Genomic DNA, 63,417 nt, shown 5'->3' with positions numbered 1-63,417 from the left:
GTCCCAGGTCCGGCCCAAGACCCGGCACCAGACCCAGAACAAGACCCAGCATCATACCCAGTCTCGGCTCCAGTCCAGTCAGCGGCCCCAGATCCGGTCCCGGTCCCATACTCCGTCCAGCAGACCCGTTACCAGATCAAGCACCAGACGACTAGGGTAGATGTGAAGTTTGTGCTGGTGCTGGGGCTGGGCCTGATGCCGGATCTGGGCCGGGTATAGAGCCAGGACTGAATCTGGGGTTGGGTCTAGTGCCAGGGCCTAGTCTGTCTTCGCCGACTGGAACTGGGGCCGGGTCTGGGCCCGAGACCGGGAGCGGGACCGGGTCAAAGGCACAAGGCTGGGCATGGTGCCGGCTCTGGGCCCGGGACCGGGTCAGGGGCCGGATCTGGGGTGGGTGTGGGGTTAGGGCCTGATTTGGTGCTGGCGCTGGGTCTGCGGCCAAGGCCGGGCGTGTAGTGCAGGCACTTGTCTTATGTGCTCGCCCTCAAAATATCGCTGCACTGAGACGCATCAGATCAGCATCGCTCTTTTTTAGACTGCGTAGTCGGCAACAATGTTTGCAGGTAAGTACTATCAGTGACAAGGGTGGAGCTTCCTATTCACTTGGTGGGGCGCCTGCTCCACCAACTTGCCATTTTGCCCCACCAATAAGCGTTTTGCCCCACCAACTTAAGCCGATTTGCAGGACTTTACTGCTTAGCAAACCTATGTTTTTCGCATTGAGGAGCTTTGAAATGTCTGTGTAATGCAAAATATTATCTCTGTAATGAAAAGAATTGATTCATTGTTGAATTTTATCTAACTTAACAATCGGACATTGTAGGTTTGACAACTTTTTGCCCCAGGGGCGGCGGATTCGGGGGGCAGGGGGGGCAGCTGCCCCCTGGCAAATTCGTGGGGGGGGGCAAAAGTATCTTTTTGCCCCCCCCCCATAATTTGTGACAAAGCCTAGAAAAGAAACCATATACCTGATTATGCTGTTCGATTATCTGAAGATGTAACCAGATGCCCATATACTTTATCATACGTTGCCTTTCATGGCAAGCGTTCGCGTTCAATTGAAGTTTTTCTCTCTTCAACCTAGTTTTGGAGGCATTATAAGCGTCAGCGTGACGCAGCAGCAACCCAGGCCTTCAGTGACCGCTTACAGGGGCGACGGATACGGGGTGGCAGAGGAGGCATCGTCCCCTAAGAAACTTTTGGAGGAGGGGCACACGCATATTCTTGCCCCTCTATAATTTGTGCCCTAAACATGACGAAAATTTCCATAACCTGATATTGCAGCTATGCGCTCCTACAGTTTGTCCAACGGTGCCTTTTGAATATGTGTAAATGCTAACCATTTCCGCTTTATATCATTTTTTTGTCTTTTCAGATTCGATTTAGAGATATTTTAAGTGTGCAAGAGACGCAACTCATACCTTCAGTGGTCGTTTGCCGCTATTTTGTACCTACATAAATGCCAAATCGCAAGCGAGCGGAGACGGAAGGGCTAGCCATTCGCTTGCGGATAGTTAGGACTAATGAGCGCTCATAATAAGCCACTCCCCTGATTTTTTTCGAGCGCAACAGTTTCCAGCGCATAAAATGGTAAACGCCGAAGTCGTACACATTGACCACATTGACCAATGCACGGTATGGTATGACACCCAAAGGCCAGTCATCAGAGATCTGCTTTGGGCATTCGGAGGCTTGTGTGGGGCCAGTGTAAAAACTGGATGTTCACAGTTCAATATCCGCTTTATTTCGATTTCACTATTAACCCGCGCCCTGCTGGGGGGTGTTTGAACACCCCCCCTTGTGGTTTTTCGCGAATATCTCAAAAACGGCGGCGCGGAGCGTCGCCGTTTTTGGTACACCTTATCATACATCAATCCTACACATGTTGTGAAAATTTCAGACCAAGGTCATTCAAGGTCAGGTCACAAGGTCACTTGAAGTGACCTCACCTCATAAAAAGTTCCAATGTCTGTCATAGCTACACCGAGTGACCGATCACTTTGAAACTTTCAGCGATTGCTAAGAGCAATAACATGTACAAAATGTATATCTCAAAATTTTGATGTCGATGACCTAAGGTCAGGTCAATTTTGCGACCTCCCCATTATAAGTCAATGGGAGAAAATTGAAATGCGCCTCTTTTGGACGAAAGACATTATAAACACTCCCAAACACCGAATTACAAGTGTTTTAGACACACTGAACATGAAAATGGTGTCCGTGACCCTTGTTTATGCCCTGAGGTCATCTTAGGTCACGAATGGTATCTAACAGTTTTTCGCAAATAACTTTTGATAGAGGCATGCTAGAGCGATGAAAACGCCTTAGATGTGTTCAGCTCGATGATACGGATCGACTGATATGCAACATGACCCTTTCCGGTCAGGTCATGACCTTGACCTGAGGTCAAATTTTCAAGTTGACCTTTCAAGGTCAAGTTATAGTTCATTCGATGCGTCTTGACGAGAGGAACACGATGCCGGTAAAAGTAAGCTCGTACAAGGCTTGGGTCAAAAGTTATTGCAGAAAAACTGTTTCCGAAAAAATCGGCTATTTTTGCAGTTTTTGCCCCCTGCAGGCAAAACCGTTGACGTTAGGTCAAATCTGAGAGATTTACTCAGAAAGGGCGTTAATTGGGCTATTGAATGCGCTTTTCCGTGGCGCTGTAGCTCTATTGGTTCCCGAGTTATGCGTTGGCTTCTTGGAAATTTTCGACATTCGACCTGGAAATCGGCGAAATTTTGCCTTCAATGACCTCTGGTGACCTGACCTTTGACCTGACCAAAAAATTGACCGAAGTGATTTCGTCATTATTTTTTACGCTCTTTCGAACGCCGCCTTCCGCGTATCGCTACGTGGCCCAGGAGCCGAGTTACAAGGGGGGGGGGTGTTCAAACACCCCCCAGCAGGGCGTGGAAATCCAGGACCCCCAGCCGGGCGCGGGTTAAAAAAGTAAAAATTAACCCTCTCCCTGGCAGGGCATTTTTCATAACACGGCCTGGCAGGGGGGGGGGTCGATGCGACCCCCCCCCCCTCGCGATTGGCTCCTATGGCACCTAGAAACACCAAATTTGGTAGGTAGGTGGGCCCCCCGGAGTTCTCGCACCTGTGCAAATTTGGTTGCTCTAGGTCAATATTTAGGGGAGTTTGGGGGGTATAAATGTAAAAATTTCGTTAAAAACAGGTCAAAAGTTTTTCGCTTATAACTTTTGATCTAATTAAGATAGAGCAAAAAGAAAAGCACCAGTGAACTCAGCACGTCAAGGCGCGTCAAATGATATACTTTTTAGCTTGCTTAAGTGTACTTAAAGTTTTTCTTAAATCTTAAGTAAACTTAAATTTATAAATTAAGTTCAAGTTAACCAAATTGCATCATATCGCATATCATTCGATTCGGCTGATCGCCAGGAACACAATGATACCATTTTTTAAGCTCTAGCGTCATTATGTGCCAAATTATTGGCAAAAACGTCATTTGACCTCAGTTGACCTCATTTGACCTGACCCATGGATAAGTACACCAAACAAAGAAGCACCAAGTGACCTGCTGTTAAGTACTGTGGTTTCAAAGCACAAAAGTGATGGAACGAAGCGGATATCTCCAGTATTTTCCGAATTTAGTATTTTCCCATAGGCTTAACATTACGACGTAATGACCTCTAACTGACCTCAGGTCAGTGACCTAAAAAAACCCGAGCTATATGTTATACAACTCGGTGAACTTAGCACATCCTGAAAGTTTGAAGGAAATCAGTCAAAAACTGTGAGTTGGACAGGTGCAAAAAGAAAATTGAAATTTGGCCATGACCTTGTACCGGTTTTTCTGACCTGGTGACCTGACCCTAGGTCACTCGGACCTGAAATTTTCAGGTCATATGTAAAAAGGTTGCCCCATAGGCTGTGCCAAATTTGGCGGCGCTGCGCCCCGCCGTTTTTACGCTATCTTCGAAAAACCTTAGGGGGGGGTCGCATCGACCCCCCCCCCCCTGCCAGGGCGAGGGTTAATGTTGGAAACTTTTGAGGGTTAGGGCACTGATCATTAGTGGGTCTAAAGGCTGGCTATAGAATAAAGAGCATCAAACACGAACAGTAGCGGCGGAACACCTTCAATTAAGGGGGGGGGGGCACTGCCGACTTTTGGTCCCATTCTTTCCATGCAACGCCATATCGCTAACGTTAAAATGCCAAAATCAAAGGGGGCACGGTGCCCCGGTGCCCTCCCCGTTCCGCCGCCTATGAATACGAAAGCAAAATCTAAGGCATTTTGGAAGAATGAGTATGCCCCGCAGCGTCCGATAACTACCACCTTCCAGTGGGTCAAGCCAACGGGGCCCAAGTCTATAATGGCACTTAACGATAGCACTAACCTTGTCTCACTTTTCGTTGAAGTCTGTTCCGAATGGTTTCGGCCACAGACTGGCTGCACTGAGGTCGTTTGGTATGTGCAACTGTAATTAAAGCCACCTGAGGCGCCCTGACACCAGGCTGAAGCTGGGTTGGAAATGCTTCGTCTTTGCAGATACCACTGGCCGCTGTTTCTCGAGTGCCTGAACCGGTAGATGTCGTGGCAAGATTTGGTGTGATAATTTGAACCTTTTACCGCAGTCAGCGCACCCTAAAGCCCTAAGAAAGAAACGTCCCACCCAGAGCTTCTGGATTCTCGTTCCAGGCCACCGTTCCTTCACCCCAGCCCGCCGCCGCGCTCCCTCACCTCAGCCCTCCGTTCCCAGCTTGACGAGCGTTTGGGCCTTATTAAGCCTTGCTGTAGGTATAGGCTTCCTGTATAAACCCATCGAGACAGCCCTGAGCCCGTCTCGGTGAGCTTAGTTGGCGAACTACTGCCATTGGGGAGGGTTTCTGGCGGATCGCTGTCCCAATAGGTTTAGATGCGACCGACTGTCTCTGAATGTTTGAGCGGTCTCCTCCCGCTGTGAGCTAGTTTCAGTTGATATCTGTCTCAGAAATACTTTTTAAAGGAAGGTTAAACGGAAATCGAACGTAAAATGAACAGAGGAAATGGTAACGAGTTACCTCATTGAAGAATAGCGCTCGCCTACTTCAAAAGGGTTGGCACCGTTCTTCAACATCTGATATGCGATCGGGTTATGACACAATTTTTCCCATTGGAGCTTTTTTCTTATACAGCAATAAGAAAAGCGTTTCATCGTCCACTGGCGGATCCAGGGAGCGGGCATTTAAAGCAGATATTTACTCTCCCTCCCCCTGGCCCCCATGCATCGCCTGAAATAGACAAAACGTACCTTCCTTATTTTTCCTAATAATAACACTTTTATCAGGCTTTTTTTTGCTTTCTACTGTTCAGCAGTAGGGAATCGAAATCCGAGGAGTTTTTGGATTTTGGACACTTTTTTTGGGGGGTATGTCCCCTACAGCGTCGAAAACGCCTTTCTGGATCCGCCTATGACATCATCTCGACTGGGATCTTGCCCCCCCACGCCAAAATCGAATCCGCCACCACTGTTTTGCCCCACCAACTTTCCTGGAAAAGCTCCACCCATGATCAGTGATACTAAAAAGGCAAGAGTACTAGGTGTTGTTTAAGTCTTCTTTTTTTGCACATTTGCCTCTCGCAAGGGGGTTTTTACGGCGCAGAAGGCGAGGTATCGGTGAGATGAGAAAGCCAGCGGTGCGCAATTTTAAGGTCTAGGGTCAACTGTTATCCGTAACGTTTGGTTTCGAAACTGACTTACATTTTACTGATTAAATATCTCATGACCTTGGATAATTAAAACTGCAAAATTGTTGCGGCGTTCGACAAGTAACAACACTCCGCCGATTTAACTGTAGACACTAACACCACTTCGTCGTTGTCTCATCGTCTCATCCTGACGGTAATACACTGAAAGAAAAAATGACACCCTGTACGGGGTATTGACGGTCATGTCAAAAATAACACCCGAGTGGGGTGTTTTGAGGGGAGTCGCTGAGCTATTATAAATGGGGTGTTTGGCGTACACCCCAGGAGGGTTTCGACGCATAGTGGGGAGTCGCAGCCGCTAAAGGGGGGTCAGTGCCGGCCCACATGGGGTTCCGTTAGACTGCAGGTGACACCCCTCAAATATCAGCCGAGCACCCCTTTTTGGTCCCTAAGCACCCGACAGGGTGTCAAACTCCCAAATTAGGGTGTAAAATATAGCAGCTCAACTCCCCTATTTTTCTGATATAACTCCCCATATTGTTCCTGACCCCCACGCGGGGAACCGCGCGCCTTCAGCAGGGAATCTCTCAGGGAAATTTCACTCCCCTATACTTCCGAAAAACTCCCGGCGAGGATTCAATGTCCTTCGGAACTTGTTTGTTTTGTTTTGTTGGGTTAGACCCTTTCGGTCGACAATACCATTGCAGAGCCGGAAGGATGATAGGAATTAGGGGGAGACATTGGTCTGGGCAGGCACCCTAGTGAGTCGCCGGGGCTGAGCCCGTCCAGAGGACAGGCCACCCAGCCCCAAGGCACTCACTGCACCCGGCTACGGAGACTACTTCGGAACGAGAATCTCAGACTATATTTATAACCGGGTGAGGAGTTACTCTTTCCGTTCGCGGCCTTGCGGCGCCCTGTAGTGTGCACGACCAACGTATGACACGGTAATCAGTCTAGATATCATCATGATATAGTTGGCCACTCTACGCTAGTCGCTATGCACGCTTTTGCCTTAGCTCCAAACATGCACCAGCCATTCGTGAAAAACAGGTCCCGATTTTACCAACTTTAGTTTGCGCCATCTATCGGTAGGATTTGAAGCTGAAAACACGGGGTGTCACTCCAGGATAATGACACCCCAGAGGGGTTTCAACGGGGGTGTCTCAGCGACACTCCAATTTTTTGGCCTGCAATTTTTGGGGAGTTCGCTAGCCGAACCTCTCCCAAGGGGGTCATGTACATTTTTGCGGCGTCAAAAGGTAATGGGGCTCCCGTGTCGGGTGTCACAACACCCATGACATCCTAAAATCATGAAAACGGAGCCTAATTTAGGAGTATTTTGGAGTATGTGGTGTCAGATTGTAAGAAATGGGGTTCCCCGATTTTTTTCAGTGTATAGATGGGAAGGATTTATATCTTACCTACCGTACGGGGCCCGTCTAATAATGTACTTTCAATTATAGCGCATTATGTAAAAAATATACAAAACGCCTTCCCCAGCACGGTGGGGATAAGCCGCGATCGAGCATCTGGGCGGTTCGAGGACCTATTGCCCTAGCCGGTAACAGGAGGAAGTCATCGAGGCATTTTACTCGGTACCGGAGCCTGAGCTGGCCCGAGAGCCTTGAACATTCCTGGCAGCAGTCAGACGCCTGCCAGTCATGCCGTTACAAGGCCTCCGTCAATAAAATGGCATCGTTTAACTAAGAAAAGTGTGATGTTAAGGTTTGGCGGTCCCTGACAATACGATACGCTACACCTACGATAGCTCACGGACGCGTTTTGCGATTTTTGTTTACTCAGGCCCATGTCACTCCACTTTTGATGACATCATATGGGGGCCTCAGGACAATAATGGCGCGGCGCGCCACAATCGCTTCAAAGCTACTTGCCAACAGTTGCCATTTTTGAAAATATTATTTTGAAATAAAGTTCCAAGTAATAAAAATATTGTAATAAAGTTGTTGAATAAATCGATACCATATCTAAAAACTTACTGAAAAATGATTTATTCATAGTAAAAATATAAGCTCGATGCGATTTTACGTTGCTTTCCTGCAACTGCAGAGGGTTTTTAAATCGTCTATATCTTCAAAACCGGCCATTTCTTAGCATATTGCTGCTCTTTTTTATCGCTAGAAAATTAGTTGAACTTTCCAATGACATCAGTGGTTGAGCGATGTGTGTAGAGTGTCACCAACAATCTTCAAATGAAGTTAGTCATTTTTACGTTGTAAAGGAATGGAGTACCCCTTTCGAGCATCAGGGGTGACGTCACTCAGGATCTGTCTCTGATTGGTCGGCTGGGGAGTGACTGTACCTTCTATAGATGGCCTTGTGTTTACTGTTTCCCCATGGTTTCCCTTCATTCCATTTATGGGCCTGTTCCAGCGCCTCCAGAAACCTCCAGAAAGCTCCAGTAAGCTCCAGAATCCTCCAGAGAGCGTTCCAGCGCCTCCATAAAGCTCCAGAAAGCTCTCGCCGAAGCTCCAGAAACCTCCAGTAGCCTCCAGAGAGATGAGAGGTCCAATTTTCTCTGGAGGGTCTGGTCTACAATTATGGCGGGCACGTGACATTTTGTGCTCAGGCAATTGGCGCGTCAGTTTTCAGATTTTCAACGTTTGGTGCGTGTTGATTTAGGTATGTAATCTTTAAATTATTTCTATTGTAACAGAACATAATCGAAAGTTGTTTGATCTCGCAATTAAATCAATTGTTCGTCCTTCCGTTGTCACCGGGACGTAATTGGCGTTGCGACAATAGTGACAATGGATAGGTAGGTAGGTACCTACCTGCCTACCTCACCTATTGAGATTGATAGATAAGTATTTGCAAGAGTGCTTTGCGTTGCATTGGCACATATTAATTTAGAAATTTTAGTAGAATTGTACTTGAATGCATTGAATTAAAAATCAAAACGAGATTGTTTCTTCTGAGGTAGCCGAACAATTGTGTGCTCGGTAATTCATAGTGAAATTGAGTGAATTATTTTATTTGAATTTATTAATATTATAATTTAAAATGAATTTAATTAAATTCTGTATTTAGATGTAAACTACCTACTTTCCAACCAAACTGCAAAGAGGAATTTCCACCAGATCGCTGTGCGTACTCTGACTTGGCGGAGTTCAGAGATATTTGGTGGTACAATGTGAATGTTGTGTGGAACAAAACACTAGTTGGCGTGAGCTGGTGCAGATTTATCACCGTAGTAGCGTTGTCAACCCAGTCGAAAGCTGTACCTAGTCAATTGTTGTGCATGTATGTTGAATCTATTGCTAATTTCTTGTCCAGCTTTTTACAATAGTCATCAGCTTATTTGTGTTTATGAATCTGTACCATTCCAAGACAATGCATTTCATCAGTATGTTGATTCAGGAAACTGATAGAATGATCTTCTTTTCAGATCAAAATGGCTGAAGACGAAGTCTTTCTGTGCTCAAAATGCATGGTGGAAGGTCCAATTAACTGGATTGTGCACCACACATGTGAGGGCATTGATCAAGTAACATCTGTCCCCTAAAATAGTGGAAAATTTTCAACTGATTTTTTGGTAGCTTTAAAATGTAAGATCCTTAATGTATTTGGCATCATTCGAAAGCGCGTTAAATTCTGATTCAGATGAACCTAAAATATTTTGTCAATTGTATCATTCAGCAGCTATGTCTCGGCCGAATCGCATGCGTGATCTGAGAAGAGTCGCACAATTTTATCAAAACCATCGGGAATTGGGGAAAAAGTATACGGTTAAGCATTTTCTTGAAGAAGGTATTCCAAAATCAGCAGTCTATAATGTTTTGAAAAGGGTCGATGATGGTGGAACACTGGAAAGACAGCCGGGGAGTGGGCGGAAGGCAATGAAAATGACACAATCGAAGATCAGTAACGTAAAAAGGGATCTGGAACACAAAGTTGGCTCTTCGGTCAGGGTTTTGGCCAGAAAATACAAGATTTCTAAGTCGTATCTGCACAGAGTGGTCGCAAACAAATGTGGTTTGACCTACTACAGGCGCAAGAGAGCCAGTCTGCAAACAGAGGCCCAGAAAACCAAGATCAAGTCGCGCTGCATGAGGCTGTACCGCGGACCACTCGCCTTGAGCGCACGCGCAGAGATCGTCATGGACGACGAGTCGTACTTCGGATTTTCGGGATCCGAATATGCCAGGAACAGGGGGTTTTATTCCTCAGACAAGAGCAACTGCCCTCCCGACGTTCAGTATGCCAGGAAACAAAAGTTTCCGCCCAGGATAATGGTTTGGCTCGCCATCAGTCCAAGGGGCCTGAGCACCCCCTTCATCATGGAGAAGGGGTGCATGGACGGTCAGACGTACCTGGAAAACTGTCTGAGGGGCAGATTAGTGCCCTTCTTAGACGAAAAACATCCTGACAGGAACATCTTGTTCTGGCCGGACCTGGCATCGTGTCATTATCACAAGGATGTGACAGCATTTCTCGAGGCCAGCGGGATCCCATTCGTCAAGAAGGAGGATAACCCACCAAACATGCCCGCCATCCGCCCAATCGAGACGGTGTGGGCACTTCTGAAGCAGAAAGTCTACGAGGGCAACTGGACAGCCCTTTCGAAGCAGCAGCTGGCGGGCAGGATCCGAAGAAAAATCAAGGAAGTGGACATCGAGGTTGTGCGCACCCTCCTGGAGCGCGTGCCCGGGCACCTCCGTCTCGTGGGTCGTGAGTGCGCCGATGCCCTGATCTAGACATGTGTGTGAGTGAAGCACAGTCGCCCACATATTCGTGGAAAGTTTCATGAATAAATATGGTATAGCCTCTGAGTTATCGCATTTGGAAAATTTTCCACTATTTTAGGGGACAGATGTTAGTCCTAGACGATTCCCAGAGTCTAGATGACGAGGAAACTGGTCTAGACAATGCAGTCAAAAAAAAATTTGGTCTGATGAAGCGACAAAGTCGCTGATATACCTCTATGGCGTTCATAAAGAAAAGTTCTCAGACCCCAGGTACAAGAAGAAACTTGTGTGGAACAAAATAACAGATGAAGCGAACAAAAGTGGTGGTGGTTTGAGTTTCAGTGTCAAACAGGTAAATAACAGATGGGAAACTCTCTGTGATGCTTATAAGAGGACAGTGGACAACAATAGACAGTCAGGTAGAGGTCGCAAAATCTGCCTCTACCAAAAGGAGTTGGAAGAGATCCTTGGCAAAACCCAAGTGTCTCTCCAAGGATCGTCCTGGGAAGTTTGACACCCGACAACACACCGAGCTCGGACAGACAGTCCAATAGCGCTTCTAGCCCAAATGATGCTTCTGGGTCAGCTTGCCCATCTCAGGTGATCAACAGTACATCTGAGACTCTCAAATCTCCTTCGATGGGGAGCAAAAGGCCTACACCCAGTGAAACTGAGGGAAAAAGCACGAAGGCTAAGAGAACAGGGCAATTCCACGACAAATCACCTAATTTTTTTCCAATTGTTCACCATGACCTCTCCGATTTTGCTCAAATTTGGCATGTAAGTTGACCTATGGGCACTACTTCGTCCCAGTAAATTTTTAGTCTCTAGGTCACAGGGGTCATGAGATATGGGTCATGCAAATTTTTAGGTTTTCCGGAACATTGAAATATAAAGTATTTTTTATCTCTGCAACGGTTCACCGGATCAAAAAAAGTTATATATGAAATAAGAAGCGCAAAGGCTGGTGCGTCTAGCAAAAATGTGAACGAAACCCCAGGGTCATTTTTTTTACCCTTTGACCTTGTGACCTTTTCTTGACCCCGTGACCTTTCAAATTTGTCCTATTTTAAAAATTCTGATTTTTTCTATCAGAGATGTCTTATCCATGCTCTTAATAGTGGTATGTGATTTGGTTGGTATATCGGACCCGTTGACCTCAAACTGAGGTCAACAATGTGGTCATGACCTGACATGAAAATGACATCTGCCGAGAACGTCGAGAATCATAGGCAATATGGGTGTCATATGAAAGCTTACTTCACGGAGAATACATTGGTGGTGTTTTTGAGTAGGTATGGACCGGGTCAAGGTCACATTAGGTCAGTGACCTAACACAGCATTGTGTTCTTTGAAGGTGGCGTATTTTATTTGTTTGGTAAGCCCAGTGATCAGCACACAATAAAAAGGAAACAAAACGTCATAAAACACCGTCTGTCTTTATTCAAAAAGCACAGATAAAATGCATTCACCCACATACACACACTCGCACAAACACACACACATACATACACCTTGTTCGAGGAAGATCTTTCAAACAAACCTCAGTAACACACGCGGTGTGAAGAACGAGTCTCAGAAGACTAGGAGAGCTTGAAGGCTGCTATGGTGTGGGAGTCGAGCGGTACAAAGCGGTGAAACGTCCTGGTACATACCTACCACCTACCCTTCACCGTGCGGGCACTTGTGAATCGTTCTCTTTCATTTTCGTCTTCGTTCCTGCTATTTGCGTTGCCGAAACGATGAAGAAATGCATTTTATCGGTAAGGTGGTCCTCACAGTATTACCAATACCATCGCATGCGCTTTTGCCATGCGAGGTGGTAAAAAATCCACTCACATTGAACACCGAAATCCTCGGCATGATGACATATATTTGCAAAATTGTATTTGTTCTTGTACTGGGACGCTGCTCCGTCAGAGAAGTAGTGTATTTTTTAGTCTTGGGCATTCATTTCAAATGTGGGGAATAACCACTGCCTGAAATGCCGCTTCAGCTACCGCGTCAGCTCCCGCAACGCAAATAGCAGAAACGAAGACAAAAATGAAAGAACGCTTCACAAGTGCCCGCATGGTGAAGGGTACCAGGACGTTTCACCGCTTTGTACTGCTCGACTCCAATACCATAGCAGCCTTCAAGCTGTCCGAGTCTTCTGAGACTCGTTCTTCACAGCGCGTGTGTCACTGTTTGAACGAACTTCGAAAAGAACTTCCTCGAACAAGGTGTATGAATGTGTGTGTTTTTGCGAGTGTGTTTATATGGGTATGTGTGCATTTTATCTCTGCTTTTTGAATAAAAAAAGACGTTTTATGACGTTTTGTTTCCTTTTTATTGTATGCTGATCACTGGACTTACCATAAACAAATACAATACGCCACCTTCAAAAAACACAATGCTGTGCTAGGTCACTGACCTAATGTGACCTTGACCCGGCCCATACCTACTCAAAAACACCACCAATGTATTCTCCGTGAAGTTAGCTTTCATATGACACCCATATTGCCTATGATTCATGACGTTCTCGGCAGATGTCATTTTCATGTCAGGTCATGACCACATTGTTGACCTCAGTTTGAGGTCAACAGGTCCGATATACCAACCAAATCACATACCACTATTAAGAGCATGGATAAGACATCTCTGATAGAAAAAATCAGAATTTTTAAAATAGGACAAATTTGAAAGGTCACGGGGTCAAGAAAAGGTCACAAGGTCACAAGGTCAAAAATTGACCCTGAGGTTTCGTTCACATTTTTGCTAGACGCACCAGCCTGTGTGCTTATTATTTCATATATAACTTTTTTTGATACGGTGAACCGTTGCAGAGATAAAAAAATACTTTATATTTCAATATTCCGGGAAACCTTAAAATTTGCATGATCCATATCTCATGACCCCTGTGACCTAGAGACTAAAAATTCACTGGGACGTAGTAGTGCCCATAGGTCAACTTGCATGCCAAATTTGAGCAAAATCGGAGAGGTCATGGTGAACATGCCTAGGTGATCTGTCATGGAATTGCCCAACATCCAACGAAGAGGTTCTAGAGTTCCTTCATGGCATGGAAAAGAAAAGACAGGAGAGGCACAAAGAAAATCAGGAGCTAGCATATAAGATACACCAGGAAAGGCTGGCCCTCATGCGTGAGCTTCTTGGACGGGGAAAAGGTAGGCGTCAAAGTGAAGATGAACTTGGTTCAAGCTGAGTCCTTAGAGGCGTGGGTCGCCGGATTGCCCATGAAAGTTCAAATGGCCATTCATTAGCTGGGGAATGGTGATGCAACCAAGAGCTTCGTTTGTGTGAATACGCTGTAGTGCATTAGATCATAGTTCATTTTTATTGATAGCCAAGAGCTGGTGTCATTTGCGGTTCGCCGTGAATAGCTGTGCCATTTGTGATTTGCCGTATTACGCGATGCCACTTTGTTCCTACTTGTGAATGCATCAGTTGCTGTTTTTTTCTCAGGTATTGGCATAATACATCTTACATAGTAATCCCTGCCTCTCAGCGGGCAATGGAAGGACAGACTAATGAGGCCATTCAACAGTGGCGCCTGAAAAGCAGCGCATCAGCAACGTGTATTTATGGTGCACCGACCACATTAATGGAGCCACCTCGTTTCTCTACTCACGCTTGGTGTAGTTAAAACCGTACTAAGACGAAGAAGGACACGGGCGACGTAACATTGCAGACGACCAGTTCACTTCATTTCATTTATTTGGAAGGCCACACACAGGTAAAACCCATTGATAGTGGTCCTCAATCATACGATCATTCATTTACACACATCCAGCAGGCATAACAAAGGTGTAAAAATAAATGTCTGAGTAATGCTGAGCATGGCAGACTTCGAACCGTCCAAAATGTCAAAAAGACAGACATCTTTGGACTAATTGCTGCCAGCTTGGGCATTTTGACCGTCCACTCGGCGAAGTTACCGGACCACAGACATTGGATATGCATTTGCTGAAGCTGGCACCTCTAGCACGGACACATATTACCTAAGTTCCGGGCCCAGAAAGGCAGTCATCAGCTGTTCTCTTACAGGTGCGCCACGCTCATCACGCCTGTCCTCTGCCGCGTCATCTCGATGGCGCGGCACAACAACCTCGAGCCCCTCTGCACCATCGGTAAGCTCGCCAAAGTCATCGCCCCTGTCGCCACCTGCCAGACACATGTTATGCAACACACAGGCTGTGATGATGGTTTTGGTCGTGTCAGCGATGCTCCACATCTTCAAGAACTTGAGCCTACGGAAACGACCCTTTAACAGGGCAAATGCTCGCTCGATCACCATACGCCTCTTACTTACTTCTGTGTTGAATCGCTTTTGACGCCTTGTTAGCCTTTCGTTATCCTTGAAAGGGGTGATCAGTTGCCCTGTTAAAGGTAGTGTGCCAGCTTTCCTGGACCGTATGGAGATAATGGCCCAGATAAGGAGAACCGGATTTTTAGAACTTATCCATACCTTCAAAACTCATGGAAACGTCTTAAATTCTTCAAATTTTGAAGACCCCAGTGCGAAATTCGCCCCGACGGGTTGTCGGTCGTACCCCAACCACATTTCACACCACTATGAACAATAAATGCACACACTGAAATCGCTATTACCGATATGCTCATCCAATCAAGTTTCGATAAACCCGTTCATCATCATCTCCTGCGGTTTCGAACACGCCTGTATGATCTAATGCAAGAGACGGTGGTGCGGTAGACCGCGCCCAAAGCCAGGGCCCCGGTAACGTGAGGTAGCCGAGTCGGGGCAGCGTGCGCTGACCCAAGCCGGGGCCGCGCGTCCTCCCGGTGTCATGTGATAGCCCGGGGCTGCCCGCGGGGATGCGGTAGACCGCGCCCAAAGCTGCGGCCCCGACTTGGGTCAGCGCACTCTGCCCCGACTCGCCTACCTCACGTTACCGGGGCCCTGCAGCTTTGGGCGCGGCTTCTGCTCATACTTTGTGGTGCGGTGGTGGTGCGTCGGGCCGCGCGCTCTGACTTCGGCCAAGAAAAATGCGTCAGCTGATCATTGTCATTTCTGCCACTTGCGTGTGATGAAATGGGGTCATAACTTAAGAGACGGCTTTTTCATATCAATTATTTTACATAAAATCATATTTCAAACCATAAATAATGTTCGACAGCCAAATAAAAGAAACAATACCAATACAGGCTTACAGTTTAAGGCTCGACATTGTGTTGTCTACGATTAGACAGCTGATAACTCATTCCCGTACGTCGTAACTCTATAATGACCTTTGCTTATTGTCACATGTGCGCTGCATTCGCGATTGTTGTCGACGCCTGTTTGCAGGCCAGCCCACTACAGTTGTTATACATATCGAAAAACCGATAAACTTTTAGGCGAAAAAGGCACTATTCCAGGCCCATTTTTTTGCGATATTAGGTAAAAACAGAAGCTTCTTATCCTAGGAAAAATAAAATGGGAAATCTTTCAAAGGTGGCACACTACCTTTAAGGGGTACGCGCTATCTCCTAGAATGACACTTTCACCATCGGGACACAGTCTGGGAAGCGCCTGGCACAAGGGAGAGTTACGGAATACCCGGGCATCGTGAACCGAGCCCGGGTATCCCATTAACACGTCAATGAAGCGCGTGTCAGCCTGGCAGACCGCTTGGAGAACCAAAGAGTGGAAGCCCTTTCTATTTACATGGACCTCCTGGTCCTCGACTGGCTGGGAGATCGGGATGTGAGAGCCATCGATGGCCCCCACCAAGGCCCTAAATAGGCCCCCACAATCTCGATGCCCCCAGCACAGTCGATCGCACCAGCTGCAGTGTTGTTTGGCCACTTCACGTGTTCTCCGAGCAGGTCGTTTACGATCGCATTCGTCAAGCGTCGGTTCGAGCGTATTACACTCGACTTGGTAAGATCGAACCTGTCACTAATGCTCCGAATAGTGTCCTGATTGGCTAAAGTCCACAGAAGGACCAATGGTGCTTTGCCTGGAGAAATGGGCTCCCTTCCGCCATGGTCTTCGGCGTACGCCCCTGCCGCGCCCAAGTCCTCCTGCAGTTGCTGCACCTGGTGTCGAGTCATCCTAGAAAAGGAAGCAGTTGGGTAAGAAACGATGATGAGGCACACACACTTTATCTTACTGGCTGTTATCCCCTTTGAATACAAGGGATGTAGGTAAGTGCAAAACTAGCCTAGCATGAAATGCTGCAAACCAACAAACTCAAACTCACCGGAAATGCCCACGGAAGTCATCATCAAGGTAGGCTGGTACAGTGGCTACCACATAGCCTCTCGCTCTCACTCTCTCAGCTTGATCATCTCTGAAACAAGGCATATTCAAGTATAAGTAAGACTAATACCATGAGTAGACATGGCCATATATACTGTCACATATAACCTTTAAATTGTGCTAGGAGAAAAGGTCTAATGAACTTGAATAACTTCAACAGCAGTGGCGGCTCAAGGGGAGCAAAATGGGCATTTACCCCCCCCCCCCCCCAACGGCATAATTTTAACATTACGCCTATGGACGAGACATGGAAAGAATCGATAAATTGTTATGGTTTGGCCCCCCTCAAAACTCTGAGCTGGATCCGCCTCTGTTCAACAGAAACTAATAAGATTGCGCAATACGCTATGACTTGTGATAGAAATTGAAACGATATTAAATTTATATACCAACCTTATATCCTGGATGTGATGAAGTATTTCTTCAGGCATTTCTTCATCTTCACCATTGAGTAATGCTGCCACTGCTTGGGCATGCTCCTCCTCTAAGTGGAGCAACATCTCTACTTCTTCTTCCTGAAGCTCACGTAACGGTCCTTCCGTCATGACTCGAAGATGAAAGACAAGAGCTGTAAAAACAAGGATCATATCATTATGACATGTCATGCTCATTAATCATTATGAATTTTCTGTTGCCAAGTCACTTTTTGATATCATTAGTGTAGTGTATCGAGTACCTAGTGCATCGGGTGTCCGAGGCTCGGCATCGGGCCCCCGGTAATACGAGTGTGAGGCGGCCGCACCCTGCTCGGCTCCAGTCAGAGCCAGCAGTCGAGAGGCTCCGCCCGGCCGCACAGCACGGCAGTGCCTTAGTGTTCTGCACCGCGAGTTTGTGAGAATACATCGGAATCCGGAGACGGCGGTGGACACTACATCTGGCGACAAGGATGAGATCCTGAATACTACCGACGATGAACGTCGAGGGGGTGTCGCCGCCAACTCCGTTCCTGGCGAGACCAGGAAAACCAGCACTGCCCTGGAGTGACTGGATTTTCAGTTTCCACAACTACCTGACTGCCCTGGGAGGTGAGGCCTACAGCACGGAGAGGAAGACGGCTCTCCTTCTGCACTGTGTCGGCGCCGAGGCGCAACGGGTGTACCGTACCCTACCGGTCCAGCCGAGGAGAGAAGACGAAGACGAGTTCCATGCGGCTGAGCGGCAGCTCGCCGAGTTTTATGAACCTCAGGTCAACGTGATCGCGGAGCGGTTCTTCTTCCGGCAGCGACGGCAAAAGTCGCACGAGCCGACGGCCGACTACGTGGCGGCGCTGCGCCGCCTGGCAGTTAACTGCTCGTTTGGACAAATGACAGACGCAATGATACGTGACCAAGTCGTGGAAGCAACAGTGCATCCGATTCTCCGCGAGCGTTTTCTGCAGGATAAGGGCCTGACCCTGGACGGCGTTCTGGAGATCGCCGAGGCATTCGAGCGATCCCGACGCGAGGCGACCGCCATGGCCGGGCCGGCGCGGCCCGCCGCCGACGGAGCGCAGTCACTGCATCAGATATCTGACGCTCGTCAGCGCCGCGGGCGCCGGCCCTGGCGACCCGCCCGGCGGCAAGACGACCGCCGCCCCGCCCCTGCCCAGTTGCAAGCCGACCGTCGCCCCGGACCTGCCCAGCTGCAACCGGACACGTGCCCCAGCTGCGGTCGGCGCCAGCACAATGAGCGCGGTCGGTGTCCCGCTACCGGGGCCACGTGCAGGCAGTGTGGGCGGACGGGTCACTTTGCCGTGGTCTGCTGGTCTGGTGAACGGAACGACGACAGAAGGTGTCACGAGCTGACTGTTCTCTGCTGCGCCGTACCAAATACCGATAAGATGATGTGCGAAGTACAGATGGAGGTACCAGGTATCACGCAGACCGTGAATCTGCAAGTTGACACGGGTGCCACGGTGTCCGCTTTAGGACTCGGCATCGCCAGACGTCTCTTCAAAGGCAGTCGTCTCAATAGAACGTCTGCTCGTCTGTTCGGTTTTGGTCGACACCAGCTTCAAGTGCTTGGCATGCTGCCAGCGCTGGTGACCTACCGTGGACGGCGAGCCAACACAGAGTTCTTCATCATAGATTCCGACGGTGAAGAAGCCGTCATGGGACTGGACCTGCTGAAGCAGTTGGACGTAAATCTGCACCCCGCGAGTGGGGCAATCGATCAGCTGGCGGTCACTGGGAGCGCAGAAGTCCCGGAACCGCCACCGTCTCAGCCCGACCCTGGCGAGATACGCTCACTGACGACAGTCCGTGGCTACCAGCACAGGATTGTTCTCCGTCCTGATGCTGTACCGGTGCGTCACAAGCTCCGCCGACTCCCGTATGCTGTTCGTGAAGAGGTCAGCCGCGAGCTGGACCGACTCCAGGAGGAAGGAGTCATCGAACCGGTCGAAGTCAGCGACTGGGTTCACCCGATGGTCGTCAGCAGGAAAAGGAACGGGAAGCTGCGCATCTGCGTGGATCTCAGGGACCTGAATCGACAGGTCATCGCCGAAGTTCATCCCCTGCCGACGGCAGAGGAGCTCCAAGACCAGCTGAAGGGCAACATCTTCACAGTTATCGACCTGCAGAGCGCATACCATCAGCTGGAGCTGGAGCCTGCTTCCCGTCAGCTCACCACGTTCCTGACTCACCGAGGCCTACGACGGTTCACGAGGGTTCCGTTTGGTCTGGTCTCGGCAGGATCTGCGTTCCAGAGATTGCTGGACAACCTGCTGGACGGCATCCCGGGATGTGTTCACTACATGGACGACGTCGCGGTCGTGGGAGTGTCACAGGAAGAACACGACGACCGTCTTCGGCGCGTCATGGCCCGACTGAAGGAGGCCAACTTGACAGTCAACAGAGAGAAGTCTGTGTTCAGCAAAGCAGCTGTCGACTTCTGTGGCTTCACGCTGTCTGCGTCGGGAGTCACACCACTGCAGTCACAGATCAAGGCCGTGACTGACGCACCACCGCCGGAGAACGCCAAGGAGCTGAAGTCGTTCCTGGGGATGTGTGGATGGTTTCTCAGGTTCGTCCCTGGGTACGCCGAGACCGTCCATCCACTGTACCGGCTGCTGAAGAAGGGCACCAAGTTCGTCTGGGACGACACAGCGAACCGAGCTTTCAACGAGGTCAAGCTGAAGATAGCTGCAAGCCCGACACTGAAGCCGTTCGACCAGGGCCTGCCTACATTCGTCACGTCCGACGGCAGCGGCAAGGGCGCTGGAGCTGTACTCACGCAGCTGAGCTCCGATGGAGAAGAAAACGCCGTAGCGTTCTGGTCTCGGGCGTTCACCCCTACCGAGCAGCGCTACTCAGTGTCTGAGCTGGAAGCACTGAGCGCTGTTCTCGCCGTGGAACACTGGAAACTGTATCTGTGGGGACGTCCGTTCACTCTCCGCACAGATCATTCGGCGCTGCAGACACTGCTCTCGCCCAGCTTCTCGGGGAGAGCGGGCGCGAGGATCGCGCGCTGGCAGGCACGCCTGCTGCCGTATGCGTACACAGTCCAGTACGTGCCTGGCCGGAACCTAACTCCTGCAGCAGACGCCCTCTCCAGGATGCCAGTTCCTGCCGAAGAAGCGGACCTGCATGAAGACAGCTCCGCTGAAGAAGAGGTGATCGCTCTTCTGACAGATGAAGAGAGCGTGCTGACCGAGCAAGACGTCCGCACCGCGTCAGCTGCTGATCCTGAGCTGCAGCAGCTGCGTCATCAGATCAAGCGCGGCTGGCCGAGCAGCGCCAAGGCCTGCCCGGTTGAAGTCCAGCCGTACTTCAAGATGAGACACGAGTTGTGGGTGCGCAACGACGACGTCATCCTGAGAGGAGCCCAACAAGTTGTTGTGCCCGTTCAGCTCCGCCGCAGATACCTGGAGCTGGCGCACAGCGCGCACGACGGAATCGTCCGCATGAAACAGGCGCTGCGGAATCTGGCGTGGTGGCCCGGCATCAACCGTGAGGTGGAGGAGCTGTGCCGAAGTTGCGAGCGCTGCCAGCACAGCGACGCAGTCCTCTCCCAGCGCGCGCGCCCTGCGCCCATGCAGCCAGTCGACCTGCCGGACCGCGCCTGGTCGAAACTGGGAATGGATATCGTTGGTCCAATCAACGGAGCACCAGCAACTGCCCGTTACGCCATCACTCTGATTGACTACAGAAGCAAATGGGCGGAAGTCTGCCTGACGTCATCGACTGAGACTGAAGACGTCATCAAGTTCTTGTCAACTGTGTGGGCCAAAGAGGGCTATCCCGACGAGATCGTGACGGACAATGGGCCCCAGTTCACGAGCAGGGAGTTCACTGCGTATCTGGCCGCCCGAGGGGTGAAGCACACCAAATCGTCCGTCTACTGGCCTAGAGGCAACTCCGCCGTAGAGCGCTTCAACAAAACGTTCAAGTCGTGGATCACAGACTGTCCACCAGCAGCGTTCATTGACGAGGTACGCAAGAGCCTGGCGGTGTATCGAGCCACCCCACACACGACAACTGGGAAGTCACCGTCAGAGCTCCTGCATGGACGACAGATGAGGCTGAACCTGCCTGTCATTCAGCCGTCAACACCAGGAGCCGACAGTGTGGCGTCTCGAGTTCGACGCCGACAGCAGTCCAACAAGAGGTCCTACGACCGCCGCCGTGGCGTGACGACGCCGCGCATCACTGAGGGCGACTACGTCTGCGTGAGACGGCAGGGACACCGCTCGAAGACGTCCTGTCGGTTCACGTCTCCGGTGCGAGTCACTGGGCGCGTCGGTCCCGCAACGTACCGTCTGGCTGACGGCCGGACCTGGAACGCCGCCCATCTGGCCCGTCTCCCATACGCGCCGGCGTCTCCCTCCGCATCTCCCCCCGCCGGGCCCGGCGAGACCACGTCGACCGCCACGACTTCGGAGGCCGACGCCGCTGGCCCGCTGACCTCGCTCGCCGCTGCTTCTCGCCCGTCGACCGAGACAGCTTGCGAGCCGTCGCCGGACGCCGCCGATGTGAGCGTGCAGCGTCCCAGGCGAAGCGACCGTGTCTGTAGACGACCGGACTACTACGTGTCGCAGTGATGCTGTTCCTTTTTTTGCGAGAGGGGGGAATGTGTAGTGTATCGAGTACCTAGTGCATCGGGTGTCCGAGGCTCGGCATCGGGCCCCCGGTAATACGAGTGTGAGGCGGCCGCACCCTGCTCGGCTCCAGTCAGAGCCAGCAGTCGAGAGGCTCCGCCCGGCCGCACAGCACGGCAGTGCCTTAGTGTTCTGCACCGCGAGTTTGTGAGAATACATCGGAATCCGGAGACGGCGGTGGACACTACAATTAGCATGCGCTAGAAACCACTAGTCCTAACAGAATAAGAAACCAGTTTAAACCACCACAAATCACAACAACCACTGAGATATTTTAATGCGGTGCCTAATTGTCGTTACTTGTTGATTTTTTTTTTATGACTCAACAGTTTACATAATTGCCACTACCCTCTTCCAGAATTACCCTTCCTCCTTGAGCCCAGGATGAAAAGCCTTATCATTTATAGCAATTGTTTGACTACAATCCTGTTTTGAAACTAATGCGCCATTACCGTATACAAAAGACACCAGCAGTTTTATCTCCAGATAGCGTTCCAGCGCCTCCAGTAAAACTTCTGGTAGAGCCTCCAGTCCAGAATTTCTTCTGGAGGCGCTGGAACAGGCCCTATAACTCATACGGCCTCGTCATCGACCCCACTACCAAGAGCATTTCAAGGAGATGCGTGACCATGGATATTTGTAATTTTTAGTATTACTTCTATGGCCGGGTGTTAAATGGAAAGAATGGATTTGAAGCGGCCTCCGTCCCCTCCAACTGCCCGGCGTATTTAGTACCCGTAAATTTTCAAACACATGTCCTCTATAGTCTTCGTGGATAAACTTCGATACACAAATGGGGCTCGGTTCTCCCATCTGCTCTCGAGACTTTCCATCTGTAATTTCTTCGAATTGACACATTGTTTTCAAGTTGTACGTATCCAAAGGGCCGTTCCTCAACAGGAGTTGTCGATTGGACTTCTGGCAACGTTGGGTCTCGGTAGTCGGTGCTGGGCGACGGGTCTCACTATTCATGGCTGACGTGTGTGTGTGGGTGTGTGTGTGTGTGTGCGTGCGTGCGTGCGTGCGTGCGTGCGTGCGTGCGTGCGTGCGTGCGTGCGTGCGTGCGTGCGTGCGTGTTAGAGTTGCAAAATTTCCCTACCGCGCTACCGGCATGCCGGTAATTATTCACTACCGCAGGTTTTTTCGTGGTATCTGGCATGTCTTGCCGGTAGCATGCCGGTATATTTTTTATTTTGCACACAAAAAAAATTATCAGCATATGATTCAAACTTTGGACACTAAGAGGCTATTGAATTGTAATAACAGCAATCTTAGCCACTGCAAAATACATTTTGTGGTAGAAGTTCCATTGCTAAGGGTAGGGGTAACACATGAACCTCAGCATTTCACAGGTTTTGTTCTAAAATTAGAATTGTCAAGAATCTTCTGTGGTCTATCAAAAGAAGAATACTCATTCATGTTGCAAAAGCACAACCTAAGTCTAATGGTAAGTCTATTGGTAGGTAGTAGGTATAATACAATAAGATAAATAAATGTTCATGGCAACATTCTCTAGGCAAAAGGCAAAATCAAAACAACACAAAACACGGGAGCTGGCCTTGAGTCCTGAGAAGTGATCTGAGATACTCTTCAAAGAATTTGACACTGAAAATCCAGCTGAAAAGGCAGGTGTTAGGTAGCCCTGAGCCTTACTTTGGTCCCAAAATGAAATGAAAATGAATTAAACTGGCATTTTGTCTTATCTTTGCAAGAAAACACAACATGCAGACGAAATGAATACGAAGTGGCGCAATATGATCTCCAAGGATTGACTTTTAAGATCTTCTGTCTCCTAAAGAAAGGATGTAAGCTGATGACGTAATATTTATTCATATGCCCCTTTGGTTTAATTACTCAAGAGAAATGGATTTTATTGTATTGAAAAACACTCAGTGTTGATTTCAATTGGAATTTAATATCGTGTTGGATGATTTTTATGAATAAAATCATTCACGAGGCAGTAGTTTGCAGTCCTAAAACCTTTTTTTGCAGTGTTTTAATCAGCTGGTTAAAAACTGTGTTATGGCGCATCTGTTCCGAAATCCTTGATAACCTTGTGTTTGTTCCCGCGTTTGAGATGGGGGAGGATATTATTTCGTTTTTATACATATTGGCCGTTTTCACGACGGAATAGCAGGCATCTATTTGATCCCCATTTAATCCTTTGGTTCCTCAGGAATTTTAGTAGTTCTTTTTAGTAGGTTCCCCAGCTTTCGAATGAATGGTGCGTTAGTTTGCTATTTTTCTATTAAATATCACATCGATTTACTTTATCTAAGGATTTATCACTAATATCAACATAAAGCGTAAGCACAATTATAAAATTATGAAATTATTAAATACTAGTACAATAGTTAAAAAAAGATACTGAGTTGCCAGGCTACAAAGAATATATTCATCTATGGCGCACGACAGACATTTAGAAAGCAGCGCCCTGTTTTATTGCACGCTGCTAGCCGCTTCCATTGGGTTTTGCAGGCCGACGTCATTGGTCGTTACACGTATGATGTCACGCGACTTGTGACCTGTCACGGCTCTTTAATGATCTCCACTAAATGAATGCAACAATGGCCTTTTAAGTTGATCTCTGTGGCCATCTGTCCATGGAGCGACCAATATGAAAGTTGGGTGAATTTACCGGGGTTACATGACTATGAGCAAGCAAATGTGTATCAGGAATGGATTTAGGTGGAGAATTGCGCTGGACCATCAGTGCTCGAACGCTCCCAATTCCACGCCGGTTTGGCTTCGGAGCCGAGACAGACGATGCGGGTCAAGGTCACCGCTGGGGTAACGGTGGCACAATTCTCCATCTATGGATTTTCCTATTCGCTCAGCATTGTGATAGGCGTTCGTAATAGCATTTACTCTGCTCATGTACCTATCCCCGGTTATTTAAAAGAAGTTTTTGTGGGGGAATATCACGGCTTTAGGTACTCGGTGGCCCTATTCACGACTTTCAAAGAATGCTCCGATAACTAAACACCGCACAGACCTACTGCATTAGTGAATCTGACAGAAGGTCTGTGGAATTACATCCCCCCTCACCACACCCCTAAAAACTCATCCAGTGTCCAAAACCACTTTTATCGACTCGCCAAAAAAAAAAACAAAAAAAAAACACACACACACACACAAAGCATGGGGCATGTCAGCTCTCAGTTCATTTATCATTGTCTTTACCATGGTTCAATTGCATTGCGCGATTTAAAGCACATGAGTGCCTATATAGTATATATGTAGAAAATAATATCTACAACAAAACATCCAAAATTACAAAGGCTACAATGCTTAAAAATTAGGTTCATCAAGGAAGCCCATTTTTACTTGCGTTGTGTTGCCAACCATGCGATTCCAACGCGGGCTATTCGCAACGTCTGTTAAGGCACGTTAACAACTGACAAGCCGCCACCGCTGCCACTTATTCATAGATGGTTGATATCGCAGCTTGGGCGTCAGCAGCGCGGCCCACAACGCGTCGGCGCCAGCGCACGCAGCTGTTGGCACTCGGCAGCCGGTGTTGCGACTTAACGGCCGGCCGGCCCCATGAAGGAGAAGCTCTTGGTGAAGCTTTGTGATCGCCTCATAGCCGCCTTGGATGTCATCTTTCTTGGCAGATCCATCCGTTCAGATGGTACGGTGCAGTCTGGATAAAGGACGAAGTCCAACGCCGCTAACCCCGCGACCGCCACCCCACAACGTGGCCGCAGACCGAACGGGCGTGAGGGCCGTAAGGGCCACCCCGCCATCCGGTAGGTGGCTGAGCAGCCGGACGCAGCGGCGCCTGGGCGGCGGCCGCGCTGAGATGAAGTCCCAAACCGCCATGTCGCCATCACCGCCATCACCATTGCTGCAGCTGTTCCCAACCGCCTCAATCGCCGCCGTTTTGCCAGCAGTCGCGCCGCGGAATGGCAGAAGCTCCAGAGTAGCCTCCAGCGCCCCTCTCGGCACGTGTGCAGGTGCACTGCGGCCGCCGGGTCCGACGTCCAGGCAGAACATGATATTTTCATGCTGCTCCGACGGTGGGCTGGTCTTGTTTGGGCGTTCCTCCACTGTGACGTCGGTCACGCCTGCCCCGGCCAGGGCGCAGAGGCCGACGTGTCACCATCCGGTTGCGGTCCTCAGTCGGGTCGCAACGTGTACCTCTTCCGCAGCGTGGAGCGCGCTCCCGCTGGGCAGCGATACAGCCAAAAGTAGCATGCGGGCGGCCAGCGCTGCGCCGGACAGCGGACCCATGCCGGGGGTATGCCGGTCTCGGCCATTAGCGGGGTCGTCGGGGCCGAGGCTGTACATACAGCTGGTGACCGCGTGAGCCGCCAATCGAAGCTCACGGCTTATAAGCTCGACGCGGGCATCACACGCCGTCCCGATGGGAGCTCCACGACGCCGCCGCGAACTCCAGCGCGGCTCGCAGCGCGAAGACCAGTACGGACGGCCGGGGCAAACGGCGTGCGGGAGTGGCAGGCGATGTTCTGCGGACAGAAAGGGTTGGGCATGAGCTGGTCGGCAGGACACTCTTGAGCCGAGCCTTTGATGTAATTACAGATGATCCAGAAGCATGCACAAAAATTCATGACACTATTCTCATTTATGTATTTGCTACATATGATATGATATACCAGCTCATGATCAGTGACGCATTCTGGGCAATATGTTCTTAAGTGAAGTAACTGAAGTTACAGCTTAAAAGCTTAAAACAACAGCTTAAAAAACACACACACACATTCGATAGCTTATGAGAATAGCATGCCTTGTGTGCTTAATGCAGGAAAATATTTTTTCACTTTTTTTAGAAACAGCAAAAGAGTTATCAACAAGCTATGTCAACTATCTAAACAATTTTTATGGAAACTGCTCTAGCTAGCTTAAAGTTCCACAACGTTTCCGGAGCACCGTACCCAAACTCAGTTCATGTTACAAGAAAAAACAGTAATAATGCCTCCTAATTTTGAATGAAATATAGGTATGAGTAATTTGATTTGGAAAGCAACAAATTTCCGCACATCATTTTAGCAAAATTACTATTTTCTTCAGCCATCAGGTTACACAAAACTATGGTAAACTTTATGATCTAGTTTACACAAAACCAAAGCCCCGATTTTAACAAATGTAGATTAAATTTAAACAATTTAAAAAAAAAATGTATCGTGGAGAAAATGAAAAGTGTAGATTTGTAGAGCCGGGATATTTCACGGATTAGGCACTTAAAGAAATATCTTCACCTTTCTTTGAGCAACCAGCCTTCACCCAAGTTTTACACGAATGTAGTGAAGCAGACAATGTGGCAACTCAAAATTGTGATGGTTTGAGATAATTACGACGGTAAAAGAAAAAGCAACACAAGGTTCCTTACCCTCGTTTTTTCACATGGGTTCAGATGAGGCTTCAACTGTTGCCGACCTGAGGAGCTATAGGGACTTGAGCTTTCCAAAACTCAATTTCTAAGGGCACTGAGCAGTGTTTGGCTTTCACACGAATGCGATAGTAAGTTATATGAAGTTGACAAAGCAAGCAAAGCAAAGCATGATGCCCCGCGCGTCCGCCCGCGACCACGCCCCGCTTCCGACTCCCGACCGCCGCGTGACCCGAGGCGCCCGGCGGTCACGTGACCTACCGGCCGGGACTGCAAACTGCCTTCACCACCATTCTTGTATGACGTCATATCCTACTGAGGTGCTGATTGGTGGGAATTATATACCTGAAGGTAATTATCTGCCGTAGTTATTTTTGTTTCATTGTTTTGCGTGTTTTCTTATATGAAATGTAATTAAAAAAATTGCCATATTTTAATCACCATTAAAACATAACTGAATAGGTATAAAAGAGAACTCGATATATACTTTCCTTGTTTTTAAGAATTCCGGAATTAGATACCCGAGGGAGTAAAGTTGCCACGCTGATTTGATACCTCATAGTCGAAAGGTGGGCTACTAGAACCAAAAATTGCTGTGTTTGTAAATAAATAAGTGATTTGAGGGCAAAAAATGCCCGGATTTAAACTTCTAAAATTATTTTGAACATAAAATATTTCAGTTTGAGGGATGTTAAGGCCTCAAAGGGTAGGTACTTTTTAGGTATTAAATAAGTTCCTCTGCGAAAGTTCCGTCGTGAAAACGGCCATTGTTTGGCGACTTCTCAGGACAAGTGAGTTATTAACACATATTTTACATGATTCGTATTTTACTCACGAGCCAGCAAGCAATGGCGGATAGGAAAACCAGATGTTGATCTCGCTTCCTCAGTTAGAACATGGCCGAATCTGTAGTTTTTTATATTGTGATTTGTGACTATTGTTCATTATTTGGTTGGTACCTGAAACATTTTAGGAGAATGTGGAAAATTACAACGCTTGTGGTAAATGTGATTGCTACTCACTGTGCAGTCTTCAGAAACATATTTCAGTGATAAGTTCTTTTTATCCTTGCTTTTTTGATTAATGTGTTAATGCTTTTTGTATGCAATACCTCTTGGATTACAGGTTATATTTTAACAGCTGTAGGCTGGATTTGAGCTTCAAAATTGTGGTACCTATTTGTGGGGCCAACTCAGCCAAAATCAGGCTGCTGGTAGTTTTGGTTGGACAATTGGTGGCTGCTGGGTGGGGTGGTTACTGAAATTGCCAAAATGTGGCACGTCATGTAGGGGTAAGCCAGAATCAAGAATGCAGGTTTTTTAGTATGCCGGTAATTTGTTTTTTTTTTTTTTGCTTGGGGCGTGGTAGCATGCCGGTATCCCAGAAAATTTTTGTGGGTCGCGGCGGTGCCGGTAGCAGCCCATTGGGAAAACTTTGCAACTCTAGTGTGTAGGTGTGTAGCCTGTAGGTGTGTGTGTGTGGGGGGGGGGGTGCGTGTGTGTGTGTCTGGGGGGTATGTGTGTTTGTATGTGTGTGTGCGCGCGCGCTGCGAGCGCGCGCGCCTCGCTCCTCATGTGGGTCATGAACACATGCGCTCTGCGGGCCGTATATAAAGTGAGCGGCGGTCACCTCGAGAGGCAGTCTCGCTCCGCCGCCGCGCCGCTGTACACACCAACACGCACACCTAGCTGGGAGAGATGACGGGTCTGACTTTGCTGCTGCTGGCCGCCGCCGCTGCCGCCGCCCCCCAGTATGGCGCTCCTCCTGCCATCGGGCCCTCGTTCAGCTCGCCGGCGCCCTCGGCCGATTACGGAGCGCCCGCCTGTCAGCCGCAGACGCAGTACATCACCATCACGTCCACCAAGCTCGACTTCGAGACCAAGTTCAACTCTCGCAGGGTTCTGGAGCCGACCACGCTCTACCAGGAGCTGACCGACACCCAGTTCCAGCCGAGCACCGTCACCCAGACACAGGTGATCACCAGCTACGGCGCTCCGGAGGTGCGCGCCAGCACCAAGGTTCTCTACGACACCAAGTACGTCACCAGTCAGGAGTACCTGACCGAGACGGCCTACGCCACTCGCACGGAGACGGTCACCTATTCGGAGACGGTGGTGGTGAGCAGCTACTACACGGAGACGGCGCGCGTGCCCAGCTACGTGACCCGCACCGAGTACCGCTCGCAGGTGGTGCCCGAGGTGCGCTACATCACCCAGACCCAGGTGCAGAGCCAGTACGTCACCGAGACCCGCCAGGAGCCGCGCTACGTCACCCAGACGGTGACCTCGGCCTACCCCGAGTACAAGTACGTCACGCAGACCGAGACGCAGAACCAGTACGTCACCGTCACCCGCACCCAGAACCAGAACCAGTACGTCACCGTGTGCCCCAAGCCAGCCTACCCCAGCTACGGCAAGTAGACCCGTCATCTCTCCAGCGCAGCATTCAGCTCTGATCAACAAAGGAACTGCGCAACGCGTGCCCGAGCGCATGTGACCTGCCCGGACACGAGCTCATTGAAACAATCAGCTGTTCATTATCTGTGATGCATTTATTGTACTATGTTTCTGTGTGTCCATGCATATAATTGTGTAGTCTAGAACGAGTAACGGGGACGGCTGGTCCGCGCCCCCTCTGGTCAATATCGCTGCATCATTGTGTGGGAATTCGCGACCTTTGCCATAAGTGACATTTTGTGTTTAATCATGTGTGCTGGCGTTGTGTATGCCTCCAGACGATTATATCATGTGATACGTATTTATTGTCGATTTTGTCCAAGAAACCTTGTATGCAATACAAATCAAGTATCGGACTATTTTCTGAGTCTGCACGCCAAAGTGGCGGTCCAAGTGCGCCATCGTGAGAGGCGGTTTCTGCGCCCAGCCCCTCACTCACTGACATGCCACTGGGTCGGTCACGTAGCGGCACGTGCTGAGCTACCCTCGAAATATCGTCAAAAATCATGACTAAGTCGGTCACTTTTCGGTCACATCGAAGGTAAGGGTTACAGGTCAGTCATCCATGGCGAATATTCACGATTTACATATTCTTCGACGAACTGGCTCATAAAACATGGATATGGACATGGAAAATCGACATGGACATGGACATGAAGACCGACGGGAGCTAAGGAGCTCAAAACTTGCAGGAAATATCCACTATCCAGGGAGGGTAATGGTTGCTACCGAAATATCAATTTTATTTAAAAAAAAAACGTTCGATAACTTTTTTCAAAACTTGAGTTTTTTAACGCTATATTTTATTGAACGAACTGTCGCGGCCATTCTTGAAATCATAGGCCTATTGTAACGTGTCTCAGTGAAAGGTGAGTGCCAGAAGAGCACTATATGGCGAACCTCAATATTATCAAATATTAGCCCTTGCCAGGCCAGGGCCTTTTTCATAACGCGGACGACCAGGAGGGTAGGTACGTCCCCCCCCCCTCGGCGATTGGCTCCTAGTTATGGTACTTAGAAACACCAAATTTAGAGGGTAGGTGAACGCGTAGGAGATCTCGCCTCTGTGCAATTTTAGTTGCTCTAGGTCAATATTTAGGAGGGGATGTGTGGGGTATAAGTGTAAAAATTTCGCTAAAACAGGTCAACAGTTTTTTGCTTATAACTATTGATCTGATTAAGATAGAGCAACAACAAAACCACCAGTGACCTCAGCACGTCTTTGCGCATCGAATGGTACACTTTGTTACAAGTTTAAGATAACTTAAAATTTTCCTAATTTTTAAGTGAACTTACCGCACGACGGTGCTCTCGGTGCTCCGAGACTTCCACGCCGGGCCGGGGGAGGGGGATGGGGGGTATCTGAACACCCTTCCCTCCCTTCTAACCCGGCTCCTGGGCCACGTAGCGACACGCAGTAAGCTGCGATCGAAAGAACGTCCAAAATAAGGATGAAAACACTTAGGGTCATTTTTCGGGTCAGGTCAAAGGTCAGGTCACCAGAGGTCATCAAAGGTCAGGTCACCAACATCCTAAATTGTCCTCAACCATACAAAAAGCATACCTACCTATCATTCGACGTGGCTGAGCATGACGAACACGATGGTGTCAAAATTGCTGCTCTGATATTTTTTTGGCCGACCACCGACCAATCCACCTACTGGTATGCTAATCATTTTATTATCTATAGACGATGAACGCTGAACATTCTCATACATGCAAACCCGATAGGCGTTATCACAAGTGTATTCGCGGCCATTGGGGCGACGTAAGAAAAGAAGAAATCATCAGGCTCCAAGAGCTTTAAATTATCAGTTAGCATGCAGCTTTTCCTTTATGTGTAAAGAATCTACCATTAATTGTTATATAAAATTGCATTTAAAATCTTCCTTTTATGTTTTTCCATCGTTTGCACAATATATTCTTTTACTAAGCTAGAAACACTAATTATAAATAGTTCCAGCACCATCGTCAAGAACAATAAGGAGGGCTTTAAGTGAATACAATAATCTAAACGGCCTTGCAAGATGTGAAGATCACTTCTAAAATTGCCTGTAGAAATATTGAAGGCAAAAGTTCAACTTCTTCACAAGACGTATGTCTATAAACCTATTCAACGTGTGACAACTCGGCCGGTATTTCGTCGCCTACAGCCCAGCTTACCCTAGTGACCGATAGAGGCGCTACTATCGATGTCCACCCGTGCCGCCTAACGATGCCACTTTGGGCTACAGAGCAAGTGGTTCCCAATCATACATATTACACGTTCCACACATCACATTACCGCTCGCTGCAATGCAAATAAACTTTGGCTCGTTCCATATAAACTTTGGCATTGAAAGATACCACTGTGTTATACTAAACATTGACCACAAGATATCGCGTATCAATATCAGTAACATTCAGCTCATCCTCCACTGGCGTAGGAATGTCATGAAAAGTGGGTGGGCCACAATGTTGAGGGCCTCCTTTCCAGGGGGCCCCCTATTTTCAGGGGCCTCCAACTTTCTCATCGTCCTGCTTTCAAGTATGACCTCCAAATCCGGCTTCTGAGATCGGGCAGATGTACCCAGGGTCCAGGGGCGTAACCGCTTAAGCGAACAGCGCGGAAAGTCCGCACTATTTTTAAAAGTTATTCCCCTCTCCGATTTTTTTTTTTAGAATCTATTTGCCGCAAACGGCGCATGACCCCTGAAAACCCTAATACAAATGTCTTCCTCGTTTCCCAGGAGCCCCTGGCTCCATACGCGCCCCTCTTTGGCATATAAGCACCCTATAGTCATCATCAGAGACATCCCTACATGGCCCACAGGCGACCCTTGTCGCATAAAATATGCCTTTGTCTTAGGCGCCACTCTTTTATTGACATTGGAGGAGCCTCTCTTTGCCATGCCGGCACCCCTGTTTCGTATGAATGCACCCCTATGGCATTGATAGACGCCCCTCTATTGCATGTGGACGCCCATTTATGTAGGCCTATTGCATGTAGGTGCCCTTACTGCCTCAGAGCCGCTCCTCTTTGGCATGTCTTTCGTACGGAGGAGCCGCTATGGCATTGATAGGCGCCCCTCTATTGCATGTCGACACCCGAGTAGGCATCATAGGTGCCGTCTTTCGCAAGCAGACACCCCTATGAGCACCACAGGCGGCCGTATGGGCATCGCAGGCAGTGTCCTGATTTTCGTGAATTTGGGTGGAAACCCACACCCGAACAGATTCTCTTTGCGACGTCCCGGAAAGCCAAACGACGTCCCTGACAGATAAAAGTCGACAGGTATATCGAACACTAAAAGCAAACTAACAAAAAGAAATATCACCTCTGTGGCCTAAAAACACAGCTATGCAAAATGATAATAAGTATATCCCAAGGCCTCACAAACCCACTCTTATACTCAACTCCCGTTTCCTACACCGCTGGCAAGGCCATAGACCGCTGGCCAACTGCCCAACAGTAAACAACGCGGTTTTATTTTCGTTTTCTGTGCGTCAGATATGTATAGTTTTTTCCTTTATCATGTGAAGGTAATAGCTGCCATATGAAGGAGAAAAGACGTTGGAATAGAGGGATCTGAGGACGTCGTTTTCCACTTTTCAGTTTCAGTAACTGTGCAGTATATAGATAAAAATGAATCATGCGAATATATTACTTCGACATTTATCTATAAGCACACAACATACCTTTTCTATCAAATCACTGTAACATATTTAATTATTTTTTTCCCCTCAGAAGGTCACAGTAACGGGGTAGCGCTGCCCCTTGAACCTACCCTTCAAAAGTAGTTAATTTTGCATATGTTGATTGTGGTTGGGGAAAAAGTTTGTGTTTATTTATTTGAATTAAAATAAAGTTACCGAATTTCAACAGTTTTAATTAAAGTATGTCGTCCTTGGCTTAAAAATACACGTAATGTTGGGGACGTCGATTGACCTTGTCATTCCCATTAAATCGACGTCGGTACAAAACTGAAAAGTGCACAATGATTTCACATTTTTTCCAGCCAAGAAAAATTCAGCGTCTACCTTGGAGTTTTCTTAATTGAATTTCATAACAGGAAGCTAAGGAAATTAATATTCCTAACTGTTTTCCACCTCTTTGTTTGGACGTCTGCTTTTTACGTCACTCCTCTTGCTCGATATAATATCCCTCTTATGACGTCAATATTTAGTGATAGCCGCTGGCTCTTGGGCTGATTTTTGTTGAAGCATATTTGTTATTGACTTGTGTACGATCATGGACAAGAACTAGACATCTTCAAAGTGTTGTTTTGGTGTTTGTGGTGAATGATTGAAATTTATATTGTACTAGGGGTAAACTGGCATTACTTTGTGTTTATATATGATCCTTTGAGGTGCCTTCAGATGCTATTAGTCAAAATTGCTAGTGAAAATCGCTAATTTTAAGAGATTTAAGGGATCTTCAGTGGCTGAGGCTCCGCACGGATATCGACGTCCTTTTGAAATACTGACGTCCTTGCGGCTTCAATCACACTCTCCTAAAAATCAATTTCAGGACACTGATCGCAGGCGCCATGGGCGTTGAAAACGGAGGGACGGGGGACGCGTCCCCCCGGTCGAGGAATCCGAGGGGCAACCCCCTCCCCAAAACACCCAAGGATGCTTAAAAAATGACTATTTGCAGAATAGTCAACTCCAACCGTCTCCGGCTTCAACCCCGTAGTCGTGCCGACTACCTACACTAAATCTCCAACTTCTAGGAAACAAGCTGCAAGGTTGATGCAAGACCACAAAACTTAGAGGCTGCTTGACTTGGTGACCGGACCTTAGATGTTCTGATCTCTTACATGCTACAAGGCTTGCAAAATATGTGTTTTGAAGCTGTATTTTGACAAATGTTTTAGCCAATTTTCGCGACGCCTCGCGCCGCCGATTCCTACAGCAGTCCAAAAGAGAGATTGTGACTATAATACCTCCCCTCCTCCTACGCGGGCATGATTGCATTATGTATGAGATTCAGATTGGTGGCATGCGTCAACAATTAGGTACACCCTAAAAGAAGAGCAGCGGCTTTGCCCCTAACTGCGTCAAATTCAATCGGACTTCAGATATGTACTATAAAGAAAAAAATCCGGCTTGTTCAACCTTTAACACAGATAGTGCATTGGGCTAAACGTGTGGCAACAATACCTACTTTTGGGTTTTAAGTCTGTCCGAGTCCGAGCAACGCGCCCTGCTGGGGGGGGGGGCAATTTGGCCCCCCATCCCTAAGATCTCGAGAACCACGCAACATAGCGACAAGCGGCAAACGCTACGTGGTCTAGAATTGCTAAAAAATGAGTTCGAAATTTGACGTCATCAATTTTGAACAGTTTTTTTCGCTATAACTTGGCCAAAAAAGGAGGTATCGATCTGAAATTTGGTATGTATATAGAAGAGCGCCGGGACTATCACATATATTCCAGTTTTTTTTAAATTCCGAAAAATTTTGTTTTTTTTTAGTTTTTCTAAAAAACGTTTTTTTATTTTTGGGGGTCAAAAACCCAAAATTTTGAAAATTCGAGATAACAATTTTGTAGCGCCGCCTTTAACCTACATGCCCATATAAAAAACTTTGAAATTGCTTGGTAACTGTAGATTTTGCGAGCGTTTCAAGATTTCATGTTTTTTGCTCATTTTTGCTCGAACATGACCTCAGTTTGACCACAATAACTCCTGACCTAAGGTGACCTAAGCCTTGCAATTTTGTGTGAAGGTGTCAAATTGATGCCCGGGAAGGTACTGAGAATTTGGCGGCGCTGCACACCGCTGTTTTCTTGCTATTCAGGAAAAACCACAGGGGGCCAAATTGCCCCCCAGCGGGGCGAGGGATATCAATTATCAACTCTCTTTCGCATGTAGGCGCCCTTATCACCTAAGCGCCGGCGTTTGACTCTTATATGCAGAGGGCGGCATGAGACTTATCAGAGCTAAGCGACAGAGCCTGCCTTCAGAAGCCCTGTGTGGTTCTTAAAGACCGCATGACGCTCTCAGACGCAGGTGGGGCCCTCGGAGTCGACAGTGTCAGTGTGGGACACCTTCAGAGTAGCCGATGGGTGCCCGACAGATGTGGACCCTCAGGGATGCCGGTATGGGACATTAGAGCTCAGTGAGAGCTTGTGTGGTGCCTTCAGTGGCCTTGTGAAGCCGTTAGGCATCAACATGGTGCTCTCAGGCGCCGGTGAGTCCTCAGAGTCACCGGTGTGGGGCCCTCAGAGGTGTCGGTGTGGGTCCTTCAGATGCACCTATAGAGCCTTGAGATGCATAGGTGTGTGGCCCATAGAGGCACCGGTGTGGGGCCTTAAGAGACATTGGTAAGAGACCCTCAAAGGCGCCGGTGTGTGGCGCTCATAAACACTGGTGTGGAGCTATCACGGGCGGGTGGAGCCGTTAGAGGCCGGAAAGGGCCCTTAGATGCATACAAGGGGCCTTCAGAAGTCGGCGTGGTACCCTTATGGAGATAAGCGTGTCTACTTAGGAGCCCTTGAGGTGCTCTCATGAGCTCTGTGAGTCCCTAAGAAGCCGAAATATGGCCTGAGTTTTTTCAACGGCCAGTTGCCGCCGCAGGGCTCTTCGGGCTGTTATTCTCAGTGGCCTCCTCTGCCTAGTTTGAATAGAAGGGTCTCTCAGACCATCAGTCTCGGAGGCCTATTCTGGCCACCATCAGTCTCAGGGGCCTCCTTTGGCAGGTATTGATAGAAGGGCCTCTCAGATTACCAATCCCAGGGGCTTCCTCTGGCTAGTATAAACAGAAGAGCCTCTCAGATCATTAATTTCAGGGTCGTCTCTTGGCTACTTAAGAATAGGAGGGGCTCTCAGACCCTCAATTTCAGGGACCTCCTCTGCCGATTATGAATAGTAGGGCCTCTCAAACCACCAGTCTCAGGTGCCTCCTCTGGCCAGTATGAATAGGTAGAAGTGCCTCTCAGACCATCAGTCTCATGGGCCTCCTCTGGCTAGCATAAATAGAAGGGCCTGTTAGACGATCAATCCCAGGGGCCTTCTGACTTGGCACTGGTTAGCATAAATAGAAGAGCCTCTCAATAGAAGACCATTAATCTTAGGGGGCTCTTGTGGCCAGTATAAATAAAGGGCCTCTCAGACCATCAGTCTCGAGGGCCTCCTTCGAACAGTGGATAGAGGGGCCTCCTCAGATTCACTAGGACCTCTATGACCATCAGTCTCAGGGGCCTCTTCTGACCAGTGTGGATAGATGGCCCTCCCAGACCACCTGTTTCAGTGGCCTCCTGTGGCCAGTATGAATATAAGAGCCTGGCTCAGACCATCAGTCTCAGGGGCGTCTTCTGACTAGTGTGGATAGAGGGCCCTCCCAGACCACCGGTTTCAGGGGCCTCCTGTGGCCAGTATGAACAGAAGGGCCTCACAGTCCATCAGTCTCAGGGGCCCCTTCTGCCTGGCGTGAATATGAGGGCCTCTCAGACCATCAGTCTCAGGGGCCTCCTCTGCCTAGTGTGAATATAAGGGCTTCCAAGGCCATCAGTCTCAGGTGACTCTTCTGACTAGTGTGGATAGAGGGACCTCCCAGACCACAAGCCTCAGGGGCATCCTGTGGTCAGTGTGAATAGAAGGGCCTCTCAGTTTATCAGTTTCAGGTGCCTCCTCTATACAGTGTAGATGGAGGGGCCTCCCAGACCATCAGTCTCAGGGGCATCTTCTGACTATTGAGGATGGCCAGGGGCCTCCTCTGACTAGTGAGGGTAGGGGGCCTCCCAGAACGCCAGTGCCAGGGGCCTATTCTGACTAGTGTGGATAGAGAGGCCTCCCAGACCATCACAGTCTCAGGTCAGGGGCCTCCTCTGACTAGTGTGGATAGAGGGGTCTCCCAGACCGCCAGTGTCAGGGGCCTCCCCAGACCAGTGTGGATATTGGGGCCGCCTCAGATCCACTAGGGCCCCTCAGGCCATAAGTATCAGAGGCCTCCGCTGACAAGTATGGATAGAGGGCCTCCTTGGATCCACTAGGGTCCCTTTGAGTCCGTGCGTGGGGATTCGTGGAACTTATTTTTACCGAGTTTGTTTATTCTGGAAGGTGACGACGTCCTCTCAACTCAAGACGAGAGGGCCTCGAGTGAAAAGTGTGGGGGGGGGGGCAAAACACATGGCTGGCCCCCCACCTCAAAAAGTGGGTGGGCACTTGCCCACCTGCCCCCCCCCCCCCTTCGGTTCCTACGCCTATGTCATCCTCAACACATATGAAACGGAGAACACTATACATATTAACCCTCTCAAAGAAGTTTTGGCCATGGCAGTTAGGGAATGAGGCATAGCTGCGAGAAGAATCTTCGATCTGAGAACACATCAAGATGAAATTACATGCATCACACTTGCAATAAAGGGCTCATACAAAAGAGCTTAGGTATAGAAAGTTAAAATATGCTGCTTGATATCGGCTGAACATTTACTCAGCTTAGCCGCCCCACAAGCGTGGTTCTAAATTCCCCAACTTCTGTGGTTGGTTCATCTTCACATCTTTACCACTTCGCTGCACCGAAATTTACCCCAGATATGCAGCTGGCGTACTTGGCGCAACCATGCAAAGAGCAACGCTGTCGCCAGCAACGACTTCGCAACAGCACGCTCGACACATTTTCTGTTTGGTTACACAACTCTGGCAATGTACCCGAATGGGAGGCGCCCACCGTGCCTACGCTATTGACACGAGCCGGCGGCGCCGCTCGTTACTCACCAGAGGCCAGACCGGAGCGGCGCGGCGCGGCGGCGGCCGGTGGCCCGTTACGCCAGCGCCCTTGACCCGGTGCCCGGGGGCCGAGACGACGCTGCCAGTCAGTTGTTGCGCCACCGATGTGACGCGTCCGGCGGCGCTAATGACGGCCAGCGCCGCTCTGCCCTGCAGCGTCGCCGCCCAGCCGATACTCCCCATTCAGCCCCACGCTGCCTGACATGTCGTGCATGCAAACTACAGATGTTTTTTTCTTTAGAAGTGTTTTGGCTTCAAAATTATTTTCCAAGCTGTTACGTGAGTTTCGGTAACTTTTGAGCCCGTCCAAGAAATTCCAACTACTAAAATCTTCCTTTCTGATTTATATGTACTGTCATAGATAACATGAATCTGGATTGGACACGCAATCTAATAAATGAAGAATGGGGCCGAAAATTTATCGGTAGGATTATTAGTTTGTTGTCCGCGGGTTCGATCTGCTAACATATGTCATAATTGGCATTGGACGATGCATCGTTTAAACATTTGAAACTTTCATATTTGGCAAAATATTGAATCGGAGTTCAGTTTATTTTACGTAGTAACTATTTCTGGTTCACTTTTATTTTGTGCTTCAGAAGCGATTTAACATATTTTTGGATTCATTTAAGTGATTAAGACTATTTCGTGCTTGGTTTACAATTTCACGCTTGTTAGCTTAACCCGCGCCCCGATGGGCTATTCAGCCATATGCGCCCTGCTGGGGGGAGGGGCAGATTCTGCCACCCCCCTGTCTAACTTCCGAACCGATGGTCGTAGAAAGACGGGGAAAACGGCAATCAAAAGCTCTCAACAAGGCGGATCTTAAGAGCCGATTTCTTTTGCTTAAGTAGGCCAGAGGTCAGGTCAAGGTCAGGTCAAGGGTACAAAATGCAAGTTTCTACAGTATCGGCCTTGCACCGTAGTTGCCGAAGAATAGACTGAGACTGATTGCCCAAAACGTGCTCTTAGGCTATTTGGTCAAGAAACATTGACTTTTCAGTGACGACCAAATTTCATTTGAATAGAAGTTTGTGTTATTCAGCCTGCTGCAAGTCCCATAAATTATGGTCACGAGTAATACTACTGTTTTGTGGAACAAGTGAAGACGACGAGGAAATTTGAATATTTTTGAAATCCGCGTTTTGGTTTTATTTAGATCAACCCTCACCGGACCTATTGGTTTTCTACATACGCGCCGGCCGAGGGGGGGGGGGGCGGGTACGACTCCCCTCGCCGTTTCGCCCCTGGTGGAGCTAGCGCGTCGCGGAAAAAAACGAGCGTGTGTGTCGTTACGAAACGCAGAGATTCGTACCCGATTTTAAGGTCCTAGGTCAACCGGTGACCTCTGAGGTCAGGTCAAGTGCCCCAAGGTAGGGTTCAGTTTTTAGTGAATAACTTCGCAAAAAACGGCCGCAGAGCCCCGATTTTGGCAGCATCGCGTCGAATGATATACTTTTTGTTTGGGTCAGGTCAACTTAGGGTGTTGACCTCAGGTCACGGTCAGATCAGCGCCCCCAGGCCACGAAGTTGGTCGAAAGAGGTCATGTCGCATATCATTCGATTCGGCAGGTCTTCCTGAGTCCATTGGTGGCTTTCCCGACTCGCTAGCTCAATTTGATCAGGAGTTAATGACGAAAAACTAAGATGACCTTGATGACGTCATAAATGACGTCACGCAAGGTCAACATTGCAAAAGTGACGCATCTAACCTTGCAAGGAGTGCATCAAATCACGATTCGGTGTGCTTGAGATAGTTGGAGATCGTTCCCGGCACCAGAATAGCAGCTTTCATTTTCCCCATTGACTTATAATGGTGAGGTCACGAAAATGACCTGACCTCATATGACCTTTAGGAAAAATCCGAGATATACAAGTTGTGAGACTCGTAATGGATACTAGATCCTGCATGTTTCAATTCCCTGTGAAAGCTCCTCTGGCAGTGAGGGCGTTGCGAAGTTGCGACATCTGAAGACCGTGCAGAGGTTCACTTATGACGTCGTAGGTCAGTGACTTGACCTGACCCGAAAATGCAGTTGGTTTCAAAAGATCCGGCTTGAATCAAAGGTCAGGTATGCCAAGTTTCAGCTTTCTATCGCCAGCGTGTTCGGAGCTATTGCGAAAAAAAACTATGGGGGGGGGCGGCACCCCCTCCCCCCTCGGCCGGCGAGGATTAAGCTGACAAAGCTTAGTAGCAACAGCGTAGTCGTGCTGCAAGCAATACCTGAAGATGACCGAGCCGCGCAAGTAAGGAACTTGAATTTGAGATCGGACTGTTTGCCTGCGGATAGAGCGCTTGGCGTGCACTGGGACGTACAGTCGGACACATTCGGCTTTCAAGTAGACATGGAAAAATTCCGGACAAGACTTGCTACAAGAAGAGGAATATTGTCCGCAGCTGCCGCATTTTACGACCCATTTGGTTTTGCGTCTCCGTGCGTTATCAGAGCGAGGATGATACTACAAGAGCTCACCCGGCTTAAATTGGGCTGGGATGAAAGGGTGCCTGCAATACACTACAAAGTACCTACAAACAATGGGTAAAATGGGATGGACAAGGGAGTGCTTCCAAGAATCGGGATAGTCACACCCGTCTTCTCCCATAGAAATGGGAGAAGTGTGTGCAGGCGGGCGGCGGCTGGTTTGAGGCATAGGCTGCATTCAGAAATGTCTGATCTATAATCTGTGAAAGTTGGAAAGTGTTAAATAAAGAAATAAAGAAGTTATGACCGATTGTTCGTTACTTATTGAACGACCTAATATAATTGGTATGCGGCTAAATTATTTTTTTTTCATTTTTGGAATAGTTGCACAGATATGTCAGAGCACTATGGTAAAATGTGCCGCAATCAATTGCCGTACAGGATATAAACCCATTAAAAGTGACCTCGAACATCTTACGAACACTAAAACAGTACAGTTAAAAAGATCCGTTTTTCGCTTCCCGACTGAACTTTCTTTACGAAATAATTGGATCTCTGCGCTAAAACGTGAGGATGGTTCTTGGAATCCAAAAAATTGTGGTGTTTGCGAGCTACATTTTACAAACGACTTTATCGTCGGCAAGACAACAAAAAACACTGCACGCCGAAACAAGAAACTGAAGAAAGATGCGATTCCAACAAGGTTCACTTCCTACAGGTGAGTCTTAAAGAAAAATACATGTTACACATAATGATAAATTACCACTTATGCCATGTTTCTACATTGGTTTGACCTGACCATGACCTAGAGGCTAACACTAAAGTTTTTTTTTTTCAAACAAAACTATACCTATCTTTCTATGTGACTAGACATTATGTACAATTGCCGTGCTGATAAGAACGTTGCTCTTGATCTAGGGCATATTTGGCAAAGTGATGTTCAGAAAGCATGTAATATTAAAGGTTCCGAAATAATCCATGTATAGTAAGCATTTCCTTTCTTTGACAGGGATGATTTAGCCACAGCTGAACAGGACAAAACACGGCGCGGTTCGAGAGCTACCTCGACAGCCAGGAGGCTTGCTGTGGAGACGCTTTTGGGAAAAGAGAGGAACAAATGTTTGAAGCGGAAAAGTTCAGATCTACGAAGGAGCTATGGGAAAAGATGTCGAGACAGGATCTTCTCTCAGACTTTGTCATGGTGAAAGTGCCTTCGTCGGATTTAAGCAGTCATCTGGAAATAGTGACAATCAGACTAGAAGAGTTTGATACAATTCGAGGCCATCCTGTGATCAAGCGTAACATAAGCATCTACCACAACCTGCACTTCAGACTGCATGTCGACGGAGTGGAGGTACCGAACAGGAAAACAGCGGACTTGACTGCAAAGTCAGGTATATTTGCTTCAACAACCGAAGTGCGCAATGTCATGGCCCGCCTTAAAGCAGTGCATCTGACTGAAGGTGACAGACTGAACGCAACCGCAGATACGACAGACCGCACAATCGGGAAGGAGAGCCCTTAGTGTGGTCACTTTGGTCAGTTTTCTGCTGAGCAGATGAGACTCCACGCCACACCCATCAAACAAAGACGCTACAGTGCAATGCTGCTCAGTGCAGCGTTGGTTTGGCAAAGGACGAGCCCAAAGCTGTATGAAGATCTGCGGAAAAGTGGATTCTTGATGCTGCCACACAGAACAACACTTCGTCGCCTAACGTCTGCGCTCAGCGTGCGAGACGGCTTGGAGATTGGCACTGTCAAGTATCTTCAAATGAGAGTGAACAAACTCAGTCTGCGAGAACGGGTGGTGAACATTGCCATGGATGAAGTCTACTCGGCCAAAGCAGTAGAACTTGCTGGAGGCAGGGTTTTTGGGCAATAACAAACATAACATAACATATATTTCCATGCAACAACAGGCCACATGGGCCCAACAAGGTTACATGCACATGTACACCAATGCACATAAGCTCACATGAATCAGACATATCTCACATACATCGATAAACAATCTCCTTTCATTACATTTCATAAATATCCCGACACGAATAAAAAAGAAGAAGAAAAAAGTTTTATATTTCATTTCAAGTGTCAAAAACTAAACCACTTTCTGCAAAGAATAAATCAATTCTATTCTTGAATTGCTGGATGGAGGAACTATCGATAACCAAAGATGGTAAGCCATTCCAAATATCTACGACCCTACTGGTGAAAAAAAGACTGTCTTAAGCGCGTTCTTGTATACTTCTTTTTCAGTTTACATTTATGTCCCCTCGTAGAATGCGAATTTATTGTAAACATATTCTGAAAGTCAAGTTTGTCAATACCCTTGTAAATCTTGAACAGTTCGATTAAATCTCCTCTTACTCTCCGGTAATTTAGCGAAAACATGTTAAGTGACACAAGTCGATCTTTGTAACTCATTTGAGCTAAGCCCCGCACCATCCTAGTTGCCTTTCTCTGAACCCGTTCTAATAATGTTACATCTTTTTTAAAAGAAGAGTGGCAAGCTTGTGCACAATATTCTAAATGTGGCCTAACATAGGCACAGTAAAGTCTCTTCATGACCTCCTTACTTTTATAAGTGACATTTCTGTTTATAATTCCCAACATCTTAACCCTCGCCGGCACAGGGGGGGGGTTGATGCAACCCCCCCTAAGGTTTTTCGCGAATAACTCGCGTAAAAAGCGGCCGATCGCGACGAAACTTTCAGTACCTTCGCATTGATCAATTTTACACCTACCCTGAAAATTTCATGACCCTGACCCCAATGACCTTTGACCTGTGACCTCTTTTCCGTGACCATGTTTGGCCGAAATCGCGATTCGGCGTATGTCGGCTCGCATTAGCCGCGCGTGTACGCTATGTACTGGGGGAAGGTTGGGGCCCGATCCACAACCGGCCGATCACCCAGCGAGGCTTCCGCCGGCAGGCGGGGCTCTCGCCCAAACATCAAGGCGAACGGAGAGTATCCCGTGCTGTCGTGCACCTGACTCCGGTAGGCGAGCATGGGCATCGGAAGATGCTTATCCCACTCCGTGTGCTGCTCAACAAACTTAGCGAGCATGTTCAAAATGGTGCGATTGGCTCGCTCAGTCATCCCGTTGCCCATAGGGTGATAACTGGATGTCTGAGACTGCTGAATGCCGAGCAGTTCGCTCACAGCTTTCATCACCGCACCGACAAAGTTCCGACCTTGGTCCGAGTGCACACGTTTCATGACGCCAAAACGAGAAATAAACTCATTTACAAGAACATTCGCAATCGTAGTAGCCTTTTCATCCGCGAGGGGATACGCTTCAACCCAGCGTGTGAAGTGATCAGTGATCACTAGCAGGTGTTTGTAGCCTCGAGCGGTTTCCGGCAGGTTGGTCACAAGGTCCATGGACACCAGCTCCATCGGCTCGGACGCAGACAACTGCCCCATACTCGCACATGGGCGGGGAGTCGGAGAGTTTCGCGAGGCACAGCGGCGGCACTGTTCGCAAAACTCAGTCACCGTACGCTCCAGGAGCGGCCACCAAAACCTGAGTCGCGCGACTTTCGCCAGCTTTGAAGCGTTGAAGTGCCCACCCGACGGACCATCATGAAGCGACCCCAGCACCACAGGCACGAGCTGGGGTGGGACTACCAGCTGCAGCTGGTCGTGTCCCCTCGGCCCAGCCCGGAACACTCTGTACAGAACATTATCAATCAAACGCAGACGTGACCACTGCCTCCAGTACGGCAGAGCGCCCTTTGACACGGAGGACTGGGAGGGCCGCTGTGTGCTCCCAGCAAGCTGCCTCTTCACCTCCGCCATGGCGGGGTCTGAGTTCTGCGCCGAACACATGAAATCAGAAGGCCACATGGACTGAACGTGGCGAGCTGCGACGGGAGGCGACTGAAAATCCATTGTGTCTGTCTGTGTAGACACCTCCTGCGTGGGGTCCGGCCTCCGACTGAGCGCATCCGGAGCCTCATGTAGCCTACCTGGCCGATGAACAATCTCAAACTGAAACTCGCCCAAAATCTCCAGCCACCGCGCCAGAAGCCCGTCAGGGTTTCTGAAATTCACAAGCCACTGCAGAGCGGCATGGTCTTTGCGGAGCGTGAACTTACGACCCAAAAGGTAATGTCGGAACTGCTGCACAAACGTCACAGCTGCGAGTAGCTCCTTTTTAGTGACTGAATATTGCCGCTGGGATTTAGACAGGCTTTTACTGTCAAATGCCACTGCCCGCTCACCCTGTCCATCCCTCTGCAGCAGAACCGCGCCCATCTTTGACCCTGAACAATCCACGTCTAGTACGAATTCGCTCGCTCCCGGGGAAAAGTCAGGGTATTTCAGAACCGGAGCCGTGCACAGCGCCGCCTTTAGCGAGTCAAAAGCCATCTGAGCCTCCGCATCCCAATGGAAGTCTACGTCTTTCCTGGTGAGGTGATGCAGCGGAGCCGCGATAGCAGCAAAATCTTTGATGTACCGTTTAAAGTACGTTGCCAATCCCAAGAACTGTGACAATGCCTTCTCATTCATAGGCACCGGCCAATCCTTTACTTTGTCTACCTTTTCTGGATCGGGACTGACCCCATCAGACGACACCACGTGACCCAGGTTAGTGATCTCTGATTGAAAGAATTTGCACTTTGAGAGGTTGAGAGTCAAATTCGCAGCCGACAGACGACGGAACACCTTCTCAAGACGTAAAAGATGCGTGTCAAAATCGCCAGAGAAAACCAAAATGTCATCAAAGTAGCTCACTGCATCAGTGGGAGCCAAATCACCCAATACAAGACTCAACAGTCTGGCGAACGAACTCGGGGCACCACTGAGGCCATATGGGCACGTTGTGTATTGCCAAAGCCCAAACGGCAGCGTGATGGACGTTTTGGGTCGATCCTCCTTTCGGATGCTCATCTGGTTGTACCCGCTTTTTAGATCGAGCACCGAAAACAAAGAGTTACCTCCCAGGCTGTCAAGTAGGACATCAACCCTTGGGATTGGAAAGGCTGGCACCTGGCACACGCGGTTAAGTTTTCGAAAATCCCCACAAATTCGCACAGAACCGTCTCTTTTCTTCACCAGGACTACCGGTGATGACCAAGTGCCATCAGACGGCTCCAGCACCCCCTGATCTACCATATCCTGCACGCGCTGCTTTACTTCTGTCTCCAGGTGTGGGGGAATTCGTCTGGGAGCTGATCGCACCGGCTTGGCAGTGCCCGTGTCGATTACGTGCTCAACTAGTGAGCAGTGACCAAGCTGGTCTGAGAACAACGAGGGGTACCGGCGCAACAGAGCAAAGAACTTTTCCCGCTGCTGACTCGTTAGCGACACATCAGACAGATCGACCAAATCATCCAAGGAACCCGCGCCAGAGCTGGGACCATTTGACACCCCATTGTCTGCATCATTCCCCTCCCCTTCAATGGAGAAGTCGGCTTCCATTGATCCTAGGCCCTTGCCCTTAGACACCGAGACCGAGGATGACGTCACGTTACGCACCACGACCGGAACACTGCTGCCCGGTTTCACATCAACCAGTCCGTCCAGGAACGTCAACCCACTGACTGCGACGTCGGCAATGAACACAGCCTCTCCCTCAAAATCAGCATCATCGACATGGCCGGGGATCACAACCTCACAGTTTGGGGGTATAGCGTACGTTTCCTGTACAGACACCCTGCACACACGAGTCGTCGGTCGCTCAGGCAACACCGTGGCGACCGGCTGACGGTTCACCTGGTTTGCAGGTGTCAGCTGCTTCGTCGATAAGTCAAGAACAAACGGGTACTGCGCGAAAAAATCCATGCCCAGGAGGCAGTCGATGGGACCGATTTCGTCGGATACAAACACAGAGAGCGGGTATGACACATTATCGATAACAAAATGCACTGCACACCGACCGAGCAGACGCAACGGCTGTTGAGTTGCAGTTTTAGCGGTGACGTCACAACGTTGTAGCTGGGGACGCGCTGAAATCTGATCATAAATCCGCCTGTGAACTATTGTTATAGCACTTCCTGTATCCACAACAAGCTGCGCTGGCACCTTACTAACCTTTGCCTTGACCGTAATGTCCGACGCCGATGCAGCGCAGTTATTCAAAACTCTCGGTCCCGGCGGCCGAGTGACCGGGGAGCGCGCGCGCCGCCCTGAGCGCCCTCCCCTCCGGCGTTTCCCGAGAGGCGGCACGTGCGCTGAACATGGCCCACCTTCCCACAGGCAAAGCACCTGGCTAGACGGAAACGACAATCTGGTTTCCCGTGACCCGTCTCCCCACAACACAGACATATGGGCATTGACACGTCACACTCCTGTCGTCCCCGGGCCCGGTCATGCCTCATCTGTCCCATCCGGTTAGTAGCAGCCAGCTGCAACTCCAGCTGCCCAATGCGGCGCAGAATTTGCTCCAGCACTGATGGTTCTGCAGCCTCGCCTCCCACTTTACGCACCCCCGGTCGCTCTGAGTCCGATCCGGCCGGCCCAGCCTCCGCCTGGTCGAGGGCGGGCTCGGACCGGGCGCCATCGCCGCCCACTGCACACACGCGCTGTCCCTGGCCCACCGGTCCCCGAGACAGACGATCAGCAGCCAGCACGTTTTGCACACTTTTTACGGCTGCATCAAAGGTCACAGATCCCAAAGACACCACTGCATGAGCCAACCGCTGAGGCAAGGCGGCCAGGAAATAGTGAAAGAGATGCGTATCAGGCGAGTGGGCGCCAAACACGGCAGTGACCAGGCCGCGCAGCTGAACAATGAAGGTGTCCAGTGACTGAGCCGTCGGGTCGAATTTGAGCGCCTGCAGCGCGCTGTGGCAGTCCAAGGCGCTAGCGTCCGGGAACACGATTTAGCCGTGCATCCTTCACGGCTCTCGGCCACTAAATAATATTATACCTACTTACATTTACGACTTTCTAACAGGTCCCGATTTTCCCGGTTTTCGGGTCATTGACCTGACCTGGAAGGTCACCCGATGACCTAGGACCTTAAAATTGGGTATCATCGGCTTCCTCTCGTGACGGGCAACACGCTCGTTTTTTCCGCGAAGCTCTAGCTCGATCAGGGGCCAAACGCGAGGGGGGGTCGTACCAACCCCCCCTTGTGCCGTCGAAGGACGCAAAATGGCCTGTGCCGGCGAGGGTTAAGGGCCTTTTTTCGTGCCTCCTGACAATGGCGGCTAAATTTCATATCATCTGTGATCAAAACCCCCAAATCTTTTTCTTCATGAACATTTCGAAGTGTCTCACCATTTATGTTATATAGGTCATGATCACCATATCCCCCCAAGTGGAGGACTTTACATTTTTCTATATTAAATTCCATCTGCCATTCTCGAGTCCAATCATGAAGAGTATTCAAATCCAATTGTAGTGCTTTCTTGTCGTTTTCGGAAGTAATTTCCCTTGCTAATTTAATGTCATCGGCAAACTTCCAAAAGTTTGCTTGTTGCTTCGAGTCTATCAAATTTACAAAAATGATAAACAATAAAGGGGCTAGGACCGTACCCTGAGGTACACCACTTCTAACATCCTTCCAATCCGCTTCATGTCCGTTAAGTATTACTCTCTGTTTACGTGCTAATAACCAGCTCTCAATCCAGTTGAGTAAAGCCCCGCTAAGTCCATGAATTTCTAATGATGTTAGTAATCTTCTATGGGGAACTTTATCAAAAGCCTTACAAAAATCTAAATAGACTACTGATACATTTTTACCTCTATCTACAAGGTCTGTTACATACTCAAGGAAATCTAATAAATTTGTCAAACATGAACGACCACTTCTAAACCCGTGTTGAGATGGCAACAGAAGAGCTTCTCGCTCCAAATGTGCCAGTATGTGTTTTTTATTATCTTTTCGATTATTTTACATACAAGAGAAGTGAGACTGACTGGCCTGTAATTTCCCACCACTGTTTTGTCTCCGCCTTTTAATATTGGCACTACGTTAGCATGTTTCCAGTCATCAGGAATTTGACCAGTATCTAAAGAGTTTTTAAAAATAATATAAAGTGGCATGGACAGCTCTTTCGCTGCTTCCTTTAAAATTCTGGCAGATATACCATCTGGACCACCCGTCTTATTTATTTTGAGGTTCTGTAAACATTTCAGAATGTCCTCATGATTAAGAGGGATGCTCGTAAGCTTCTGTGAGCATGCATCGTTTTTATTGGTGGGAATGTTTGTAAGACCCTCATCAGTAAATACTTTAGAAAATTGATCATTGAGAATCTGAGCCTTATCAGCGTCTTCGTGATAAATTATTCCATCCTTTCTAATCGGACAAATTCGTGCATCATGTTTGTTGAACTTATAAAAACTTAAAAATCTTTTTAGGTCTCCACCGCATTCATTAGCAAATCGCATCTCTGTTGTACGCTTTGTTTTACGAATCATGCTTTTTAATGTTCTTCTGGCTTTCAAATACCTGATCGTTTTTTCAACAGATGGATTTGATTTAAATTCACTATATGCTTTTTTCTTTTCATTGAAACATTTTTGTACCGACCAATTAAACCAAGGTGGTTTCGGTATTTTACCTCTCCGCCTCCTCCTCATGGGAATAAATCGTTTCTGGGCCTCAGTGAGTACATTTTTGAAAACAATCCACATTTCGTCAACATTTTTACCTTCAAACATTGCGCTCCATTTCATACAAGTCAAGAACGATCTGATTGCATCATAATCTCCCTTGGCAAAATTTGGAGTAATATACATTCTAACACCTTTCTTCTTCAAGCGACAATTTATGCTGAATCTTATGATAGCATGATCACTATTTCCAATGGATTCTCCCACCATGACATCTGTAATTAAGTTTTCATTGTTAGTTAGAACCAAGTCAAGTAGTTCATCTTTTCTGGTCGCCTGCAATACATGTTGTGTCAGGAACAATTCTTCAAAATTTTCCCTGAATAGAGTAGTTTCCCACAGGGTTTCGGAGTCGGAGTCGGAGTCGGAGTCGGAGTCGCCCGGAGTCGTGGCAAGCAGCCAGGAGTCGGAGTCGGAGTCGGAGTCGGTCCAGCTGCCTCGAAGCGTGACGTCAGCTGTGCTTCCGAACCACATTGGTACGTATCAGGGTTCCGCGCTCGGGCCTCTGCTATTCTCGATTTACGCGAACGATTTACCTCTGTACACGGACGGCGCGCACGTGGTGCAATATGCGGACGACACTCAGGTGGCGGTCTCTGGTGGGATCGGCGACATCGGCTCCCTGGTGCAGCAAATGGAACACAACCTGGCTTTGCTCTCTCGGTGGTTCAGCAAAAATGGCATCAAAATCAATGCACAGAAAACACAGTTTATCATTCTTGGCTCGCGTCAAAATATTCAACGTCTCGGACCAGTCAACATTAAATTCATGGATGCCGATGTCGCCGCTTCCGCCACTGTCCTCAACCTGGGTGTCACATTTGACCAGCACATGACTTTTACCCCTCATGTGGACAATGTAGTGCAGCGATGTACCGGAATGTTGTGCGGACTGAGCCACAGCAGGCACAGTCTACCTCAGTCCACCCTGCTGACACTCATTCAGGGCCTCGTCATCTCACGCCTTTTATACTGTCTGGTGGTTTATGGTGTGTGCGGCAGCAGTCAGATGAAGCGTATTCAAAAAGTGTTAAACTTTGCCGCACGCGTTTTATCGGGACGGAGGAAATCTGCGCACATTAGCGATGTACTTTATCAACTGGACTGGCTTACTGCCGAGAACATGTACCTCTATCACGGCCTCGCCCTGCTGAAACGGATGCTGCTGTCATCGCAACCCGAATGTATTGCTGGTGGCCTGGTCACACGCAGGGACGTCCACCAGCGTATCACCCGTAACGCCGACCACCTTATCACGCCGGCGATTCGGTCCGAGTCGGGCAGGCGCCGCTTCCTGTACCATATTGTAGTCGCATACAACGATTTGCCAGCCGCGATATGATGTCGAACAGGAGCCCAGTTTAAAAAGGAGCTGCGGCTACATCTGCTAGGGAGGCAACGGAGTGGAATAGGCTAGAAATGTAGAGAATCTGGCTGGTCATTTGAGCTTGCATATCTTACCTGTGTATGACTGCAAAGCGTGCATGTATGCGTGTGTGTGATTGTGTGTGCTCGTGTGCGTGCTTGTGATGACCACAATGATCATTCGTTTAATCATATTGACAACGGGGCACGGAATAGCCACATAACTGTGTGGAAGTGCTTCATGATGTGTAATACAATACAATACAATCCGGAAAGCTAACTGAAGTCAATCCGTGCTATCACTATTCAGTTGTTTTTAACCAGTGGCCCCACGGCAAAATTCGCTTCCGGTGATCACAAATAAGGTATGTTTTCACACATATTGTTTTTGTTCTGAAAAGCTAACATTGCATCTTACAAATTTCAAGTTCTGTCATGATTTAGTTGGCAACTTGGCAAGTATTTTGTATTCGCGTTATAACTTCTACTCTCCAGTGTCAAAGACTTAATGACAACTGTATATTTACTTTCTTCTTTTATCGCTCCGAAAAGTGCCTTACACAAACACAGACCGACATGATGGCGATGCCCGTTACCGTGGTCATGATACGGCCACATTCGAGTACTTTTCGGCGGGTTTTCAAGCTGGCCGCCGGCCGCTGGTCTCTAAGGATTCAGCAGCGTCCACGTGGGAGAAATGGTGACCGCATGAACGAAACCGGAGCGTTCTCTCGGTGGGCGAAAAGGGTGTCCGGGACTCCGGAAAGTTCTGGCGCCTCTTTTGGATGTCGTCTAACGCGCGCTGTGATTATTGGACTTTCAACCAATCACCGCAGATATGACCCCTTGTTCACCGCTCAGCTAGGGGTCGCTAAATATGACCTTGAAACCGTTTTCAGTGCCATAGGCGGCGGAACGAGGGGGCACCGGGGCACCGTGCCCCCCTTTGATTTTGGCATTTTAACATAGCCTTTTCCATGCATGCATGGAAAGAATGGGACCAAAAGTCGGCAGTGCCCCCCTTTAATTGAAGGTGTTCCGCCGCCACTGTTCAGTGCTAGGCATATGGGCGAAGATGCGCCTTGTCGCTGAGAGCCCGCGCTCGGGGGCCCGGTGCGGCTTGAACGAGGCGCGAGTTGCAGCGCGATGCGGCGTTTCCCGGCGAACGGTTGAGCAGGCAAAGGTGCATTTCGGATTGGAAATTTCTTTGAAAATATTCTCACTCAGTTACGACTACGGTGGGGTCTGATGGACACAAATGTTCCATTATCTTCGCCAAGGTCAAATAAATGACTGACAGGCTAGTCCACGAGGGGTTCCTGGACACGACAATCAAGGCGACTTGCCCTAAGGGTCATTTCGCACTTCAACAGCTCCAACAACGCCACTGCCGTCCAAACCAAACTGACAGAGGAGCTCGGCGGACCAGATCACCGTGGTGAAATGAGAATAGGCCACCTTATTATCCCAGCCTTAACTCGCCGCTCGACTAAGGCATGCTACGCGTTTTGCAGAATAAACTCTTAGGCCACCTCTCATCCCAGCCTGGAGTCGCTGAAGACTCGCATCATGACAGCATGGGAGGACAGGAAATGTCCTGCATCGTCAAAGCCCGCAGGCGTTTCCGCCCTTGCGTCGAGGCCGTCGTCGGCACAGACGGTGGTTACAATTAATGGGCACTTAACAGAAGCATGTGGCTTGGTGTTCCTTCTCATTATTTTGTTCTATTTTTGAGTATCTATGGACCAAAGGCATTTATTTAAAAATGTTGAAAAACGCCAGGACTTTCCGGACACCCTGTAGAAATAACACGGCGCGTCATATCACGCGGAATTTTGGCAGCCACCATTGCCCTTTGTATCAGACCCGGAGTCGGAGTCGGAGTCGGAGTCGGAGTCGGAGTCGGTCAGGAGCCCGGAGTCGGAGTCGGAGTCGGAGTCGGAAGAGCACTACCACGACTCCGAGTTGTGGCTTGTTCCTTCTTTTGACAACTTTGGGAGATTGAAATCTCCTAAAAGGACAGTATTTTTATCTAGGCCTCTTTCTATTTCATCAACCATGGCCAGATCCGCTTGCTTTGATTGATTAGGAGGTCTATAGAAAGCTCCAATTCTAATTTTACTATGGAGACTTCCATCAGGAAAGATGTCAATCCAGAGGGATTCGACCTCACCACTTTCATTAAAATGTCCTAGTACGGATGGCCTTAGGTTTCTTTTCACATACGCTAAAATTCCACCACCTACTTGTTCCGACATTCGGGAAAAAATGTGGCTTAAAATGACGGTTTCTATTAACTCCATTCAACACCAAAGCATCAGAGCCGGTTCAACAGCGACTACATGATCATTGCAGCTTTAGTTTACATGATTGAATAGGTTTTAAACTGTTCCGAGCAAAATTAAGCCACATTTACCACTTAACTCATTCTATGGCATTTCACGTATATGCAAACAGGTAAATCAGTGCCGTTCTTCCTTTACATGATTTACATTCGCTCGTTCTCACTGCAACTAAATATCGCTGAACACATATTTTCTCGCGGCTTTCCAGATGAAATACCTCCGGCTTGAGATGACGGACCACTAAATAAAAACACGGATAAATTGTCGGCTAGTCGCAACACTCCCCCCAGTGTTCTACTGGGTAGAACACCAATAATACGTGCGACTACTGGCCTATATGACATGACACGAACACTGCCCTTTAGTCCATTGATTTGCAGCATGCACATCCTCCAACTTACTGCCCGAGCGCTCAAGCTTTCAGCTCAGCTCCACTCCCGCTTCACTGGGATCTCTCACAACTTTCCAAGAAGCAAACTTTGTTTGCCGGACGACGGTAGACGGATCCTCTTGCCGTCTGCAGCGACACTGAGCGCACTCGACCATCATCGCTTGTGGTTACTTCTGTGATCCTCGCCAGCGGCCAGTAACCTCTGGGCGACTCTTGATCCACCATGAGGACGACATCACCAACTTGTAGATCTCGGGTTTCACGCACCCACTTCTTCCGTTGAATCAGCAGTGGTAGGTATTCTTTCTGCCACCTTCGCCATAGCTGATCGGCGAGTGCTTGGGACTGCCGCCACTTTCCACGGCCGAGGACATCACTTTCAGCGAAGATGCCAGGCGGGAAGGCGGCCTCCGGGTAGCCCAAGACGAAGTGGTTCGGAGTGAGGGGCTCCGGGTCACCAATGTCCGTGCTGACATAGGTCAGCGGACGGCTATTGAGTACAAACTCAATCTCCGTCAGTACAGTACACAACACTTCTTCTGAGACGCACTGGTTTCCGAGCACGACCCGCAGAGCACGCTTGACCGAGGATACTAGTCGCTCCCACACTCCTCCCTTGTGGCTTGCGTTAGGTGGGTTGAACCGCCAGTCAATCTGTCTTTGGCTGAGTTCATCGACGATCTTCTCCTGGTTCCATTCATCCAAACAGACCTTGAGCTCCTTCTCTCCTGCCACTAGGTTGGATCCGTTATCAGACCAGACGACACGTGGCCGTCCGCGGCGGGCGACGAAGCGCCTAAACGCCATGAGAAAGCCGTCTGTGTCCATGGAGCTGACGAGTTCCAGATGCAAGGCCCGAGTCGCGAGGCACGTGATCAGCAGGATGTATCGTTTCTCAGTCTTGCGAAACTTGCGAACCGTCAGCGGCCCACAGAAGTCGAGTCCGACGCATGCAAACGGCTTCGTCATGTCAAATCGACTCGCCGGCAGGTCTGCCATCATTGGCGTCTGAGGCTGCGCTCTTCTGTTTCTGCAGAATGCGCATCGGTGTAGCATCTTCCGCACAGTTGATCTCGCCTTCGGTATCCAGTATTGGAGTCTCAACTCACTGAGTGTGTGTTCCAGACCAGAGTGCATGACGCGCTGGTGTACATCAGTCACAATTAGTCGGATGATGTCTTCGTCCTTACCAAGCGGGACTGGATGGCGACAGGTTTCTGGCACCGGCGCGTTACGAAGCCGCCCTCGGGCTCTCAGCAGGCCTTGTTCGTCTACGTACGGGGAGAGCTGATGTAAGATGCTTTCTGTCGGCAGTCTAGATTTGCTAGCAGCAGCTTGCAGTTCGGCGGGATATGCGGACTTCTGAGCTTCTTTCAGAACAAACATCTCGGCGGATTTGAGTTCTTCGGCAGTTAAAGGCCCACTGACTCGCATGCCGCTTCCCTTACTTTGTTTGGCGTTCTTGGTGAAGCGAAGAACCCATGCCACGGTACGCTTGTACTTCACCCACGATGAGTGTCGAGCTGGGTCTAGCAATGGTCCATCGCTGTGGTGCGCCGCAAAGAAGACTTCACGTGGAGCCTTCACCTCCTCATCTGCTGCGGTCAAGGTGGCCGCGACTTCTTCCTCAGAAGGCCATCTCTTGCGATCTTCAGTCAGGAATGCTGGTCCCGACCACCACAGGGTGCACGTTTTGAGCTGTGAGCCAGACAGGCCACGAGAGCACACGTCTGCGGGATTTATCTCACCCGGCACATGCCGCCACTGACTTGTTTCAGAGGACTCATGAATCTCTGAGATCCGGTTGGCGACGAAAGTATGAAAACGTCGGCTTTCATTTTTCAGAAACCGAAGTACGACGGTACTGTCTGTCCATAGTAGAGTTTCATCAACACCAGTAGCCAGCTCCCGTGTGATGAAGTTGGCGAGCCGCACCCCCAGCACGGCCGCTTGTAGCTCGAGCCGAACTATAGTTAGTTGCTTCAAGGGCGCCAGCCGAGTCCGGGACATGAGGAAGGAGGTGATGTGCTTGCCATCAGTACACGACATTCTGAGGTATGCCACGGCTCCAAAGGCTCGCTCAGACGCATCGCAGAAGATGTGGAGTTCCCGGCGCATCACTTGACTATCCTGCGCAAAGCCGGCTTTGTAACATCGGGATATCTGGATATCTTCGAGGTGAGGAATTTCCATCAACCATGCCTGCCAAGCGTTCAACTCTTCTCCACTCAGTTCCTGGTCCCAGTCCAGTTGCAGCTTCCATAGGTGCTGGACAAGAAGCTTCGCTCTCAAGACAAAGGGAGTCACGATGCCCAGCGGGTCGAAGACCATCGACAACTTGCGCAGCACCCCTCGTTTTGTCGCCGGAACATCTGCAGCAGACACTTGGACTGCCATGACATCACTTGCTGGATTCCAGACACAACCAAGAGCACGCTGGGTGCTCTGGCCGAGAGAGCCGATGTCAAGACTTGCAGCACCTCGATCTTCACTTGGAATCTCTCGCAGCACCTCTTCACTGTTGCTGCACCACTTCGCTAATCGGAATCCACCCTTAGCGACCAGCTTAGTCACCTCCGACTGCAGAGTCTTTGCTGTCGAGACGTCTTTCACCGATGTCAGCAGATCATCCATATAAAAATTGTTTCTCACGGCGTCAGCAGCAGCCTTTGACTCAGGCAAATCCGTTTCGTGATCAGCAGCTGTTCTCAGAAGAGCGTGATTTGCCAAGGTCGGGCTACATTTTGCTCCAAAAATCACGACCGTCATCTGGTAGACATCAGGAGGCTTGCTTTGGTCCAGGTTTCGCCAGAGGAAACTCAGAGCCGGCTGGTCCTCTTCAACCACTCGAACTTGGTGGAACATCTGTTCTATGTCTGCGACTAGAGCTACTCGTTCCTCCCTGAAGCGCAACAGGACACCAACCAAGTTCCGGAGGAGGTCTGGGCCGGTTAACAAGACATCGTTGAGAGATACGCCAGAGAACTGGGCCGCTGCGTCGAACACAACTCGCACTTTGGTCTTGTTTGCGCTGACCACCGCATGGTGCGGTAGCAGCCATCTCTTGTCTCTGTTCTTCAACAGTTCTTCCGAGGAGACCTTGCGAGCGTGATTCTTTGCGACATAGCCCATCAGAGCTTCTTCGTACGCTGCTGCTCTCGTAGGATCCCGCGACAGGCTCCTCTCCAGCGACTCCAGTCGCCTCTCTGCCATCTTGCGATTGTCAGGCATCTTCGTGTCTTCTTGTTTCCAGAGGAGTCCTACTTCGTAGCGACCATCTTGCAGCTTCGTGGTGCTATCGAGCATAGTCTGGGCTCGAGTGTCCTTCTGAGAATAAGACGCCTGGCCTTCAAACATGCTCCCAAACGACTCAGTCGTCCACCAGTCGCTTATCGCTGCGCACAACTGGGACTCCTCAGATGAGTGATGAATCAGCATAACATCACGCATCTGTCCGGGAACGAGTCCAGCTACAGAGCCTGTCAGTGTCCAACCGAACACAGTTCTGATCGCGACAGGGTCACCGGGGCTGCCGGTTCTCACTTCTAGCTGTAGGACCGCCTCAATCACGTTAGCTCCGAGTAGGAGTTCCACCTTGCGCCCACGGCAGTCCGGCAGCTTCAGATCATGCACATGCCGCCACTGTTTTGCAGGATAATGCGGCACAGTAAGATTGATCTCCTTTACTGAGAAGGCTTCTGGCACTGAAACAGAGTAGACTTCCTCTCCCTCAGTCAACAGATTTAACTGCAGACGTCTCGTGCGCTGCTGGGAGCCATTCCCTTCAACATTTCTCAGTCGCAAAGTTTGGCGCTCCCCCTGGAGTCCGAGTTCTTCCACGACATCTTCTGCAACGAGAGAAGTTTGTGATCCTGGGTCTAGCAGCGCACATACCTTCCTGGTCTTGCCGTTCTGGCCGACGACGGTGACCTCCACAACCTGGAGAAGAGTAGTGACCTGTTCCACAGGCAGTGACGACGCAGCAACCACCCGTTGGCCATCAGGCTCTGAGCTCGGCACCGACCGGCTGGCCTCTGTACCGAGACCGACCCTCCTGCTGCCGTGCAACACCAGATGGTGCCTCATTTCACAACCCTCGATGCCACATCGCCTTGCAAAGCGGCACTTTCTGACGGCGTGACCTGTCTTTAAACAGAAGAAGCAGGCACCTGAGCTAGCAACAAAGGCAGCTCTCTCATCCACTGACTTGCTGAGGAATGCGGGGCATACAATAACGTCATGGGCAGCTTCACAGCAGATGCAAGTCTTGCCGGCTCTGTTCTGTGCTTCAGTCGCCAGAGCCGTCCGCTGAAGAGCATGTTCTCCACTGGCTCCCTGCGTCTTTGCTTCACGCTTCTTTTCGGCTGACCGCCCTCCATGCTGTTGAGAAACAGCCGCGAAGTTCAGCGCGATCCTGACCTGTCTGCACAGCCAAGAGTCTAGATGGAGCAGGCTGGGCTTCTCTGGTTCGAGGTTTAAGACATGTTCACCCCACTCTCTCTTCAGTTCAGTCGGTAGCTTCTCTACCACACGTCTCAAATTCTCATAACTGTACAGGTCACCGTCATGCCCCAGACTCTGGAACACTACTACAGCGCAGTGGACTGTGGCTTGAAACTGTTCCAGGCTGGCAGGATCGAGATGAGAAGGTGCCGGACAGGAGAAGATGCTGTCGAGGTTGGAGTGGATGATGTCATCATCTCGGCCGAATCTGTCCTTTAGTACTCGAACTGCCTCCTCATACAGCTCCCCTCTATACAGCATCCCTCCGATGGTCCTCTGGGCCAAGCCAGTGACAGCGGCCTGCAAATGAGCCATTTTCTCCGTGGGGGTCAGAGCTGGCTGGTCATGGACCAAAGTGCGGAACAAAGCAAACCAGTTCACCCACTCGCTCGTGTCGCCGGCGAATGTGGGCAGAGTGAGTCTGGGGAGGCTGCGATGGAAAAGATGCCCAGGCTGGTAGACAGGGGCAACTTGCACCGGAGCAGCTGCACCCGGGGTAGAGTACCGTCTCGCATCCTCAGACATGGGACGGCAAAGCACGACCGGGTCGGGTGGATCACTGCTTACCACTGAATGGGCTGGTCTGGGAGGACTAGTTGGACGCTGCGGCACTGTCTCTGCTACACCCGGAGTAGAACATCGTCTCTTGTCATCAGGCGTAGGATGGCGAGGCACAGCTGAGTTAGGCGAGTCGCTGCTTGTCACTGGATCGGCTGGTCTTGAACTAGCTTGATTAGCTGGACACTGAGACACTGACTCTGCTTCCACGGGGCGGCACTCATAATCCACTGGGCACAGAACAGCTGGCTCCCCGACAAAGTCGTCCCTCCGCTCCCAGCTGAGACCTCCCTCTGCGTCCTTCAACAGCCGCTCTTCCAGCCGTGCAGATGCTTCCGCATCTTCAGCTGGCGTCTTCTCCTCATATCCTGTTCTTGCTTCTCCAGCTCCAGTCGTCGCCGAAGCTGTTGGAGCTCCAGCTGCCTCTGTAGCGGGGCTCAGCTGCAAGATAATTATTTGTTTGTTTGTTTGCGAGGCTGGTCAGTCACTGGGGCATATAGGCTGCTACGCTGTACGGTGATGGGTCATTGGGTTCTGGGCATTCAAAGAAGAATATTTAATCAGGTTGGCTGCCCGAGGCTCTCTCTCAACCCGGTTGGGACTCCCCCCTTTAAATACGTTTACTTGAAACAGAAGAAACGACACTTCACATCACAGTCACATCCCGGCCACTGCACGGAGGGGTACCTCCCACTGGATATACCACATTCACACTTCAACTCACTCTAACCTAGCCTAACCTAACCTACCTAACCTAAAAACATAACCTAACGTAGCATAATCATGCACTCAAACACACATCTCACACACACGAAAAACGCCAGACTATCAGTCCGCTCCCTCCCTCTTTACCTAACTCTCCCCCAGTGGTGCACAGTGTCAAGTTAATGCAAGCTTGTTAGATGTCATTTCCCTGCCCATGTAAAAACGTAGCTGGTGTATTAGGCTGCGGATCACCCTGCCGCCAAGATAGAACACATGAGCAGCCTGCTCCCAAAATAAAAAAAAATGGTCATAACCTCCCCTTCCCAAATAATTCCTAAATACCAGCACTGATCCTAATCTATCCTTACAATTTCAACAACGTCTCGTTCAGTGGCGACATAAGTTTGACGATCGCAGGCATGATCTGACTTGTCTAATCTATCCCGTCTCCGACTCAAGCTAGTAAAAAAACGACAGCGAAGGCCTAAAACCTAACATCAAGGGAGAATCTAATGCCAGGCCGGATTTTCCCTGCTTTGTAGAGTCCAACTCTCTTCCCCTCTCCCTTGAGCCTTAGCCGTGACCGCGACACGGCTATTTATTTTGCCCGTCTTACGCCGTAGAAACCGCCCGAGACATCGAACGAGAACGACCATGCAAGAGCAAAACATGTTGCGCGCGTCGCCCGCGATCACCATTGTTGAGCCGTCGATTTATCAATTTTTATAGAGAACCTAAAGCAAAACCTATCTAATCCCGAATTTCGTAGCATCTTCATCGCCTAACGATCCTTTGAGCTACAAACCACCTATCAACATAGCCCTAGCGCCTACTTCAACTGGAGCCCGCTCCCAGTAACCCTACAATGACCTGGTTCCCCTGAACCGACCTCCATACATACTTATTTCCCTTGCCCCTTATTTACCGCATCAGGCCAGTTTCCAGATCACCAGATCCAATACCAGATCCTTCTCCGACCAAACCTATTCAGAAAGCAGTATTCCCCCTGTAACCCAGCCGTTTTAACCTACCGTTCCGGAACAAACCAATCGCTAAAATTAAGCACCTCTAAATCACCAACGTTAAACCCCCTGCCACTGATGCTTTAACCAATAATCCTATTTGTACGTTTAAAGTGAACTTCGGCCCAAACGCTATCAGATCAATCATAATTGCACATTCAATCGATCAACCCAGACAATAACCCGTCCCTGTTTCCCATCACTCGTAAGTGTAGATAACCGTGTCGGTGAACACAACGTACACGGGGGTACGACACGCATAGACTGGCCTCGCAGCCCCGATTTATTCCCTAATATAGTACCTCTTAATTCGATACGATTTATCTTAATTCCTTTCCTCGAGTTTTACCGATAAGCATTTTGTAGAGCGATAAAAGACCGTGTTCTAATTTCGACAAATCATGTAACCCTGACAAAGCATTAACTCAACCCATTCGTATAAAAAACATTGTCCGACTTTAACAATTGGAAGTTGGAAGCGATGCCTGACCCTATTTCAATCATCGGTGATGTTTATGTCAATCCGGGTATAATTGTTAATTGTAACGGTGCTGCTGGGCGGCTTGGCGGTGCTCATGTGCCGTGTGCGTGACGAGTGGCTGTTACGGAGTGTAATCGTCCGCCTCGGAGGACGACACCGGGTGGGCAGATGTATCGTCTCCTCTTTAATGCCCGTCTGATTCCCACATGGCACTGGCTCCGTCGTCGTGCAGTACAAATTTATTTGAGAGGCTTGCAATTTCCTTACAACATATAGTCTTCACTGCTCGGGGAGGAATAGGTTCAATTTGGAAGGGATGGGATTTGTCACCGGCTGATGGAATTGCTTGGCTTTAAACCCCAGGGCAAGGCCTTCCCATGTTCCCATTTCGTATCCGTTCGATGCCAAGGGCTTTATCCCATCAGAGAAATTTATGCAATTCGAGCGTGAGTGTCTAGCTCCCACTGGTCCTTAATATAACCATTCGTTACTCCCTTTCATCCGCGCACGCACCATTTATTCGATCATGCATACATCTACGAAGAACATTCGGCTAGACAAACCGACCCTCCCGTTTCCATCTAATCCCCCCAGTGGCGCTGAAATTTGCATGGTTATCTCCTGAGGTGAGTTTATACCCTGTTTGCTACTTATGCGCGTATAATGAGGTGTTAACCCCTTTAAATCCCTGAATCCTAAGCAAATTGGCACTGGGTGTCCTTCTGACCCCATTTACGTTATTACTCTCTTCCATTGAAGCTACGTTTCTCATGCGCTCCCGGCCACTGCCTGCTCTTCAATCGCGTGCACTGCCACAGTGCATACATTTCCATCGACTACCTCTCTCTCGCTCGCGCGCACTGCCACAGTGCTGATAATTTCGCCCAAGCTCAAAGGAAACAACGGTTGTACGCACCTCTGCCGGTCTGTCGACTCGGTGCTGTGGGTGGTCCGGTTGTGCCTCAGTTGAGGGGTAAGTTCCTAAATGATAATACTCTCGGCGGAGCCACTCCGCATAACAACTCTACATTTCCATCGACCACCTCTCTCTCTCGCGCGCGCACTGCCACAGTGCGGATAATTTCGCCCAAACTCAAAGGAAACAACGGTTGTACACACCTCTGCCGGTCTGTCGACTCGGTGTTGTGGGTGGTCCGGTTGTGCTTCAGTTGAGGGATAAAGTCCTAAATGATAATACTCTCGGCGGAGCCACTCCGCATAACAACTCTACACTTCCATCGGCCACCTCTATCTCTCGCGTGCGCACTGCCACAGTGCGGACAATTTCGCCCAAACTCAAAGGAAACAACGGTTGTACACACCTCTGCCGGTCTGTCGACTCGGTGTTGTGGGTGGTCCGGTTGTGCTTCAGTTGAGGGATAAGTTCCTAAATGTTTATACTCTCGGCGGAGCCACTCCGCGAAACCATAGCTCTGTGTTTCTACTGAACACCTCGGCGGAGCCACTCCGCGACACTATAACTCGGCAACCTTGCCCTCGCTTATCGCTCTTACACTCTTACATATTAGCCCTAGCCCTTCAAAGTCCGGTCGACACGGACGGCTAGCCGCTCGGTGCCTTTGCTATACTTCATGGGAATACGCAGTAGAATTCATCGAGTCACGGAATACTCATTTTCCATCTCGCAGTGATCGACGGCGTCAGCAGAGTCAAAACAGGCACAGGGGCCCGGCTCGAACCAGCCTCTTTCCGGCTAGTTGGATTGTCTCGGTCTTTATCCTACTTTGTTGTATGGTTTAGTTCAATCGCGTCGACATATGTTACAATCATTGGGAGCAAGATAGAGAATACAACCTAGAGAGGGAGAGAGAGAGAGAGAGAGAGAGAGAGAGAGAGAGAGAGAGAGAGAGAGAGAGAGAGAGAGAGAGAGAGAGAGAGAGAGAGAGAGAGAGAGAGAGAGAGAGAGAGAGAGAGAAAGAGAGAGAGAGAGAGAGAGAGAGAGAGAGAGAGAGAGAGAGAGAGAGAGAGAGAGAGAGAGAGAGAGAGAGAGAGAGAGAGAGAGAGAGAGAGCGAGAGAGAGATCGGAGTATAAGACAAATTGTCAAGAGGTGGTCCATTTCGATGTATCCCCGTACTCGCTCACATTTGGCCAGGCATTCACGTCCGTTAGATAAGTGTCGCCCTTATCGCCCTTGTCATCACTCCTGACCTTTCTTATAGGTACTCATGCCGCTAAACTTTCGGGGTTTTATTCACGCAATACACCTCGGAGTAAATAAACCAAATTCAAGCGCAGTCCTCATGATTACCAGACGCACCCTCACCTTGATTTTTGCTTCAAAACCAAAATACCATCGTGCTATCTGTTACCCAAATCTACACACCTGCGCAGCAAACCTTCCCATCGCGCAACATAATTCGTCACTTCCGACCAGCCCTGACGCAATCATTCGACAGCGATGCGATTCCATTAAAAACTGAGCCCCCGAGTCCTATCGAACTACCCAATAAATTTACCCAATCAACGCTTTGTCCCCCTCCCCCTAAAAATAATGAAGCTTACATGGTGTTGTCGATATGCCTAATCCTCACGCTCAGCCCGAGAAAGGTAGCCCTGAACCATCAGCCGGTTGGTGCAAATCACGGAGTGAATATAGGGACGGGAGCTGAATGATTGCATGTTGGCAAGATTGAGCAGACTTCCTTTCTGTGGCAATTCTTACTTGAACGGCGTTGTTGACAAGGTCGGTCACCGAGAGATCGACGATGATAGCAGTTTGCCCGTTGTCGATGGCTGAGAACGTGCACCTTCCTCGATTCAGCCCTCGATCACTGTCGTCTGGATTTTCCCTCGTCAGC

General features: G+C 49.2%; 2 protein-coding genes and 1 long non-coding RNA gene across 4 annotated transcripts; 1 reads left to right on the top strand and 2 right to left on the bottom strand.

Moving 5' to 3' along the window:
• The first annotated feature begins 9,912 nt into the window (after positions 1-9,912).
• Positions 9,913-10,377, top strand: LOC122380500. The gene has a single exon (XM_043363692.1). It carries the CDS (start codon positions 9,913-9,915, stop codon positions 10,375-10,377), a length of 465 nt encoding a protein of 154 aa, XP_043219627.1.
• A 5,747-nt stretch (positions 10,378-16,124) lies between these two features.
• Positions 16,125-17,202, bottom strand: LOC122380498. Its single transcript, XR_006256342.1, has 3 exons — positions 17,027-17,202; positions 16,575-16,664; positions 16,125-16,426 (listed from the first exon to the last, which is right to left on the bottom strand). It is a non-coding gene; the product is annotated as an uncharacterized LOC122380498 (long non-coding RNA).
• Positions 17,203-52,867: 35,665 nt separating this feature from the next.
• Positions 52,868-57,051, bottom strand: LOC122380499. 2 transcript variants are annotated; one of them, XM_043363691.1, is made up of 2 exons: positions 55,828-57,051; positions 52,868-53,389 (listed from the first exon to the last, which is right to left on the bottom strand). In XM_043363691.1, the coding sequence occupies exons 1-2, from the start codon at positions 56,776-56,778 to the stop codon at positions 53,363-53,365; spliced, it is 978 nt and encodes a 325-aa protein (XP_043219626.1). In that variant the 5' UTR covers positions 56,779-57,051; the 3' UTR covers positions 52,868-53,362. The 2 variants fall into 2 exon arrangements, with proteins under 2 accessions (XP_043219626.1, XP_043219625.1); XM_043363690.1 differs by having other exon boundaries at positions 52,868-54,220; positions 56,480-57,051.
• Between the last annotated feature and the right edge of the window lie 6,366 nt (positions 57,052-63,417).

The sequence above is a fragment of the Amphibalanus amphitrite genome, unplaced genomic scaffold (assembly GCF_019059575.1).
Source record: "Amphibalanus amphitrite isolate SeventyFive unplaced genomic scaffold, NRLGWU_Aamphi_draft 000099F_arrow, whole genome shotgun sequence".
NCBI lineage: Eukaryota > Metazoa > Arthropoda > Thecostraca > Balanomorpha > Balanidae > Amphibalanus > Amphibalanus amphitrite.
This window is presented reverse-complemented; position numbering and strand designations above follow the sequence as displayed.

Excerpts from the sequence above, each read along its gene's own strand:
- LOC122380500 (XM_043363692.1), top strand. The coding sequence starts at position 9,913 with ATGGTTTGGCTCGCCATCAGTCCAAGGGGCCTGAGCACCCCCTTCATC.
- LOC122380499 (XM_043363690.1), bottom strand. The coding sequence starts at position 56,778 with ATGCGTGATGTTATGCTGATTCATCACTCATCTGAGGAGTCCCAGTTG. Across the intron at positions 54,221-56,479 it reads CGGGATCCTACGAGAGCAGC|ACGATACATCCTGCTGATCA; the intron begins AGCGTACGAAGA and ends CAAGACTGAGAA.